The sequence below is a fragment of the Humulus lupulus genome, chromosome 3, assembly GCF_963169125.1.
Source record: "Humulus lupulus chromosome 3, drHumLupu1.1, whole genome shotgun sequence".
Lineage (NCBI taxonomy): Eukaryota > Viridiplantae > Streptophyta > Magnoliopsida > Rosales > Cannabaceae > Humulus > Humulus lupulus.
Window position 1 is genome coordinate 173,187,943 of NC_084795.1, and position 72,089 is coordinate 173,260,031.

General features: G+C 38.1%; 3 protein-coding genes across 5 annotated transcripts; 2 read left to right on the forward strand and 1 right to left on the reverse strand.

The window, feature by feature from the left end:
* Nucleotides 1-18,458: 18,458 nt before the first annotated feature.
* LOC133825215 (protein ALP1-like) lies at nucleotides 18,459-19,959 on the forward strand. The gene is made up of 3 exons (XM_062258191.1): nucleotides 18,459-19,085; nucleotides 19,175-19,400; nucleotides 19,490-19,959. Exons 1-3 carry the CDS (start codon nucleotides 18,798-18,800, stop codon nucleotides 19,957-19,959), a joined length of 984 nt encoding a protein of 327 aa, XP_062114175.1. The 5' UTR covers nucleotides 18,459-18,797.
* A 181-nt stretch (nucleotides 19,960-20,140) lies between these two features.
* On the forward strand, nucleotides 20,141-23,761 carry LOC133825216 (uncharacterized protein At2g29880-like). Its single transcript, XM_062258192.1, has 3 exons — nucleotides 20,141-20,596; nucleotides 20,749-20,896; nucleotides 23,388-23,761. Exons 1-3 carry the CDS (start codon nucleotides 20,246-20,248, stop codon nucleotides 23,759-23,761), a joined length of 873 nt encoding a protein of 290 aa, XP_062114176.1. The 5' UTR covers nucleotides 20,141-20,245.
* Nucleotides 23,762-40,542: 16,781 nt separating this feature from the next.
* Nucleotides 40,543-45,768, reverse strand: LOC133823277 (uncharacterized). 3 transcript variants are annotated; one of them, XM_062255943.1, is made up of 3 exons: nucleotides 43,835-45,745; nucleotides 43,544-43,652; nucleotides 40,543-42,618 (listed from the first exon to the last, which is right to left on the reverse strand). In XM_062255943.1, exons 1-3 carry the CDS (start codon nucleotides 44,438-44,440, stop codon nucleotides 42,071-42,073), a joined length of 1,263 nt encoding a protein of 420 aa, XP_062111927.1. In that variant the 5' UTR covers nucleotides 44,441-45,745; the 3' UTR covers nucleotides 40,543-42,070. The 3 variants fall into 3 exon arrangements, with proteins under 3 accessions (XP_062111927.1, XP_062111928.1, XP_062111926.1); XM_062255944.1 differs by having other exon boundaries at nucleotides 40,543-42,581; nucleotides 43,835-45,741; XM_062255942.1 differs by lacking the exon at nucleotides 40,543-42,618 and having other exon boundaries at nucleotides 42,625-43,652; nucleotides 43,835-45,768.
* Nucleotides 45,769-72,089: the final 26,321 nt, after the last annotated feature.

Consider the following 72,089-nt stretch of genomic DNA (forward strand, 5'->3'; position numbering starts at 1 on the left):
TTGCGAACATCCCATCTCTCATTGTTCTCCCTCCAAATCTTGTTCTCCGCCTCCTCAGCAGTGAGGGCCTTCTCAACCACCTGGGCATAAGTTGTCTCCCCAGGCACTGATGTGATCCTCACATCTCAAGCTATCATAGCATTAAGCCCTCAAACGAACATGTCCTGCCTAGCTGCATTTGTAGGCACTAAATCTAGTGCAAACTTTGCTAGCCTGTCAAACTTCATGGAATACTCAATAACTGCCATGCTGCCCTGTACCAACCCAATGAACTCATTCACCTTCGCGCCCTGACGACAACATTATAATATTTCTTGTTGAATAGATCTCTGAACCCATCCCAACTCATAGCATAACCATCCCAAGTCTGTGATGCCACCTCCCACCAAATACGGGCATCCTCTCTAAGCATATAGGTGGCACAGGCCACCCTGTCCTTACCTTCCACCCTCATAAAATCCATGATGGAGGTAATCATACTCATCCACTATTTAGACTTTAGTGGATATGGTCCTCCCTCAAAGGTTGGAGGATGCTGTCTCCTGAATCTCTCATAAAGTGGCTCCCACCTATTTCCAATCTCAAGTGGCTGAACAGCCAGTGCCATAACAGGTGGAAAATTAGGTGCGGCACTCCCTGATGGGCCCTTTTCCATAGAAGGCGAATATGTTCTTCCTGACTTTGAAGTCTGGCTTGCATATCAGTAAGCAACTGCTGCCAGTTCTCAAGGATTGGCGGAGGGTTCTGGCCCTGCTCATCATCTCTAGCCTCGACCCCGGTGCCGACTAGTCGTATTGATCACCTTGGATGCATAATTATCCAAATTTATCTGCAATCAATGACCCAGCTGGTCAGGCAATGATAATAGGTTCATATTCATTCCATGGCCCAACACCAATATTTAGGCTACAAAGCACAATCATGATACAAATAGGCATTTAAACAATTATTCACATAAAATTGCAATGCTAATAAGCATGCCTTAACATATTCACATAGAAGTCAAGGGCCAGGCCCCATCAATATATCTCATGCTCCCTATTAATTATGCAGATAAAACATTTATATTTCATTTAAACATTTAAAAACATAAGAACATATATGGTTACCAAACCCTGAGTTGAGCTTATCTTTAACGGTGAATGTACATCCCCAGCCAGTCTTCAAGAACCCTTACACCTAGAATACTCTGATACCAAGTTGTAACGTCCTGGTAGCCAAAACTGTTACACTGTGTGTTTAAAATAGTGCAAGACCTGCTAATCAGGTCGTTTGTAACAAAAATGTTTTTCTAAAGTCATCTGACAAGTTAAGGTTAAAATATTTTGATCGTAAAATGTTTAACTTTTATTAAAATAAGAGTTTGATATATGGGATCCCAAAAATAAGGTTTATATGGCGGAAACAAAATTAATACAGCCATAGCCAGTCTCAATGGAAAAATTCAAGTTTGAGCTCTAGTCCCTGTAATTCCCTCGGTCATGGCGGTCGAGCAGTTGTCCATGTACACTCCGCCCCCATAGCTCTCTAACTCATGGTTGGTCCAGCTTTCCTTTGCCTTTACTTGCACTACGTAGCACTTGTGAGCCAAGGCTCAGCATGAAAATCATAATTAACAAGCATAGATAGCAACAAGAGCATATAACAATCTTCAATCCATTCAGTTCCATTAATCAGCAAAATACAAGTATTAAGATAGGCAACGATAAACATATACTTTCAAACTTATAACTCAATCTTTAATACAAATGTTTAGGTGTCGGTGCCCTTAGGCTGAGCCCTCTGATTATTTAGCTGATCTCAGCTCGCTTAGGCAGAGCTGCATTCAATACGCTTATCATCAGCCCCAACTCCTTTAGGTCATACTTTCGCATCACACATAATAGATATATAATTCACAGAGCACATATGCTCAATTACAGGGAGTTTCAGTCCCATTTACAACCACTTGGGTGCAGTTTTCTTACCTCAAATCTCGAGCAATAGATAAGGAAAGGTTTCAAGCGCGATCCTCAGTCCTGAGCCTTAATGGTAACCCTAGTCCCAAGAATCAATGGATAACAATCAGATTCTAATCCAATTAAATATTTTGGAAACAAATACTAACCTCTGGGACCTCGAATTCTACTAAACCGAGTAGTAGAATTCGTCCCGAGCGCTTAGGTTCAAATCCCCGAGCCTCCACTAACCTAAAAACCTATCTATGCTATGGCTACCTAGGCGGGCCGCGACCTGGCCCTAAGGGTCATGGCGCGCCTCAAGTCAGAGGCACAACCTCTTGCTTTTGGGGGAGGCAAGCTGCGACATGCCCCTAAGGTCGCGGCGTGCCCACAAGACATCCAGCCCTCCCAGGGCCATCTGGGCACGCAGGCCGCGACACCCATGAATTAGGTCGCGGCGCGCCCCTGCGAACCCAGAAATCTCTGGGTTTTCTTAGCATTTTTCCCAGCTACAACCTCAAAATTCAACCCAATTATACATTCTAACTCATACCAAGTCCATAATTCTTATTATCATTTCAAAAAAAGCACATATAGCCTATATCTTCATTTAACCCTCCCTAAAATCCCAAATTCAGAAACCAATCCATGCGCCCTTGAACAAAACCAACCTAAAAAAATTCAGCAATTAGAAGTTAGAATCTTACCCCAATGGATGGCTTAATCTCTTGAGAAATTCTATGACTGATCCTAGCTTTAATCCCCCAAGTTCTCCCCGCTCAAATCCAAGCTTAATTCCCTAGCTTTTTCCTTCCAATTTCCCTTACCTTCAAGACACAAGAGAAGAAGAGAGAATACGTGAGTGAGAGGGAGAGAATGTGCTGAGAGGTTCTAATATGTTCTACCCAGTTCTGATCACCTCCTAACTATATCTCTTTAATTAGAATGACCAAAATGCCCCTTTATACAACCTAGCCTCCTAATTTCCCTTAAGGGCAAAATGGTCATTAACCTCAATTCCCGCTAATTCCTAAAATCATCCTACAAATTCTCAATTAACCCCGTCATGTCCAACTAATTACAAAATACTTACCCATTACCCGATATGTCCCAAATATATGTTATGTTTCCCAAAATACCCCTAGTATCACCCCAAGCCAGGTATTAAATCCCATTGTGACTATTCCGCTCACTAAGATCACCTCTTGTCGTATACCGCAAATGTATCTACATAATAATGTGGTCTCAGTCATTTAACACATATAATCACATTTATGCCCTTAACGGGCCAAAATTATAAATATGCCCTTATAAACAAGAATGAGCCTACATGCATATTTAATACATATAAACATGCATATAAACATATTCAAATCATCATATATATCCTGCATGCAACATAGTCACACATTTAATCAATTAATCACACATATATCCAATTATGCCCTCCCGGCATGCTAATCAAGGTACTAAACCCTATTTTCGTTTTTGGGTCGTTACAGGTCGTGTGCCTCTTAGGTGCATGGCTCGGGCTCCTCCTCATATTTGTATACATATTTTTAAAATACATATTTCTCAAATAAATTTACAAAAATCCTATGCCTTTTATGGCTTACACATGATCTAGAAAAATAATAAAATTCTTAACCCAATAGCACCATATAATTAAAGATCCATCATTCAAAGAACATATCCATCCATTCAATATACATATCAACATACATACAATGATAACTCTACAAAACAGAGTTATTTTACCACTTTTTATGTGCTAATTGTTGCTTAATTCTTGAGTTTTTAATTGATTTATTAAGTTTTAAAGTAATTTTGATTTTATTGGGTTTATTTTGATTTTATATATTTTTGTGTGTTTTTATAATTATTTTGTTGTTAAATATTGTAGTTAATTATTTGAATTATTGTTGTTTAATTTGAGGTAAAAAAATGTTGTATTATTGAACTCAAATGTTAAATATAAATTAAGTTATAATTAATATTTTGAAAGAATTAACTTGATGTATTTTATAGTTGAAAATATTTTATTGTGATTTATTTTATATTTATTTTGTAGGGAATTTATAGAATTTTTGGGCTTTGAAAAGCAAGGAAAAAAAAGAAAGGAAAAATGGCATTTTTAAAAATGCCATAAGACAAGCCTTGGAGCTGCCACCAACAAGGCCCAACCAGCAGCCTCTCCTAGCTCCTGGCCCACCTGCACGCCGACCCAGCCCGTGCTCCAGGCCCACCTCACAAACCAGCCTCAGCCCAAGCTAGTTGCACCCCACGGGCCCTCCTCCCTGCTCCTCCCAGCAAGCTTCAGTTCACCAGCAACTTCGGCCCAACAACAGCTCAGGCCCAAGCCGAAGCCCAGCCTTCTCCTAGCTACTCCCCAAACCCATGGCTTCAACTCCAGCCAGCCATCCAAGGCCCACACACCCCTAGGCCCAACACCTCTCCCCCAGCCGACTAGACCCAGCCCAGCCCGCCATACCTGCCAGCCGCCTGCTCCAACAATCCTCTCTGCACCCAGCCCACCTTCCTTAGCTGCCTTTTCTCCTTTTTTGAGCCCAACAAATCCTTTTGTCCCCTTATGTCTGAAAATACCACTTTTTTACCCAAATTTTTCTACACATTTTACCCAAAAAATCATCATTACACCTAAAATTTACCCCTATTTGCCATATTATTATTAATTTAAATTGATTATTTTAATACTCTCATTTTGGCTATAAATAAGAAATTTTCAAGACCATTAAGGGGTGCTTATTTTAGGAGAGGTTTTACACTTCAATTTCTACACATTCAAGACCCTCCATTCTCTTCATCTTTTTCTTCTTTTTGGTCATTTTTTCTATGAGTTTTTAGAGAAAAAATTTGGGGGTTTCTCCTCCAAATTTTCCCATTTATGTTTGTAATTTTTTGGTTTGTAATTTCTATTATAGTTATGAGTTTCTTATCTTTTTAAGATTATTAAGGTGATGATGAAACAATATGTAACTAGATAGTATTTATTTTGTATGTTGATTTCTCATTTGTGCAACACAGTTTATGGATTTTTCTTTTTCAAATATCTTCTTTCATCTTAAATATCATGTATTTTTTATTGTTAGCACATATTTACACTTTGTTCTTCATTAGTGGAAAATCATAATATTCTTTGATTAATGTGTGTCATTAAATTGTTCACATCAAATGCTTAGAACAAAAATATTATGTTTTTCCTTATAAATAATATTCATACTTTGATTTATTTGTTATTTCATTAGATTGATTTACATTAAATACTTTGAAATTATAATTTTAAAAGTGAAGATAAATCCTATATTTTTATAAAAGCTTGTGCTTAAAATTATAAATCTATTTGGAAAATGATAGTTTGACTTATTTTAACTACCATTAAAACTTAGGAATCAATATACTAATAAGTATTAGTGAACTTATATTTTGTGGATTCTAATACCTTAATAATCTTATTTTACCATTTTGATTTCTACTAGTAATTTATTTATATATTGTCTTTAATTTCTTCATTATTATCTTTTATTTTATTTTCATTATACAAAAATCTCATCAATTTTTGGAGCTAGGTTAGAATTTATTAATTTTGGTTTAAAATATTTTTTTTTTATTTTAGACAACTCCTTTGGGTTCAATCTCGTGCTTACATGAACACTATATTTCATATACGATTCGTGTGCTTGTGAGAATAAATTTTTAAAACTTACCCGTTTTGGGTCCATCATACAACAAATTCAAGAAACCCACACAATATTTAATATATATATATATGTATAGACTGCTCTGGAATGAGTAGGGGCTCGGGCCGTGTGCCTCTTAGGTGCATGGCTCGAGTTCCTCATCTTTGTGTACATATTTTTAAACTACATATTTCTCAAGTAAATTTACAAAAAATCCCATGCCCCTTTATGGCTTACAGAAGATCTAGAAAAATAATAAAATTCCTAACCCAATAGCACCATATAATTAACGATCCATCATTCAACCATACATTCAAAGAACATATCCATCAATTCAATATACATATCAACATACATATAACAAATGCAAGAAACCCGCACAGTATTTAGTATACATATATATGTATAGACTGCTCTGGTACTAATTGTTGGTATTAAATGATCAAATCAAAGGTACACAACGAAATATATGGACTCATTTTAATAAATAATAATACCGGCCAGGATCATACACATATAAATATTAAATCACATAAAAATAGATCAGGAATTACCTCTTGTATCCTATAAAGTGTCATTGAGTCTTTTTGTATAAATCAACGATCTTCCTATCCAGTGTTCTAAGATCTCATACCCTGATCTTCCAGACCAATCCTCAAACACACAAGGACGTGTGTGGGCATGTAGGATTCAAAAGGTTGATTTATGTGACTCCCTAGATGTACTCAACACATGAGGTCTAGAGAGTTTTGACAGAAAGAAGGTTTAGAATAGTTTTCAGGTTTAGAGAAAACTATCACTTTTTAAGAGAGAGTCTGATTATCCTTTTTTCTGAATATCATGTATATCAAAATTATAAAGATATTTAATTTAATTAAATAATTTATGTTCAATTAAAATATAATTCAAATTTAAACTGATTATATATTTTCATTTAATTATCTATTTAAATCATATTTAAAAATAATAATTAAATAACTGATTAAACAAATTTATTTGAAATTCAATATTCAAATCCCAGGGATAAAAATCGATGATGCTAGGCACCACACACTATACTGTACAGTGTGTGTCACCCATATTGCCCTAATTTTCTTATTTGTTTATTTAATCAACTTTTAAGACAAGATATTTATTCCAACGTAAATATCAATTAATTCAAAATTAACTTTATCTTAAAATATCAGTTTCAAAATAAATAAATAAATATGATATTATAAATAAGATATTTATTATTTTCTCTCTTTATATTAATCCAAACAAGATTAATATTAATTTTAACCTATAGTTTTTCAAAATAAAAACATATAGTTAAATAATTATTTAATTCACAATTAATCAATTACCCATAATTATCAAATAAATATTTCCTTGCCCTGAAAAATTAATTCATTTGAAATTTGGTCCTTTCTCTTAACGAATCTTTCTTTTGATATCCTTACTATTGACAGTGTAGGACAAAGGAGATTTGGGGACCATGGATCTATAATACGAAGCTCCAATAAACCAGATTATTAATTAAACTCTTTAATCTAATAATCTTATTTATTAATTCCATGATTACTTCACTATAAATATGGAATTGCACTCTAAGTATTTATAGAGTTTTCTCCAGTTGTCCATTGATATAATCAATATATGTAGTTCTGTCCTCCATTATTGGTTCATTAATTAGAGCTAGTCAAAATTATCGTTTTACCCTTCTAATGATCTCTTGATCCTTAAATACCATTAATTCACTAGCGAATAATTAATCTATAATCTAATTATAGATTTGAACTCAATAACTATTCAGTTCCAGAATCAACCCTTAAGGGAACCAATATTCGATCTGTTAGGAAAGCATGGATTCAAATATTGTAATTCTTGTTCCCTGCCATCCATGATATTGAATCTCTAAAACAAAAGTCATTAGCCTCATTATTCTAAGAGACCTTAACGAGTGAATCAAAAGATCTAATAAATATAAACAGGAGTTTATGAATATCAGGATTTAGATTGATCTACAAATGATCATCTCTTATGATAAGAATTAAATCTTTACTGTTTACCGAGATTTTCGGAAACTATGTTAATGAATATTAAATAAGATTAATGATATGGAATATGGAAGATAAAAACAGGGTTTTTACGTGGTTGGGGTGTTGATGAGCCTTAGTCCACGAGACAATTGTATTAAAGCTTGGAAAGTCTTTTACAATGGAGTTTTTCTCTATGTTTTGACATAGTAACTGTATATAAGTTGAAGGGAGAGTCCTTTCCCCAGTGCTCTATCGCCTGTATTTATAGGCTCATAGGAGCACTGGGTTTGGGCCGGGCACGACCCGGGCCCACCAAAGATATGGGTACCCTTGGTTTCTCTGGCGGAAGCCCAATACAAGGGATATAGATACAAAAGACTAAGAATTATTAAGGCCCAATAGGGCAGCCCAAGGACTATATTTCGCCCGAAAAAATGGGGCTTTTGGTCTGGGTACTCCGAGTTACGAGGCAAATTCAGGGGACAAAGCCAGTCAGTGCACTGGCAACGCAGGTCTGAACCAGCGGCGTGCAATCCCGAGGTGGCCTTTTCCGCAGGTGAAAAGTAGGGACAACCCCCACGCGTCGTGGGGTGGCTTCGGGTCACAGATGCCTTTTCTTGCCAACAGGGAGAACTTGACCCGGGTTTGTTTACCTCTGTCCCTCTTCATTTACCACAGGCCCGGACCGTTTACCAGGCTCTGGGATCGTTTTGCGTACACCTCAGCCGTAACCCCAACTGGCCATACGTCTCCTGGACTATCATCCTGGATCATTCGTCCCGAACACTGTCCGGGTCTGGACCCCACTTGGGCTGTCGTTCCCGGTCATTCCCCTGCTAGGTGGGCCTGGGCCGGGCCCAAATCCAATTGCCCAGAGTATGGGCCTGGACCACCGTCTCGGGCCCAAGGCAGGAAATGGGGATAACATTTACGTTAAACGACAAGTTTATAAAGATAATTAATTCTCATCGGTCCTGTCATATATAATCTCTATTATATACAACATCTTTACTAAGATGTCTATCCACATCAGTAATCTGAATCTAGTTTACTTACATCTCGTATGCTTAGCAAACCGTACTAGTAACCATTCATTAAAGATTTCTTACTTTAATATATTACTGGTTATTTTATTCATTATATATGATCTTAATTATCTCGTACTAATACAAGATCATATTCTAATGAATGAATAAGGAATTTTCTTGATATTATTATATAATTAATTCAAAGAATAATTATAACATTCAAATATACTAAAATTGTATTTTTATTTAAAACCAATAAAATATCTTTACATTCTTTTAGGGCATTAATCCTAACAGTTTATAATACCCTTTGAAATGTGCCACCTTTTGATTCATCTTATTCCAATGGTCTTTGCATTGCCTTTTGGTTCTGCTTACATTTTTTGTTGGCGTTGTAGTATTCTGTGATTCGAGCCCAGAAATTTGCAGAAGTTTGGTCATTCCCCACGACGACATCCTTAAATGTATTAAGTCATCCACTTATCAAAACTCTAGTTGCTTCCTTGCTCCATTTGACTTTACTCTTATGACTTGATTAATCTTCATTGTGTAGAACCACATTACCCAACCCTTCAACACCATGTTCAAATTGGGTTTCAGAGATAGATGTCGATGACGTTTCACGATTCAAATCAATACTAGACTTTTACATACTTGGCCTATAATTTCTTGAAACCATTTCAGGTTGGTGTAGGGAAGGCGTATGAAATACATATGGTAGTGAATTTCCTAGTGTGAAAAATGAAGTTTGTTGGGGTGTCTCAAAAGAGCCAAAAATTTGGAAAGGGTAAGAGGAAATGAGATAATTTTGAGAATTTGGAAAATTTTAGTTAAATTGAGCATATTGAAAATTTGGATTTTGGAGATTAATAGAGGGAGAATTTTGAAAATTTTGGTTGAATTGAAAATAATGGAAATTTGGATTTCGGGTAGAATTTGATGAATTTTGAAAATTTTGAAAATATTGAAAATTTGGATTTTGAAAGTTGGTATGTGAAGAATTTTGAGAATTTTAGAAATTCATTGATAAGAAAATAAATTTTGTGATATTGACAATTTTGAAAAAAAAAATGTATGATGTGGTGTAAAAATTAAATGAAATTGATGAATATTTATAAAAGAAATAAAATTAAATAAATTGTTTGAAAAAAAAACAAGCCAATGATTAAAAAACGATCAATTTGACCGGTGTTTAAATTTTTAAACGTTATATATTATTCATAATAAAAAAAAAAAAAAAAATACAGTTGCCTAAGACAAAGTTGCTTCGATATTCAAAATCACCAAGTCTTCTTCACTATATAGGCACTGTGGCCTCTTAGATACACTCTGCGGGCCACCATTTTGGCAACTAGCATTAACGTTGCTCTTAATAGCCCAAATAACCCACAACATCATGTTCAGTTATAAATGAGATTTAGTACCTTACAAAATTTTCACCATTGGATGATAAAAAAGTAATTTGAACGATTGGATTGTATTTGTGTTAAAAGTAAATGCTAATATACTATTATACCCTTATTAACTTGCTAGCGACAATATATTGAAATTGCAAAAATGTTTTTTTCTAAAGAAAAAAAAACTCACGTATCTCCTCTTTCTCACTACAGTAGGTATCGTCAACTAGTAAACAATTTGTTCATGTCATTCTTTATTGTCGAAACTAATGATTCTAATTTAATTATATGGAGGCAAGAAATCTCGTCACTAGTTTCAGTCAGTTAAAACCTCCAAGGCAAACTTGTTATTCTACTTTTTAATATAATGTTTTATTTTAAATATATGTGACAAAGAGTGTAATATGTTGTAATATATAAAAAGAGAGTTACAACATTTTGTATAGTGTGTAATATAAATGTGTAACATATTTGAGAGTTATAATTTCATTAACAAATTTGTAACTCTCAAATATTATACATTATTGTGTAGATTTGTTATTACACAATTTTGATTTGAATTTCTCAAAGCCGTAAGAGATATGGCTGTTAGAGATGTGATTTTCACTCTCGTAATGTGTATGAAAATTACAAAATCAAGTGGAAATGATTTTCGAAAATTTGGAAAATTAGTAGCTGAAAAAACGTCTTGGGCCATGGCCAGAGAGGCAGACATATTTTCCAAACTTCAATTTTATCCAATTTTGAACGTTTTCAACAACCAAGTAACTCCACAATCTCTATTTTAATTCCACAAAACATCAAATTAAATATTAGTAATATCCATCCAAGTTGGTGGAATTTGAAATTCAAATGATGTCTCTAAACTTTATAAATAGGAGCATAATGCTCACTTATAAGACACAACTTCTCTATCTATTAGAACACTTGGCTAAAAAATACATAGAGATTTGATAATTCCACAGAGCCATGTCAAAAATTGTGGGAGATCCCTTAGTTATTGAGTTAGGGAGAAATAAACTTCTAGACAAAATTTTTAAACATTGTTCAAGTTGGTGATCCCAACACTCTTCACTTTAGTTGTGTGAGTAAGAGTTCTTTGTTTATTGTTCTTGTTCTTGTTCTTTTATTCCATTGCTTTTCATCTTCTTCTATTATTATTTACTTATTATTTTATTTATATCTTTTTAGAGTCATAATCTCAGCTATATCTTTCATACTACTACTTTTAGTTTATTTGTATCTTTTTGTAATAGAGATGTATTTTCTATTTCTATAATTTTCTACATTTTTTCTATATTTACAGTATCTTATGTTATAGAGTTGTAATTTTATTTAATCAATTATTGTTTAGTTGTATATTTTGTTTAGAGTTGTAAGACAACTTCTATTTTCTTAACAAAACTTCTAAAATGTTTTATTTTTTTATTCATCAAGATGTTTATGTTGCATATTCTCGTCAAAATTATTTCATGTTATATGTTATAAGACACATGTGCAATAAAACACCTATATATAATACAACTATTACATTTATGCATAATTTGTTTACTCATTACAATAAATTAAAGGATTGAAGAAAATTAAATTTTGATTTCTATTTGTTTTTTTTTTATTGAAAGTAATGTTAGAAAAACTTAAGTTTAAAGTATTGGAAAATGTCGAACATCCAGGTTGAAATGTGGGCACAGTTTGATGTGGCATTTTCTAGTTTATTGGCATCCTACAAAAGCTGACTGCTTGACCACTTTTGCAAACAATAAAACTATTGAAAAAAGGCAGTATGACACGTGTTACTGTCTTGAGAATATTATAAGATTTCTAAGCAATAAAATTTACATTATTTGTGGTCTTGGCCATAAAATTTGAAAATCAAAGTTTGAATTTAAGTTGATTTAAATCCAAAATAACATTAGAATTGCTTAAGAAATATATTTTCTAATGTTTCGAACCAAAAAACCTCGAGAAAAGACCGCTGTAGGAGCACCTTCAGACTGAGTCTATGTATTTGGTTAGTGGGTATCCATAAATTGGATATAGGTTGAGGACGCTAATGTTTTAAAGGATAATACTTTTTTGAGATAATTACATCTTCCACTGTAATATGCAAAAAAAATCATTTTATACCATATGGTTAATAAATTACAAAAATACAGATTTCCCAATCCCTGTGGATATATATATATATATATATTGACCTTTTGTTTTAATTTTTAATAAGAATTTATGCATATCAAATAATATAATAATAAAAGTAATAATAATTATATTTACTACCTTCAATAAAATAAAATAAAGTAGATTAATTTATTTTTATTTAAAATAAATATATTTATTAATATTTATACAATTACTCAAAATATAAATAAATATTTATACAAATTACAATATGTTGTTAATTAAAATTAATATTAATAATTATATGTTACAATATATAGTTAAAGATAATCACAATATTATTATTCTTTATAAAAATATTATATATATGTTTTAAATCATAGCTAGTCAAGTCTCAACACTCAATGTTAAACCAAAATCATAATCTAATCCAAGTTTCAAGTTTTGTTACAAAAATATATTTAAAGTTAAAAAATTAGTTTTGTAAATCTTTGTAATAATCATGTTAAATAAATTTATAAATATTTATGTAAATGTGAGTTACAAAATAAATTTTTTAGTTGTGAAATTAGTTTTGTAAATTGTTGTTACAAAAATGTTAAACTTGTTTAAAAAAATATATTGTATTTCACCACTATATTCAATAAAGTGTTTTATAAATAATGAATATCTTAAATTTATATTTTTAAATTGTATAGCATAAATATGATGGTTCATGTAATTTTTTGGTACAATATTGTAACAATATAGAAAAGTATAATATTTTTACGTTTATTTTATTTATGATTTCTTAACTATAAAATATTTTCGTAAATGTTAGTTACAAAAATATCTTTCTTAGTTGTAAAACAAGATTTGTAAACTATTGTTACAAAAATAAAAAATTTAGTTACCAATTTGTTTGTAAGTTTTATCTACAAAAAAAAAATCTACAATTCTATAACTGATTTTATAAATATTATTTACAAGCACGTAACAGATATTTACAAGTTTGTAACATATATTTACTAGTTTTTAAACGTTGATCACAAAAAATTGTATTTTACAACTTTTATTTATGATTTTGCCACTCCGTATTTACAATTTTGCCATTTCGTGTTTTTATCCGAAAATTCCGTATTTTTGTAATGTACCGTATTTTTCAGATTTTTTTAAACTTTTAGTGTATTTTTGTAGATTTCCCTACTTTTTCCTGAGTTTTGAAAAATGCCACTTTTTATTTTGTTTTGCAAAAATACCATTTTTTCTTTTGTTGTTTAAGAAAATGATATTTTTGAAAGAAAATTTCCCAGATTTTTAAATACATTCAATTTAATTTTTGGAATTTTTTTTTCATAATTTAAATCTTAGGCATGTATATTTTTTATGACTATCTTAGTTTTGCTTATGTTATTTATGTATGTTTAAAATAATATATGTAATATTTGGATAATTAAATTGTATAAAATCTTATAATTGTGCTCATATTTATTTTTCAACAATGAAATCACTTTTGTTTTAAAACTGATTGTGCAAAATATATAAATTGAAAGAATAAAATTAGGTAATATGCATAATTTATAGTTTAAAGCTATATACATATTACAATGATAAATATGAAATAAATTAATTTGTATTTAGATTAAAAATATTAAATAATATTTATTTATTTTTTTGTCAAAATCTACTATATTACATTAAGATTGCAAAAAAAAAAAACATCATTACAAATGGGAGGAGAGGTCTTTTCCATTTAAGAAAGCTCATCGTCTATCCTAAGGACATGCTTAGCCATTCCATGAGCCGCAACATTAAAATTATGACTAACATGAGAAAAAAATGCCCTGAAAAGCTAGACAATAAAACTTTTATATCAGAAAAAATAACCCCTAGTTCATTTTGGTACACTGTATTGTTACCCAAAGCTGAGACCAAAGACAGAGAATCAGAGAAGAATGCTTTTATTGGTAGACCAATATCTTGAGCCCATCTTAATCCTACCAAAAGTGCAAGTGCCTCCGCCTAAAAAACCGACAAAGAATATGTATCACAAAAACAAACTCCTATAAGATTTTTTTTTTTAAAAAAAAACATACTATTAAATTAAGGTTTTATTTGATTTGAATTATCTAACAACCAAATGGGTGTCTTTTTAGTTAGACCCTACATATCTTAGTAATGAGAGAAAATTAATTATGAACCTTGTAGAGGCTTGAACAAAGCTACCTTCATTTGCTTATTCGCTGAGAATATGACTACTCCCAAACAAACCATATATTTGTAGGAGCCGAGATTACGACATCTACATAAAGTGAGAAATCATGAATTTTCTATTTCTTCCCTCCTGTCATTGAAAGAGCTTCTCTTGGACATGTTTGATCTGTCTGGATTTGCACATTGTGCATAACATCCCAATAAGAAGATAGCCAACCCATCACGTGTTGTGGTGTTCTATTTTGTTGACCATGAGTTTTCTTATTTCTTTCAAACCATATTATCCAAGCAACAATTAACATCTTTCCAAAAGCTTCTTTTTCTACAATTTCAAAGGCATATAGTAATACACTTTTGAAAGAGATATCTTCCTTTTGGCATAGGAGAAATGGGTAGTGCATTTGCTTCCATATATCTTGGGAATAATGACACCAGAAAACTGCTTGTGCGTTAGAATCTTCTCCAAAACCACACAAAGGGAAATTATTGTGTGTAGATATATTACGATGATATAATTCCCTTAGGGCCCGTTTGGTTGATGGTAATAGGCCAGAAATGAAAAGAATGGAATGTTAATGGGTCGGATTCTTTTGTTTGGTTGGAAATAACAAGTTTGGAAAAGAATTCCATTTTAATGCTTATTCCCCCAAACTAATAGAATAACTTTTCCACTTTTGAGTCAGTGGAATTATAATTCCATTCCACTGCTTACCTTTCCTTACCCTAATTACCCTTCTTTTTTCATTATTCACAGATCGACAAAAATGGTTCTCTCTTCTACTCTAGCCATGGAGATCTTCCTCACTCATTTTTGAGATTAGGTCTCTGAGGTTAGCTTAACCGCATTTTTGGTTCCGCAGTTCGTCGCCAACGCCGCTAAGCTCTGCCTATTGCGAATTAGGTTGGCTATGCCTTTCTCTCTCTAGCTTTTATTTAACAGTTTCTGCAATTTCTGCCATTTTTGTATCAAAATTGGTTTTAGGGCACATTATTCTTCCATGCTTAGTTTCTCTCGCTCTCAAATCAATATCAATTTAGGATTGATTTTGTATCTAACATTACTTCTTAATACATATATAAACCTTGGCTATTATTTGTTCAGCCAAATAATTTGTAAATTGACGTTTGGAACGTACTCATAAACCAACTGAAACTTCCTTAGCATTGTCTTCTCTTCTTTCAGTACTCCTATACAAATAGTTGTTGTATATACACTTATTTATATAGGTATATTGATCATTATCATATAGTATATATATATATATGTATGAGTGAGGTACCTTTTGTGATGTTGTAGAGGGGTGATTGGCGTTTTCTTAGAGCTGGGAGTAGCTTTTTTATGAAAATGTAGAACAAGAAGGCAACCAAAAACTCAATCAAAATGCCAATACAGATTCATCCCCATAAATGCATCTTATTACCATCATCAGAATTATCAGTTGTTGCTGATGAAGTATATACATTTTCACTCTGTCACCAAGTAATCTTGCATTAATACCCTTTTCTCACCTAAGCAAATATTAGTTTTATTTGTATTGAAGATATAGCATGCGGATTCCACACTCTTTCACTTTGTACTTGCCAACATTAAAAAATTCTTCCCAATCATTTTGTTCAAGGTAAAACTCAAATGAAACCTCTGTTGCATCAACACAGTCACTGTAGTCCTCATCAATATACCCCAAAAACATGTGATCTGAACTCAGAAATTTCATTTCTAATTCATCCCCTTTAGCCTTTTGTAGCCTCTGAGAGCTCCAACTCCATCTACGGCTTTCACCATTGCCGGTTTTGAAAACGTATTCGCATCGACAATTCAAATGGTTAAGATCAAAACAATAGTGCTCAAACTCAACAACAATGCAAAAGGCAAAGCCTAAGAAATCTGCACCATGCCAATTCGAAAAAAGATTAATATTTATTGAAGACCCCTCAGTTTGCTCATAGAACCATCCTATAATTTTATTTCCTGGACAACATAAATGGAACTTAGGCCAAATTGATTCCTGCATCATCACAAGAAAGAGACATGATTATTTCTAATGTGAAGTACTAATAACATGAAAGACACACATATAGGTATATACCTTTATTGATTCTCCACCTGATAGAGCCAAATAAGTTGCCTCTTTCACGACGAACATATAAATGATCTGGTTGTGTATATAAATGATCAGGTTGTGTATATATTAAACCTGAAATGGTTAGTGGTCTCAAGTCACTACATTTGCTTTTGGTGTAAACAAGGGAGTTTTGGAGATTTCTGAATATATATATATATTATATGTGTGTGCAAAACTCACTACTATCTGTATTTTGTATTTGTATTCACGTTTGCCACCAATTATCATTACAATCAAACCATTTTGGTGAATTAATGTGACAAACTTTATACACACCACCGCCTCTTAGTCTCTTACTCGTGCCACAAATAGCCTTTTTTTATTCATTATTATTCCCATTATTTATATTAATTCCCATAATATATAATAACTTATAAATAAATCTTGGATCACCCAGGCCATTGTAACCCTTCTTTTTTTATCACAACAATATTCTTCATTTGAAAGAGTCCAAATATCCGAGAATCAACAACATCTTAATTGAGACTTTTGAAATGAGGTCATCTTGTATAAAAAATAAACAGAACACCTAGCTTGCTGTAATTATATTGGGTAATTACACTAAAAGTGCTCTCTTTGATTTATAATTCATCTTTTTTACTTTTTTGGTTCAATTTTATAGATGAGCTTATTGATACTAGTTTTTACTCCTTGGTAAGTTTAGCAATTAGTTTAAAGATATAGTTGAAAATGAAGCTAAATTATGTCTTTTTCTTTGCTTTCTGAATTAATACAATTTACAAAGGTTGCTTTGAGGCTTCCCACTTAATTATTTTCTTTTTTTGTCTATGCTTTGTCCATTTGCATTTGTATTATTCTACTCCTATCCGATATCTGAATTTGATGAGTATAACTTAATTTTTTTAGGAGATAAAGCTAGTCTTCACAACATATAAATCATGGTGACCAGGTTGGGAAATCCTTCCCCAGCTCATCCTTTTCTATAAGTTTTTTTTCATATGATATTTTAAATATACAAGTTGTTCTTATTAAGTAGAATGGAGCAACTAAAATTTCCATTATTTATTGAGGATAAATTCTGTTTAAGCCATGTTATCACAAAAGTGAAATGAGAACTTAAATAGTTGTTTGATAATTGTGACTGCCAATAAGGTTGGACAACATAAATGGAACTTAGGCCAAATTGATTCCTGCATCATCACAAGAAAGAGACATGATTATTTCTAATGTGAAGTACTAATAACATGAAAGACACATATATATGTATATACCTCTATTGATTCTCCACCTGATAGAGCCAAATAAGTTGCCTCTTTCATGACGAAAAGCAAGAACTTAAACACCAACTTATAATACTCCTCAGTGCCCCATCTTGAGCAGCCACAAAAAATATTTGGCATTTTAACATAGGCTGAGAGTTTGCATCGGCATGAGATGAAACAATTAGTGAAATTGGGAACATCAACAGCTTATTCTGTATCACCCTTGTCTAACATAAAGAAAATCACGTTAGAAAGTGGCTCAATACTGACAAGTCTCATGTCACTCATTGATCCACATGAATCTAGCATTGGTATGGAAGATAAACCATAGATCCAATCAGATAATTTCAATAGGCTGTTATGACTAAGATCTATTTCAATCTTAAAATGAAAACCAAATGAGGACACAGCTGGTAAACTTTTCTAGTTTTGAACATTTAGAAAGGCTTAGCTATTCAAGGCCACTCATATTGAAAATGTTGTTTGGAACAAACTCAAGATTCTTGTAGTCCCTTAAAAATAGCCAACGAAGCCCAATTAGTTTCTCAATTGATGAATACAACTTGATAATCCCTGTTCCATCTAAAGAGAGATCCTTCAAACACTCCATTGGCTCAGCTGCTATAATTTGACCTGTGTATAGAAAAAAAACAAAAGTAGCTTCAGAAATTTCACATGGGACTTAGCAATATCATCACATTTTCTTATGGGATATTTTCTTAGGTTAAGCTTAAGTATTTATGTTGCTAGAATAATTGATTGTTGGATTAAAAATTTTATTTGCTTGATTATATTCATTGTAGGATAATGGTTCGTTTAACTGTCAGTGAGAGACAAATTTTGAGAAAGAAGAAGATCATGGCTCTTTATTTGCATTGGATGAATGTGTTGCATGTAGTGCAGTGGTTTTTCAAATTATGGGAAAAAATTATTGTACATGGTATTGAATCAAGCTCTTTGGGAAGACAATTATACATACTTGATGTTTTTGTCAATAGGCAAATTGTGCATCAAATAGCTTATGAGAGTGATGTCATTTGTTTTGATTAACTTAGGATGAATAGGAAATCATTTAGCAATTTATGCATAATGCTTGAAACTAGGGGTGGGTTAAAAGCATCTAAATACTTGCAAGTAGATGAGCAAGTGGCCATGTTTTTACATGTAATTGCTCATCATGTGAAAAATAGAGTCATTAGATTTCGATTTATGAGATCTGGTGAGACTATTAGCAAGTTTTTTCACAATGTGTTACATTCAATCATTCAACTACATGGAGCGTTATTGAAAAGACCTGAACCGGTTGTTGAAAACTCAACAGATGAAAGGTGGAAATGGTTCAAGGTATGTTATATATTACTTGAATTAAAAATCACTACAAATTTTTATTTGTTTGAAATACTAATAAAAAAAGTTTGTTTATTATGTGGTAGAATTGCTTAGGGGCACTAGATGGAACTCATATTAGAGTGAGAGTACCTATGGTTGATAAACCAAAATATCATACTCGAAAATGTGAAATAGCTACAAATGTCTTAGGTGTATGCTCCCAAGACATGCAATTCATATATGTGTTACCTGGATGGGAAGGCTCTGCAGCAGATGGTAGAGTTTTATGTGATGCCATACGTAGAACAAATGGTTTGTGTGTTCCAAATGGTATGCTTTGTGTTTTAGATTATACAATTTTTTTGGATAAGTAAGTCATTTAGGAGACAACTTAATCCTTATCTTTATCTTTATTTTAGGTCATTATTACCTTGTAGATGGTGGATATACTAATTGTAAGGGATTTCTTGCTCCATATCGAGGCCAACGCTATCACCTCAACCAATGGGAAGATGGGAATCCTCCTAGAAATCCACAAGAGTTTTTTAATATGAAGCACTCATCTGCTAGGAATGTCATTGAGAGATGTTTTGGTGCAATTAAGAATCGATGGGAAATTCTTAGGATTCCGTCATTCTATCCAATAAAGACTCAAAACCGAATCATTTTAGCATGTTGTTTGCTTCACAATTTTATTAGGAGAGAAATGCCTACTGATAATACTGATATGCATCCAGAGAATGAGAGTGATAGTGGAGACGAAGAAGATAGCATGGATGCTGATGGATCCATAAGAAGTATTGAAGCTTCTAAAGGGTGGACAACATTTAGAAATCATTTAGCACTTGAGATGTATAACGAATGGAGAGAACATAGGAGAGCAAGCTAGTTTTTTTTATTTCTTAGATTAAATGCACAATGATTGTCTAGGTTTCTAAATTTGGTTTCACCTGGCTATGCCAATTCATTTGACTGTTTGTGTAATTGACCACCCGAAAAACTTATATCACTTGCTTTGAAATGGAAAATTTATCTTTAAATTTATGTTTTGGTAATAGTGTGTATATCCATTCACTTTTATTTCTTTATTGCTGGCTGTTTGTTTCTTTTTCATTCAACTACAATATTTCAGCTTTAGTTTTTAGTTTTACAGTATTTTGATACCTTATTTCAGCATGGAGACTTCAAAAGGAAGAGGTCCAGGACAAAATAAAAGATTTTGGAGCGAAGATGAAGACAAACACTTGATTGAAGCACTTATGGAACTGAATAATGAAGGGAAGTTTAAAGCTGAAGGAAATTTCAGGCCAGGTCATCTTAGAGCTCTTGAGATGAAATTAAAGGAGCGGATGCCTGCATGTGATATACAAGCTAAGCCACACATTGAGTCTAGAATGAAGACTTTGAAGACTCATTTTCAAGTGGTTCATGAAATGTTGACTGGACCATTTTGTAGCGGATTTGGGTGGGACAACGACAGAAAAACTGTTACTGCAGAAAAGTCAGTGTGGGAAGCATATTTGCAGGTACTCAAATAATAGTATTTGGTCTGCCATTTTTCTTATGATGTTAATGGATCCATAAGAAGGATTGTTTGCTTATGATGTTGATGGATCCATAACAAGGATGGTTTGCTTATTTATTTGTATCTGATTTTTTTTATTTTGTATAAATGCAGAGTCACAAAGAAGCAGCCCCCTTCAAGATCAAGTCATTCCCTTGGTATGATGACTTATGTATGGTTTTTGGCAAGGATCGTGCAACTGGAAAAAATGCGGAGACTGTAGCAGATGTTGTTGAAGAACTTCAAACTGAAGAAGAAAACTGTAACGACCCAAAATCGCTAATAAGGCTTAAGGGCCTTGATTAGTGTGCCTGGAGGGCATAATGGAATTTATGTTTGATTTTATGAGTTAAATGCATGGTTATGATTTAAAGCGTGTTATATGACTATTTGATTATTTGAGATGCATGGCTATGTATATTAGTATGCATGTAGGCCCGGATTGTGTTAGAAGGGCATAATTGTAATTTTGGCCATTTTGGGCATAACTGTATTGATATGTGATGATTGTTGAGACCACATTGTGATGTGGATGTATCCGTGATTTGTGACTCGAGACGATCCCAGAGAGCAGGCTAGCGGAAAAGTCATGGCGGGAATTTATACCCGGCTCGGGGCGAGCCTGGGGGTATAAGCAGGAATTTAGAGAATAGATTGAGATTAATTTTGATGATGGGGAATACTTATTTGGTGATTTATCAGGTGTTGGAAAGCAACGGGAAAATATTAGAGACACTTGAGGATTAGCGGGAATTGGGTAAAATGACTAAAATGGCCCTACGTGAACAAAAGGTTTAGAGTTAATAGGGAGGGCATTTTGGTCAATTGGATTTTGAGAGATAGATTAAATGAGGCTTTATATAGTGAGTGGGATTGTTAGAGAGTGTGAGAAATCTGAAGGAAAAGAAAGAAAAAAAAGGAAGAAAAGAAAATAGAGAAAACAGAGGGGTTTTCCAAAGGGGCGGTTTGTGCATTCTTGCACCATTTCTCTCCATTTTTCTTGGAGCAAAGCTTAGTGGGGAGCTAGGATAGGCTGAGCATCAAGGATCTTAAAGTTAGACTTGAAGATTTGGCAAGGATTAGCAAGAACACATCAACTTTTGAGGTAAGTTTTTAGAAATTTCAGTTTTAAGGGTTTGGCTGGTTTGAGCTGTGTTTTGAGCTGAGTTGATGGGAACTTTAGGGAATTTTTGGGCAAGCTTTGAGGAAGAGCAAGCTATGAAGGTCTAGGAAGTGAATCAAGGTCGAAATTGCATCAACGGTATGAATTCTAAGCCTTTAACTTTGTTGTTTGACTGAATTTCTGGGTTTAGGGTTGATCACGGTGAATTTTGAGATTTGGGTTGAATGAGCTTGGGTTTTGAGATTTGGGGATGCTTGGGATGAGTGGAGAGTGTTTGTAAGCTTGATTTTGAGTTTGGTAAAGATTTGGGGAAGTTTGGGTTGAGATTGGCTCAAAGAAATCGCAGAAAAAGAAGTTGGGGTTTGCCTGGCTGCAACTAGCGCTACAGCGCTAGTTAGTGGGCGCTGTAGCGCTAGGCCCTGTTTCTGGGGGGTGTGGTTCTGCTTGTAGCGCTACAGCGCCCTCTTTAGAGTGCTGTAGCGCTGCACTGTTCACAGAAAGGGATTTTTGGGCTTTTGTTGAGGGATTTTGACCTAGGGTTCGGGGCTCGATTCCATCACTTTGTTTTGGGGATCTAGGACTTCCCGGGGGCTCGGGATTGGTCCCGAGGCTAGGTTTTCGGACTTGGGGTTCGGTGTTGACTTTGACCTATGACTGTGTTTAGGTGTGCGCTAAGGCTCGAGTGGGATCGTGCTCAAGGAGTCAAGTGTTGAAAGCTATCGAATTGAAAGGTAAGAAAACTATAGCACCCGTAGGATAGGGCATGGGCCCATAATGTGATTGCGGGGCACGACCCTATATTGCATTACATGTTAGGGTGCAGACTTGATTGAATTGATATATGTTCAAATGTTATTTGAGTTAGACTATCTGTGATTATAGTTGAATGATACGACGAGGAGCCGAGAACGGCAATGGAGCCGAGAACTACGAAAGGCCGAGAACGGCAATGGGGCCGGAAGTACCACATAGCACGTGGAGTGCTTGTAGTCAGGGTGGGACCCCATGGATACATGTGATATCCTTACGGTGAGGACCGAGACCCCAGGCTTTGGTAAGACTTCTGGGGCGGCATGGCCGGGTTGCTTAAGTCTAATGGTTGACCTGTTTATCTGTGGACTATCTGATATGATTAACTGTATAATTTGCATATGTTATGAACTGCATGAGTTTTCTTGCTGGGCTTCGGCTCACGGGTGCTCTGTGTTGCAGGTAAGGGCAAAGACTGAGTCAACCAGCCATGAGTACGGAGAGCGTGAAGCGACGCGCCCATGTTTGGCCTGCCCGACTGCTTTGGTTGGGGGTTTATTCGAGAAATGGCTGTAATAATCTATGATTTTAATAACGGATCAATTGTAAACTTATTTTAAGATGTAAATAGTTTTCAAACCTTATTTTGGGATCCCAAATGTTTAATACTAGAAGTTTTTAATGAAACAACGCATTTTCAAAGATTACAGCCTTAACTTTTGATTAGTCACACTTTCGTTTTAAAAACCTCGGTTAGCGAGTTCATTGCACACTGTTTTGTCTTAAAACTCACTTGGTAACAGCTCTAAGGAAGTAGGGCGTTACAAAAACACTACTCTTGGAGAAGATGATTTCAACTATGCTAACAATGTGGATGAAGTGCCATCTATGTCTGTTTCATATGCAACAAGAGGTGCTCAATCTCACACTCAATCAGATGGGTCTTCAAAGAAGAAAAGGAAAACTGTGAATCATGAAGAACTTTCAGATGCACTCACACAATCAGCTTGTATTATCGCAAGAGAAATTGAAAAAGCTTCTATTCGTTTGAGTAAAGCTATTGGTGAAGACATGAATGAAAAGCATATGCAACTTGGGAAAGAGTTAGAAAGGACCACTACACTCACCACATCTCAACGTCATAAGGTAGCTCGCATGATTATGCAAGATAATGCTCTGGTTTCTTACTTTTTCAGTGTCCCAGATAATGAGAAGGATGAATGGGTGACACTTCTTCTTGTTGGCTCTCTCTAAGATCATGTTTAGTTCACTTTGCTCTACTACAATTTGCAGGACAATGTATATTGCCTTTGACATTCAGTAGTATACAAATTATAATCTTTTGGATATGATGTAATGTTTTATGCTCATAATTTTGCAAACTAGATTTTCTTTGAGCATAGATCTGAGTAATTGGACATGAATACTTATACTATTTCTAGTGATATTTCATGTGTATGGACAAAGTTTGATCTCAGTAATAAAAAACTCTTTTGATTATTAGAATATAAATATCTTATAATATTTAGTTTAACATTTTTATGTTATTATATTGTTTTATTTAAAAAATATATAAAATAGTGTTTAGTGATAATTAAAGTAAATTGCATTTGACATTAAAAAAATACTTCACAAAAATAAATTCTTATTGATAATTTTAATATTTTGTAGTGTTCAAAAGTGGAATTATTATGCTTAAAAAAGTAGGATTATTAAATATTATTTTGTAAAAAAAGAATATGACGTCATTGTTGGTAAATCTATATATATATATATATTTAGTATGTTTATTTTAATTTATTAATCATATTTTAAGCACTTTGGGTATTTTTTTCCAAAATAAATTTATCCCATTCAATTTCATAGTCAACCAAACATAAGAATAGGTATTCAATCATTGATTCCATTATTCTAACCAAACAACATAATCGCATTACCTTTCTTATTCCATTCTATTACTATTCCTATTCTTATTCCTATTCTATTGTTTTCATTACCTCCAACCAAACGCCACCTTAGTGTATGCAAAATCTCATGAAAACATCTCCACCAAAAATGTAATATTTTTCGTGGAATTTTAATTGCCCTAAAGGATTTCCACCGTATCGAAAGAACTTCACTTGATGAGGATGGCAAGGATTTGTCAACTGTCATAGCTAAATTGTATCCACTTTTTACTGAGTAGCATCCATGATTTGTGTAGTGCCAAAGCCACGAGTCAGCACGCTCAAAGGGGCTAATTGGTATGGTTAGAATAAGATGAGAGTCAGGGGATTAAAACATTGTTGAATTAGTCCTTTATTCCATATTCGTGACACTTCTATGAGTTCACAGATTGTCATAGACTTGGTTGTTCCTCATGTAATTGGTTAAAAAGATGGTGGCCTCGGTATCCATGGATCGTTAAATTCCCTTGTGTGAATTCCAATTCTATTCGCCTTTTTAACCCTTTTAAAAGTAGGTCTCTGCCCCACAGAATACTTTGCCATATCAAAGATGGGTAATTGCCTTCCCTAGATTCCAAAAAACTTTGACTATGGAAATATCTAGCTTTTAACACTTGCGTAATGAGAGATGATGGTTTCATTAGTATACACCAAGCTTGTTTAGTCAACAACGTTTGATTATATTGGATAAACATTCTGAAACCTAAACTTCCCATTCTTTTTGGTAAAAAAATCTTATGCCAAGTTTGCCAATGAATTTTCATCTTGGATTGAAAAGATCCCCACCAATAGCATGCTAATAATCCCTCAATCTCATTACATATTCCTTCCAGAATTCTAAAACATGACATTAAATACGTTGGCATTGGTTGCATAACTATTTTAAGAAGGATTTCCTTTCCTACTTGTGAGAAGAGTTTTGTTTGCCAAGCGTGTAATCATGTCCACATCTTGTCTTTTATTGTTTTGAAGAGCACTTTCATATTCTCTCCTCCCATCATAGGTAAACTCGGGTATGTTTCAATGTTATTGGTCATTTACATGTTAAGGGAGGAAACATATAGTGCTCGAACTTCCTTAGGGGTATTTGGGGAGAAGAATAGGAGGGACTTATTGAAGTTGATCATCTGTAACAAAAACAAAGGAATTTTAAGTTCATATCATCTCAATCCTCTATTATAATTGTTCAAAGGTGGCCTTATATAATTATCGTTTAAAGTTTACGTCATACCTGTCCTGAGCATTCTGAATAGAGGAAAAAATTTGTTCAATTGTTGTAAATGATCTTTCAAAAGCCGGCACAATAAGTAGGCTATCGTTTGCGAAGAAAAGACGACTGATGGGAGGTGCATTCTTAGCTATTTTTAAACCTAGAATATCTATTTTCCTTTCTGCCAAAAAGCCTTCTGCACAGATTAGGAACAAATAGGATGAGAGTGGATCTCCTTGTCGTAGGCCTCATCTAGGACTCACTTCTCCGTAAACATGTCAATTTATTTAAAACGAATATCAAACTGAAGAGACACATTTCATTATCTTAAAAACCCATTGTTGCTTGAAACCCAACTGTAACGCCCTACTTCCTTAGAGCCGTTACTAAGTGAGTTTTTAAGACAAAACAGTGTGCAATGAACTCGCTAACCGAGGTTTTTAAACAAAAGTGTGACTAATTAAAAGTTAAGGCTGTAATCTTAGAAAAAAATGCGTCGTTTCAATAAAACTTCTAGTATTAAACATTTGGGATCCCAAAATAAGGTTTGAAAACTATTTACATCTCAAAATAAGTTTACAATTGATCAGTTATAAAATTATAGATTATTACAGCCATTTTCGAATAAACCCCCAACCAAAGCAGTCGGGTAGGCCAAACACGTACGCTTCGCTTCATGCTCTCCGTACTCATGGTTGGTTGACTCAGTCATTGCCCTTACCTGCAACACAGAGCACCCGTGAGCCGAAGCCCAGCAAGAAAACCCAAATAATACATAGCATATGCAATTCATATAGCTGGCATAATTCACTGATAAATAGGAAAAACCATCATAATAAACAAGCACGGCCATGCCGCCCCAGAGGCCTTACCAAAGCCTGGGGTTTCGGTTCTCACCGCGAGGATAACTCATGTATCCCTTGGGTCCCACCCTGAATATAAGCATCCCATGTGCTGAGTGTTACTTTCGGCCCCGCTGCCGCACCCGGCCTACGCCGCTCTCGGACCTTGCCGTTCATTTCAGTATAATCACACATATAGTACATTCGAAATAATCATTCACACACATCATGATTCATTTAAGGTTAAACATTTGCACATAATACAATCTGGGGCCATGCCCTGCAATCACACAGTGGGGCCATGCCCTATTCTCGGGTGTTACGGTTTTCTTACCTGTATTCCGAGCCTCCTGATGCACTCAAGCCGCGAGCACGGTCCTCTAGCACGAGCCTCTCCAATAGCCTAGTCACAACACACATAAAACATCCTTTAATACTAATCAATTCATAACCACTTCCCGGGACCAATCCCGCACTCTCGGGACCTCTAATTCCCTAAAACAATACACCGGAACCATCCCCCGAGTCCCCGGGCAAAAGCCCTAAAAAACCAGAATTTTGCCTGCCAAAATGGCCTAGGGCCGCGGCGCCCAGCGACCTACCCCTCTCCTGATGCAACCTCGCGCCGCGGCGCCCAAGAACAGGGCCGCGGCGCTCATACGCGAACCCAGATTTCTGGGTTTTCCCATGCGTTTTTCCCGAGCCTCAACCTCTCCAAATCACCCCAAACAAATACCTCAACCCCAAAATCAAATCAAAACCTCAAATGGACCATCTAAACACCCATAGATACTAGAATCAAGACCAAAACACCATCACACCCAAAGATCCACCCATTGATTCCTAATTTCAGCAACTCCACCCAAAACTTTAAAAACATAACTCAAACTTTATATTTCTCAAATCAAAACAGAAACCAAGTCTTAAGTGTATATAAAATCCTTACCTTGAATGAAGAATTCACCGAAAAGCCTCCTTGATCTCCTCCTAAACTCCCACTTCAGCCCATTTTTCTCTTCTTCTTCTTCTTCTCATTGCCCTAACTTTCCTTCTCTTTATTTTTAACAAAGCCATCAAATAAACCAAATGCCCAAACCGTGTACCCTATAATCCCAGCTGAAACTTGTCTAAACCCCTTGCCAAATGACCATGCTACCCCTCCAAATGATCCTTTCCCAACTAAGTCCTCAAGGGTACTCTAGTCCTTTCACTAATATTTCATTTCTACCATTTTCTATCTAGAACTTGTTACTCTCAGCAGTAACTAATGGTTACCCAGGTTACTAAATCTCCAATAACCATTACCCGCTAAATCTCAACTTAACCATAAAATTCCCAAGGTACCCCTAGGCTCCTCCCGAGCCGGGTATAAAATCCCGTTGTGACTTTTGAGTAAACTAGCTCTCTAGGACCGTCTCGGCACGTGCATCACAATAATAACACCACACTCACGTGGTACAATTCACAGAATACAATTATCACATATATGCCCTCAGCGGCTAAAATTACAATTATGCCCTTCTAACACGATCCGGGCCTACATGCATACTAATATACATAGTCATGCATCTCAGATAAACAAATAGTCATATAACATGCTTTAAATCATAATCATGCATTTAACTCATCAAAGTCACACATAAATCCCATCATGCCCTCCTGGCACGCTAATCAAGGCCCTTAAGCCTTATTAGCGATTTTGGGTCGTTACAACTATCCCCTCCTCATAAAAATTTCGTCCTCGAAATTTATCCAAACACATCAGTCAGTAAACCCGCAACTCTGACCATAATTTCCAAGGCCCACCGCCTTTACTTTACTTTTCAACAACACTCTCACAAGAGTAACAATCTTGCCCCTCAAGATTTCATCTAATAGCCATACTCTCGATAGCTTCTTGTTTACACCGCAACCCTGCAAAAACCTCAGGGTCTGCCTCGATTACAATGACCAATTCGTCGTCTTATTCCTGATTCCAGAGATACTCAAAATTCGTCACCTCTACTAGGTGGGATCAATTGGCAGGCCTCGCTGGCCTAACCCTTGGTAAAACTTCAGAATTTTATGCTGAAATAAGAGTCAAAACTCTCCCTTCTTTCTCCGAACACCTTACAGATCCTCGTCTGTTATAACGCAGAGATGCAACTCTCTCTCTTCCCGGAACTTTATTTCCTCATAACTTAGCAATTTACCAGCTCTTTATCCTTTCAAATAGGCAAACACTCCTGCCTTAAGAAGTTTCAACGACCTTCTTGGCTTTCTCTCTGAACTAAAGCCAAACTGTAGTATTCATCATCTTTCACCTCTTACCAAGCCCTATGTCGTGTTACATTAGCAAGACACCAGCAACCGCCACCACGACTAACTTACCAGGGATTACACTTCCCTTAATACCTCAAGCATTCGCCTACTCAACGCTTAATTCTTTAAGATCCTTGATAAACTTTCAGACTGCCATTCCACTTGCAATCAACTGATAATTCCAGGTTCCCACTCTGTTCTTTTCGTCCTCCAAATCCATTCCAACAATTTAAAATACTATGGGGTCTCAATTCCGTATCATCGACGTTTTACCCTGAAACCAGTTCACTTGATCCGACAACATGAACTCACTCAACTGAGTTAAAACTTTTCACGTCCAAACAATTCACTCAAGGTCTATTGTGGTCTATCCCCATGACACACCACCACATCACCTAACCCCCTCAGGGTCCAAAGGAAAGCACTAGATTCTATCACCCGCTCGACCCTCCTGGTACGACGTACCCAAGGAGGTGGAATGATATCCATTCAGAATTCTCATTCCTAAACCGAATCCAATTGGATCCTTCATCCATTCCTGGTATCCTAACTTGTACCACCTGAGCAGGGTCCTTCCCTGTTTCAACTCAAACCAACACTTTGAATTCCATAGCTCAGTGACACCCACCAGCTAACCATTACTTACTAACATCATGCCGATCTCAGTCGTTGCCTTGTCCTCCATTACAGCCTATAGCGTTATTCCTTGACTGATACACGCCTCCCATTAAATTTCCCTCGCTCAATCGAGGATTTCAAACACTGATCATTTGTCAGCTACTTTTCACCACCTCTGTGTCACAACGCTATCTTTCTTATTAATACCCGACACCCAAGTACCTTATGCCATGCACGACAGTCGACTTAACGTTCTAAGTGCATCAACCATGATCCATTCAGTCATCTCCCGCAAGGTTCAATCCACCCTCGCGTCAATTGCGCCTGGGCGTGCACAATCCGTGATGCACTCCCACAATTCCATACCCTCATCATAGATCAGATCCTTTATGTACTCACTCTTTACTTAACCGTAACACACACATTCCAGCATCGCCAAATACCAATTAATTCTTACCTTGTCTTCTGAATTTCTTTCTGATTTGACGCCATTCAGTCCGTCTAACCTCAAGTTTTACTGTTCTCCTCATCTCTGATGTAGTTGTCTCCGGAGGTGCTTATGCAATAGGTGACGCGCTTACCAGTCCTGAGATGCTTTCTGTTCTTCAAATGTTCTTCATTAGCTTATTGCGGCTTCAGATCGATTCCTCTCTTACCTGTCCTTTCTTCTTGTAGCTCTAAACTGAGTACTCCTGACGACACCCAAACTAACACTCCGTAGAACCTTACCTGAGACTCCGCCTTCTGGATACAAACGTCTTCCGCATAATCATTGCTCACCATTTCCGTCTGGGAGTAATCCACATGTACTGCTCGTGAGCTTGAAGGGGACTTGTCCATACCGTTCATGCATTCTCTGCCTAAAGAACTCGCCTGTGCTGCTGTAGCTTGAACCATTCCAGAATCTTTGTTACCAACTCCTTACACCCTACCCGGTGCAAACTAGACAATTTCTCGAAATGTCTCTGTCCTTGGTTTCCAGCTGGTAATAACCAGGTCGTAGATCAACTCTTGGAGACATCGTCCCCACTGGTACCCAACATTGTACTTTTCGTTCTAACCCGACGATGCTAACGATCCCTGCAGTATAACACACTGGCTATACCAGGCTCAGATTCCTTTAATTGCTTCGATAGACTTTCTGTCGGCCAAAACCGTCTTTTACAACATTCCTTATACCAATCCTATCTATAGCCTGACCTTGAAGTATCCCCTAAATCTTTCTTTGCATACCCACATAGCTTTCCCACTGGTCAACTCTGTTCCACTCAGTCTCATTCACATACTCCAGATGATATCCTCAACAATCCATGATTATTTCTTAATTGATCAGCTCGCTCACTGCGACTCATGCTAAAGCTTCCTTAAGACAACCCTTGTCGTTATTACTATGAACTTCTTGATCACTTGCATCCCAATTCACCTGCCATAGGTTTCAAATTCCTTCTCAATAAGTATTACTATCATCAACCTCTCGAATAGCACCTTCGAGGCAACCTCTCAATGTCCATCTCCCCCCTCGGAACATCCTCAACACCAAGTTCTTCCAGTTCGCTACATGCCCAAAGCATAAGCTCGTCAGTTAAATACTCATCCTTGAGGACTCAGCCTCGAACTTTGAATGTATCGCTGCATTCTAGTTCTCCGTTTCCCGTACCATGGGAAACCAATCCTAACTTCTCGAGTCATTTTACGTAGAAATCATGCCCTCACCTGACCTCCTCTCAGGTGGCATCCTCATCTTCATATGCATACCAAATAATCTACTGGTTCCTGTCGCCATCTCGATAACTACCTTTACAATCAGGCTCCTTTCAAATCTCAAATTAGGTGCCCAAGCACTGTCTGGGGTCCTTCTACCTCATAAATCGAGAATCCTTCCTTGCGGCATTCTAACAATAAAAGTACCACCTTATCGGCCAGACCTTTTCCCCTTTATGGCAAAACCAGAAGCCACAGAACTATCCGGGGTTCTATCAACTTGACTATCACAATTCTCTCTTTACTAACTCCATCAAAGGAAGCACTGCCCTTGCGGCTCTAGCACTCATGCTCTATACATCAACCATCAGTTCCTCAAACAATATGGCCCTCTCCGCCATCCACATGCAGACAAAAAACTCCTTCCTCAGAGCAGCCCAAATGCCTTAGACTATTCCAGATCTCATGTCCTTAAATGGGTCGCCATCAATTCCAGATATATCCATCAGTATAAATTCCCGAAATGAATCACCCAACTCACCAAACACATTGATTTACACTGTTGCTACCCCCAACAGTCCAAACCAAACTTATAAGCCCACCAGCTCCACGGTTCATACCATGTCTTTATAACCTCTTCTAACCAATCCTCAACTGAGTTCTTTTCAGCCCATTAAGCCAGTACCTCAACCCGAGTACCATTTCCAGGCATCTCTCTTCCTCAACATTTAACGCAACCCTCTAACAGGATCTCTCATCCTCTTAACCAAGGGTGGAATTAACTCTGCCCGTCTATTGATAAATTCCTTGTCAATCCGAACTCTCCTCAAAACCCGAGGATAACACCCTTTAAGCCTCTCGTTAATACCCTTATCTGTCCATACCTCACAGTAAACCAACACTGGTAACCTTACTGTTAGAACATCCAAATCAGCTATTTCCCCCCAGAGAAATCCGTTGTTCTTCTATCCCATCTCAACTAACAAACTCCACAGCCTACTCACACACTAGTGACTCACTGCTGCTGCTTTCAGGGATAACTGGAGATCTCAACTCCAACTTATATCTAGAATCCCCTTTTCAACACAATATCAGGTCCCCAAACCCTTCTAGGAACCAACAACTCGAGTTCATCTGTCAAAACTGACCAAACTCCTGAACTCTGTGGTTCATACCCTGAACCAAACCACAACTAAATCCAAATATCCACATGTATAATGCACACACAAGCATATATAGGCCAAATCCACAATGATATACATTTAGCTACCAGATTTAACATCACTAAGTATACCCAGGTCTCAACATGCTTCACACAAGCAAATAAACGGATATTACATACGAGTTCAATTTAAACAATCAACCACATAAACTCAATATGCGAACCATTATGCCAATATTCATCCATATGCATAATAGTATTATTCAGCATGCATCAATCTCAACATGCAATAATCAAGGGCCCAGCCCAACATCATCTCATGCATATGCCATTTCATTCCTCATGCTCCATATAAATAAGCAAGCAAACAGGGCATTCAAACATATATTTAGACATGTCAATCATTCATACCAACCAACCCTGAGTCGAGCTTGTCACTGACAGCGAGCGTACATGTTCGGTCGATCTCCAGAACCAATAAACCTTGGCTCGCTCTGATACCAAGTTGTAACGCCCTACTTCCTTAGAGCCGTTACTAAGTGAGTTTTTAAGACAAAACAGTGTGCAATGAACTCGCTAACCGAGGTTTTTAAACAAAAGTGTGACTAATTAAAAGTTAAGGCTGTAATCTTAGAAAAAAATGTGTCGTTTCAATAAAACTTCTAGTATTAAACATTTGGGATCCCAAAATAAGGTTTGAAAACTATTTACATCTCAAAATAAGTTTACAATTGATCAGTTATAAAATCATAGATTATTACAGCAATTTTCGAATAAACCCCCAACCAAAGCAGTCGGGCAGGCCAAACACGTACGCGTCGCTTCACGCTCTCCGTACTCATGGTTGGTTGACTCAGTCATTGCCCTTACCTGCAACACAGAGCACCCGTGAGCCGAAGCCCAGCAAGAAAACCCAAATAATACATAGCATATGCAATTCATATAGCTGGCATAATTCACTGATAAATAGGAAAAACCATCATAATAAACAAGCACGGCCATGCCGCCCCAGAGGCCTTACCAAAGCCTGGGGTTTCGGTTCTCACCGCGAGGATAACTCATGTATCCCTTGGGTCCCACCCTGAATATAAGCATCCCATGTGCTGAGTGTTACTTTCGGCCCCGCTGCCGCACCCGGCCTACGCCGCTCTCGGCCCTTGCCGTTCATTTCAGTATAATCACACATGTAGTACATTCGAAATAATCATTCACACACATCATGATTCATTTAAGGTTAAACATTTGCACATAATACAATCTGGGGCCATGCCCTATTCTCGGGTGTTACAGTTTTCTTACCTGTATTCCGAGCCTCCTGATGCACTCAAGCCGCGAGCACGGTCCTCTAGCACGAGCCTCTCCAATAGCCTAGTCACAACACACATAAAACATCCTTTAATACTAATCAATTCATAACCACTTCCCGGGACCAATCCCGCACTCTCGGGACCTCTAATTCCCTAAAACAATACACTGGAACCATCCCCCGAGTCCCCGGGCAAAAGCCCTAAAAAACCAGATTTTTGCCTGCCAAAATGGCCTAGGGCCGCGGCACTCCCCTCAAGGGCCGCGGCGCCCAGCGACCTACCCCTCTCCTGATGCAACCTCGCGCCGCGACGCCCAAGAACAGGGCCGCGGCGCTCATACGCGAACCCAGATTTCTGGGTTTTCCCATGCGTTTTTCCCGAGCCTCAACCTCTCCAAATCACCCCAAACAAATACCTCAACCCCAAAATCAAATCAAAACCTCAAATGGACCATCTAAACACCCATAGATACTAGAATCAAGACCAAAACACCATCACACCCAAAGATCCACCCATTGATTCCTAATTTCAGCAACTCCACCCAAAACTTTAAAAACATAACTCAAACTTTATATTTCTCAAATCAAAACAGAAACCAAGTCTTAAGTGTATATAAAATCCTTACCTTGAATGAAGAATTCACCGAAAAGCCTCCTTGATCTCCTCCTAAACTCCCACTTCAGCTCATTTTTCTCTTCTTCTTCTTCTTCTTCTCATTGCCCTAACTTTCCTTCTCTTTATTTTTAACAAAGCCATCAAATAAAACAAATGCCCAAACCGTGTACCCTATAATCCCAGCTGAAACTTGTCTAAACCCCTTGCCAAATGACCATGCTACCCCTCCAAATGATCCTTTCCCAACTAAGTCCTTAAGGGTACTCTAGTCCTTTCACTAATATTTCATTTCTACCATTTTCTATCTAGAACTTGTTACTCTCAGCAGTAACTAATGGTTACCCAGGTTACTAAATCTCCAATAACCATTACCCGCTAAATCTCAACTTAACCATAAAATTCCCAAGGTACCCCTAGGCTCCTCCCGAGCCGGGTATAAAAGCCCGTTGTGACTTTTGAGTAAACTAGCTCTCTAGGACCGTCTCGGCACGTGCATCACAATAATAACACCACACTCACGTGGTACAATTCACAGAATACAATTATCACATATATGCTCTCAGCGGCTAAAATTACAATTATGCCCTTCTAACACGATCCGGGCCTACATGCATACTAATATACATAGTCATACATATCAGATAAACAAATAGTCATATAATATGCTTTAAATCATAATCATGCATTTAACTCATCAAAGTCACACATAAATCCCATCATGCCCTCCTGGCACGCTAATCAAGGCCCTTAAGCCTTATTAGCAATTTTGGGTCGTTATACCAACTTTAGTAACATTTTTTTAATGAAAATCCATTCTACTCTATAATATGCTTTACTCTATAATATGCTTTACTCATATCCACTTTCATTGTTGCATAACATTTCCACTTTTTTGGCATCGTAGGCTATCGTAGGCTATGTAAGCATTCATATGCTATCAACACATTGTCTCTTATGAGTTTTCCAAGAACGAAAGCATTTTGAGTGCCATTTATAATTGTTGGTAGAAAAAGTTTTAGTATGTATATTAAGACCTTTGAAATAATCTTGTATAAGACATTGCATAAACTTATTGGCCTGAATTCGCTGACAGACACCGATTCCTTAACTTTTGGAATAAGAGTGACAAGTGTAGAGTTTATTAAGGTCAGATCTACCTTTTCATTCAGACAATCCAATACAGCTTTTGGAACTAGGGGTCCCACATGCCCCAATGTTGTTGATAGAACATATCATTCATTCAATCAGGGCCTGGACTTTTATCGGCACACATAGAAAGCACAACCTCTTTTATTTCCTTTAAACAGAAAGGTGTTGCTAATGATAGGTTCATTTCTTCTGTCACCATCGGTCGGACTGCCATAAGTAATTCATAAATTTTTTCTATTGGGGGAGATATGGATGTAAATAAATCCTCATAAAACCTTATAATAATTTCACTCAGATCATTCCCATTCGAACACAATTTATTGTCTTCATGTAATATACCTGCAGTATAAGTTTGCCATTAACATACCTTCTCTCGAAACTATTCCAACCAGTTGTTTAACTAAATCCTCCTTAAAACATGCGTTATGTATGGTTATTAACTATGAATTTATAGAATAATATGTATAGCTACTGTTCTTTTGTTGGAATAACATGCAAGATCAAAGACTTATGTTACAATAATCTACCATGTTAATTGTTCAAATATAGACTATGGCCTTTCCAAAAGATATACCTATATATGTGTATATGTATATTACTTATTTACTTAAGTTATATATTTATCATCATTCAGTTGTTTTTGACCCTCCAAACTCAACCTTTGCCAGAAACCAAAGTTTAATTTCACAAGTCTGCCTTTTTACATCACTACACTTTTCAAGATTTTCAATAAAATTTGAAAATATTATGATCCTTACAAGTTTTTAATTTGAAGGTTAAGAAATCTCATAATGAATTTATAATGTCCACAAAATTAATATTTGTACCTTTGATATTATTATTTTTGTGTCTTGTTTTTGCTTGTTGATGAAATAACTTTGTATTCTGATCCCCAGCTTGTAGCCATAGAATTCTGGATCTTTGTTTCCAGTACACTTCTTCTTTGAGTAGCAAATCATTTAGCTTTTGTTCTAGATATCTAAGTTGCACCGGGTTAGAGAGTTGGTCTTGTTTATGGTGGAGGTGTACAATTTTTTGGTGAGTCTCCTTAGCGTCTCTAGACAAAGTACCAAATTTGGATTGATGCCAAGAAGAAAGATTGGTGGAGCACAATTGCATATTGTTGATGGTTGAGATTAGAGGAGATGAGGATGATGAAATCCAACTAGTTTCAATGATGTCTTTGCATTCAGGTTCCTTCACCCACATATTCTCAAATATGAAATGAGATCATTTCCTATTATTTGGGGGAAAAAATCCTGAAGTATCTTGTAGAGATAAGTAAAGAGATCTGTGGTCTAACTGGTAGAAATGTAGATGCAATAAGGAATTGTTTGGGAAAAGCTCCAACCATTTCTCATTTATCATTGCCTAGTCTAGTCTTTCTTTGATAAAACCATCAATTGTCCTCTTGTAGTATAATGGTTTTACAGCACACACTTCCACTGTATTGCGAAAAGCCTCGCTCTGTGACACTCTCCTCATGTTTCCCCTTGTCTTTATCATTTTGACTTAGTATTTCATTAAAATTCCCCATAACAAGCCATGGTCCTCCTGTTATTATCCTCAAATGTTCAGTAAATCCCAGGTATAATGCCTATTAGGGGTGTTTGTATTTCCATAGAAGCGACAGAGATGCCAAGCCATAGATTGATTGTCAAAACTTATAAAACAACTAATGTAGTTTGACATTGATGTTACATTTGAGATGACCACATTCTTCTTCCATAAAAGCATAAGACCCCCACTCAATCCACTTCTTAGGACTTCGAATCCATTAGTAAAACAAAGAAGTTTACAGATGGAATCTATTTTACCTTCCGCTAGTTTAGTTTCCATGAGGAAAAGTAGATAGATATGGTTTATGATTTTTCACAAGAAACTTTGTTTGTCTTAAAGCTTCTTCTCCATTGAGTCCCCTCACATTCTAGCTCACAATAGTCATTGAATTTGCTTATCCACTCAGAGATAACTAGAGGGTACTAGTTTGCGAAAACTTTTGTCTCATAATAAGAAGCACCACCTTATGCAGCGCAAAAATTAAATAATTTGAATTATAGGTAATTATTGATAACTTAATAGTACTATAGGAAAAGTTATATTGCAAATGTAACTATGAAAGTACCTATCAGCACAATGTTTCAAATGATTGATGATTTGTGACAAGCATGTACTTTTTATGCTAAACTAAAGAGTAACATAAAGTACTAATTGAAAAAGCAAGAAAATGAAATGTACTAATTAGCATAGTAATAGAATGAAATATATCTAAGTTATCTAACTAATATATCAGTCAATGTGCATTTTACCTTCCAAGGACAAACTTATGGAACCTTCCTCTAGGAGCTAGTTTCTTTACTTTCTCATTATTATATCAGTGAAAATCAATCCAGCATTGGCAAGTACATTAATGATTAATGTTATATCATATTTGAAGCTTAAAGACTAGGAAAAATACTCACATTTCAAGTACTCAGTAACTTCATCAATGAATCATTAATGGGAAGAATGTGCACACGTTTTCATACTTTACATATGCACACTGTTGCACAGAACAAACATCTACAAGCCAGACTCTTACATTGTTCCTAACAATTGTAATAATTATTTAATTGATTTCCAAAAATTCAAAAGAGATTTTATAGAAAAGATTTCATCTTTTATTATCCATGCATTTATTTTGTCAAATTCAAATCTTGCCTACATACAATTATCATAGCAATAATTCTCTATGTGATCTGCATAATATTATTGATAATTTATTTTGTTTGATATTGAATATAATCTTATGAATATTTTTAAATTGTGATTACTTGCAATATACCCTTACTCCCTCATAATTACCTATTTAAGAATTTTTCTAATATGATGTGTTTTTAATAATGAATAATGAATCAGAAATTTTAATAATAAAGATGGAGCCAAAAAAACAGAACAATAATGAAATTAAAAATAAATTTTATCCATTATTTATGTTAATTTTATATACTACAATATCTTAAATAAAGTTGATACCCTTTAATCTTTGTATTTCATTTGTTTATTTTGCGAGATTATATATATTTTTTTTGGAAGATAAGAAAATTTCCATTAGTCAATAATTCGAACATAGTCCATATATGAAGATATTGCTCATAGAGCATGAGAAACAATAATAGGCTTATACCAAGCTGTTTACAATAAAAAAAAAAAAAAAAAAGAAGAAAACCTAATAGCTACCTCAACTAAAGGTTCAATCTGCTGCTAGCTATCAAGTATTAAAAGAGTAAAGGTTCAATAAGCTGCTAGCTATCAAGTATTAAAAGAATGTGGGTAAACTAAGTTTCCAAATCAAACGAGCATATGACAAATTTAACCTCCTAATGGCAATCAGCAAAAGTCGAGAAAACAAGCTTATTATTTAAACAAGAAATATGGCTACATAGCAACAACGCTCATAAAATTCGACTCAAGAGAACGGAACTCCACAAGGCATAGGGTCAATAAGGATAGAGATCGAGGAATCTCTCGAATCGAAAAGCAAAAGGAAACAAGATTGAGATCCTGCAAACGCAATCTGAGCGACTTGATGAGACACCAACCACCAATAAGACCCAAAGTTATCCTCCCACTATACAAACTAATTCCCCCACTAAACTAGTAGGGCAGTGGAAAAATTCCATGGAAATGAAACAAAAGACAATAAAAAAAAATAAAACATAAAAATTAGAACATAAACAAAGAGAACCCACAATGAAATATGAACCCAACCTAAGCCTGAAATCCCTTGCTCTTCCGGCGCCAACCACCATCTAAGCACCACCGTTCCCACCGATGCAGACCCGATGTCCCCATTGTCCCCACCGTCCATGCACCCATCGACACGCCACCATCACTAACAATGTAGATCTGACCTGCCGACGAGGAAACGACAGCCCACACGTCACCGACGAGGGAGCCATAGCCCAAGGCAAGGAACTTGGAAGCACCAGAGCCACACCGGAGAAATCACCAGGAGAAAAGAAAGCAATAGGAACTCAAGGTAGGAGAAGAGAAAGCACCAGGGAAGACGGGGATGGACTCGACCTTGGGAGAAGCCGGAGTGTTCCTAGGGACACCTCCCGACCAAAGCCACACCCAACCCCAAGGGAGGGATGGTGAGCCCTGGTTGGAGGCGCTAAGAATGGTGGCAGCTGTTTATAGCGATAGGGAGAATACGAAATATTTAGGTTTTCAGTCAAAAAGGTCAAGAGATTGTATTTGAATGTACATACTGTAATATATTAAAATGATTAATTCGCAGAACTATAATTCTATCGAATATATTTCCATTTTAAATCTAGATTTATCTATATATTTATCAGGTTTGTTTTCTTGTAGGGCTAATATCAGTTTTTACCAAATATATAGTCAACTCACTAGAATATAAGTACCATTTACAAACTTATGATAATGTTAGAGATACTTCTAATAATATTAGAGATACACAACTAATTTAAACCTAGTATTGCTATCTTTTAATTTAAAGCATGGTGATTTTTGAGAATAACTAAGAACAATTAAAATATTAATTAGAATAATGAAATAACTTAAAAATTGGTGAACTTTATACTCTATATTTACAAAATTAGGAAAAACTTTAAGACATATTATGCAACTTTTTCTTCGTTACTATTTCTTCTAGCACTTGTTGTCTATATACATTTTAATTATGCAACCACATGTATACAAGGTTGTTCTTTCCCGTTATATGTAGTGATGATTGACGGTGAAAATAAATTTATTTGTTTATTTTTGACCTATCCTTTTACTATCAGATTAGGAAAATTGGTAGATATGTGTTTAGATTTAATTTAAAAGTGAATTCTAACTCAAAATTGAACCAAGCTTATAATAGGAACTACGTTTTGAGATAATTATTATTTCTTAACTTTAATTTATCCTATGTGAATATTATATATAAAGTATGGAAGACCTATTTTTGACTTGAAAATTTTGCTTATTGTTTAATTAAAGCAGTTTATGAAAGCAATTTATATATAGGAGATTTGAAGAAAAATCACTCAGAAGAGATTGTTATTCAACCTAGCAATCTTTCTTATCTTATTTATATAGCTCTAGATTACAAGAAAGAAAATTGTTTTTAAACAAAATTAACAACCCAAACTAATTCTAAAACAGAAAACTAAGTACAACTAGGATTACTTAACAGAAAACTAACTATGGTTATCATCCCCCTCATATGAAAAGGGGTAGAAACCACTTTAAGTTTGGACTTAAGATACACAAAGCAATCCACAAAAAGAGATTTAGTAAGTACATCAACTACTTGATCTACAGAAGGTACATAGCGAACAGAGAGTTGTTTTGCAATAATCTGGTCCTTTACGAAATGTAGATCTATTTCAATATGTTTACATTGAGCATGAAACACTGGATTAGCAGCCAAAGCAGCAACACTCTGATTATCAACCCACAAGACAGGGCATTCATGCAATGAGACTTGCAACTCAGTTAGCATGGAAACTAGCATTTTTATTTCAGCAGCAACATTAGCCAAAGATCTAAATTCACTCTCTGTACTTGAACGAGCAACAACATGTTGTTTCTTAGCAGACCAAGAGATGAGATTGCCTCTTAAAAACATAGCATAACCACCCGTGGATCTCCTATCATCAGGGCAGCTAGCCCAATCTGCATCAGAGTATCCTTGTAAACTCATAAGAGAAGCTGGCTAGATGAGTAATCCCTCTAAAACAATCCCTTTTAAGTAGCACAGCAACCGCTTGCATGCTTCCCAGTGAACCACTATTGGAGCATGAATAAACTGACTTAGTTTATTGATGATGAATACAACATCTGGCCGCATGAGCATGAGATATTGTAGAGCACCCAAAGTGCTTCTATACAAGGTAATATCTTCAAAGGGAGCTCCATTAGTAAGTGACAGCTTGTGTGTGGAACTAGTAGGATTGGAACAATGTTTAGCACCTTCAAAATGAAGCTTGACAAGTAAGTCTATGATGTACTTTGTTTGAGACAAATACATACCTACTGATTTTCGATGAATCTCCACTCCAAGAAAATAATGAAGAGAGCCCAAGTCCTTTAAACAAAAGGAAGCATTCATATCAGCAACAAGCTTGGTAATAAGGTTTTTATTTGGGGCCGTAATGAGAATGTCGTCCACATATACAAGGAGAAGAACAAGCTGAGATCCCGAACCAAAAATAATGAGCGAAGAGTCCTATTTGGAGGCATGGAAACCCCACTGAAATAGAGTATGTTTGAGCTTGTCATTCCAAGCTCCAGGGACCTGTTTTAATCCATATAAAGCCTTGTGTAGCTTACATACATGACTAGGCTTGGATGAATCAATAAAACCATGGGGCTGCTGCATGTACACCACTTCAGTTAAGGTACCATTTAGGAAAGCATTACTTACATCTAGTTGCTTTACTTCCCAATTAGTTGAAACAACCAAGGTGAGAACTGTACGAACTGTGGCTAGTTTTACAACTGGACTAAATGTGTCTTCATAGTCAATTCCTGGTGCTTGTGAATATCCTTTGGCAACCAGTCTTGATTTAAACTTGTCCAAGGTCCCATTTGCTTTCAATTTAACTCGAAAAACCCATTTGTTACCAATGACATTCATATTTGAGTCATGAGGAACTAAAGTCCAAGTACCTTGTTTCATCAAAGCATTGTACTCATCTTTCATAGAGGCAAACTAGCGCGGTTCTTTGAGAGCTGTCCTTACAGAAGATGGTTCAGTTGGAAGTAAAGACTCTGAAAGAGGGTGATTTGTTGCAAGATAGGCCTTTGGTTTGTAGATGCCACTTTGGGATCGAGTTGTCATTGGATGAGCACGAGGTGGAGCTACAACTTGGTTTACATTATCAACGAGTGTCATAGGGGGAGCAGCGGATGACACAATAGTAGGTGGCAGACATGATGGAGCTTGAGTAGAATCTGAATTTGGTTGCATAGTAGCTGCATGAGGTATAGATGGTGTTGATGCATAGTGATTCTCAGTGTGCACACCAAAGTTGACACCAATAAGAGCATAATTAGTAGCTGGATATATTGGTGTTGTATGAAATTGAGCAGTAGGAAAATGAGAGGAGGTATAAGATTGTACCTGAGTAAGGTAGTGATGGTGAAAACTGAGTTTCATTGAACACCACATTCCGAGAAATAATAATTCTGCCAGCTGCATTCTCTCAAAAATACCCCTTATGCTGAAGAGAATAACCCAAGAAAATACATGGTTCAAATCTGTAGCCGAGTTTGTAATGATTATAAGGTCGTAAGTGAGGAAAGCACACACAACCAAAAGGTTTTAGGAATGTGTAATCAAGCTTTTTGCCAAATAAGCCCTCATAAGGACTAATATCAGCTAGCACTAGTGTAGGGAGACGATTGATGGTACAAACTGCACACTAAAAAGCATACCACCAATAAGTAAGATCAAGACCCGAGTGAGCAAGAAGAGTTAGACTTGTCTCGGTAATATGACAGTGTTTCCATTAAGCTCTCCCATTTTGTTCATGTGTGTGGGGACATGGATGCTGAAATTTTATGCCTTGATCCCCCAAGTAATGTTCAAAAACTCTATACTCCCCTTCCCAATCTGCTTGTATACTTTTGATTGGTAAACCAAATTTTTTCTCAACCAAACCATTAAACTGAATAAACACATCAAATGCTTGTGATTTAAGTGTTAAGGAAAAAATCCATGTAAATCGACTATAGTCATCTTCCAAATGAACATAGTAACCTTCTTTGGATGCAACATGAGCCGGACCCCAAAGATCCGTATGAATAAGTGCTAAAGACTGATTTACTCTACTACTAGACACTGGAAAAGGCAGTTTGTGGCTTTTGCCTTTTTGACAGGCATCACAGAATTTTAAGTGTTTTAATGAACTAGAATTAGGAATATGAGAGAGTATTTTACTTACAACTCTAGAAGATGGATGGTCATGTTTTGAGTGCCATATATTGACATCTTGATTGACAGTACATGAGTAAGCTTGTGGTACAGAATCAACACAAAAAGTATAAACATGTTCTTTATTGATAGAAGAATGATTACATTTGGAATTTGGTTTAACAGAACAACGAGTACAACTTGGAACAGTTAAAGGTAAACAAGAATCAGATGGAACAAAAAAGGCTGATGAAGACTTTGAATGTGTACCTAGATGACATTCCAGAGAAGTCCTTTGTGAACTTTGAGTATCCTCACCAAGCATATACAAAACATCCCTAACCTTCCGTTTTAGCAAGACTCTCCCCGATTGCTTGTCCTTAACAAAACAACAAGATTTATGAAATTCAAGAAAGACATCATTATCTTCAGTCAGCTTAGACACACTAACTAAATTTTTGGTAATAGTAGGAACTTTAAGGACAAATTTTAAACATGGGGGAGATGAAGAAGAGGAATGAAGTGTTGCTCTACCAATATGAGAAATCAAGAGCTTCTTACCATCACCAACAACGAGAGTTTCATTCCTAGTAAAAGGAACTGCAGAGTCCAAATGTTCCATCCCATATGCAACATTATTGGTGGCGCCTGTGTCTGCATCCAACACCCATCATCACCAAAGTTTGGGAGAGAAGAAGTGACATAAGCTTGAGGGTCGTATGCAATTTCTTGCTCAATGAGATACACACGTGGTTGAGTAGTGCCTGCCTTTGGAGTGATAAAGGTTTTATCAAACCTATAATGACAAACTGCAGCAGTGTGACCACTTTTCAAGTAGACTTGACAAAGAAGTTTAACAGAGATAGGAGGGCCTCGAGAAAATCCTCGACTAGTGTTTCTTGAAGCAGATTCATAGTTAGAACTTCGACCATAATTGTAAGTTGATCTGTAAGCAGCGAAGGGTCCATTTCTTGAAGGACCAAAAGTAATATTGGCATCCATCTTGTTGGAGAGATCAGACATAGTTTGATGACGTTCAAGAGGACTCTCATGAGCCATTAATAGTGCTTGAATCGATTCCAGAGTAAGAGAATCATCACGAGAGGTAATACCCGACACTACAGGATAAAACTCGGGACCAAGACCGTTGAGGAGTTGCAAGACCATATCTTTGTCATCAATACAACAATCGGCAATTGCTAAGCTGTCACAAATTGATTTAACTTTGCCAACATAATCAGAATTGGAAAGATTACCTTTCTAAATATTGCTTAGTTGACCCTTAAGGTGTAGGAGACGTGCTTTTGATTGACTTGAAAACTTCTGTTCAAGGGCACGCCAGACCGAGTAGTAGGTAGTATATGTAGCCACAGATCCAAGAATCCTTTCAGTCATTGAGGATCTGAGCCAAGACAACAGTAGTTGATGCTTCCGTTTCCATTGTGTATACGCAGGGTTAGGTTCACCATTAACCAATTTCTGAGTGGGAGAGACGTTGCTGAACAAGAGATCATCAAGATCGTGTCCAATCGCAGTGGGAACGTCCTGTTATTTCCAAGCAAGAAAATTTGTTTAATCCAGCTTGAGAGGGAGCAATGAAGTGAGAGAGTTGTAGAAAGGGTTCCATGCGTGAAGAGGCATGGGATTTGCGATAGAACCAGAGACCACCGTCAGAGAATTGTTCGCCGTCGCTGTCATCGTAGAAGGAGCAGGGGCTGATCGGACGAAGAAGGAGATGTAGAAGAAGCTATGGAGACGTAAGTCTAGGGCACTGATACCATAAAGCAGTTTATGAAAGAAATTTCTATTTAGGAGATTTGAAGAAAAATCACTCAGAAGAGATTACTATTCAACTTAGCAATCTTCTGAAAGAAAGAGATCTTATTTATACAGCTCTAGATTACAAAAAAGAAAACTGTTTTTAAACAAAATTTACAACCCAAACTAATTCTAAAACAGAAAACTAAGTACAGTTAGGAATACTTAAGAGAAAACTAACTATGGTTATCATTAATACATAACTATTCTACTATTAAATTTTGTGCATAAGACATATTATGGATATGAGTTGAAATTAATGAAACATTAATTGGAATACAAATTTATTCATGATAATAAGGACTATAAAACTTAAAATAGATCTGACTGATCTTTAGATTTGTTTAAACATAAGACCCCCTTAGAATTTTCACAAAACACAAATTAAAGACACTTTGAAAAAGAAACTCCTTAGGCTAGCTTTATTTTGTAATCTTGCAAACCTTTCTTCCAATCTTCTTCTTTCATGGTTTTGGTTGGCCCACATTTTCCTTCACGTTATTCCCACAATCCCATCCAAGATTTGCTAATTTCTTAAGAGAGATTTGCACATTAGAACCTTTGTGGGAGTTCTTATTTAGGATTAATGTATTTTTGTTGAGTCCATGCTCCGCTTCATTCTGCTCTTTGTCCTTTACATTTATCGTCAGAGTGTCCTTCGTAATTCTGGTATTGTTGAAAATTGGAGGTTGGTCTGTAAAAGAGTTCACCAAATGTAATTAGATAAGAAAATGATTTGTTAAAACTAAAAATCATTAATTTTGTTTGTCTAAAATATGACAGAATTAGTTAATTGAAAAATGATTAGATTAATGATACTTTTATGTAAGTGTCTAGTTTTCAATCTTTTGGTGGACGATCCTATAGTTGAAATTTTGGACTGCGATATGAAGACTTATTTTGTCAATATGATAAATAGTTGGAAACCACTCAATAATTGAATTATAAGTAACCAGTTACTAAAATCTCAAAGCATAACCAAAGAGTGTTTAATAAAACTAAAAACCAACAAATATAATAGGTTAAGTGACTAAAAAATACCCCTAAAGTAATTAAAAAATTAGTAACAATTACTAATATTTCTTGAAAAACAAAATAGTGTGTACCAAAGTAATTCTATCACAATGCGGCAACATTCTATACAATTCTAATGCAGTTTAATCATAATTTTACAATATTCTACATGATTATACCACAGTTAAACCACGATTCAACAATATTCTTAAATCGCTTAAGGTAATAAGATTTCAATAGTTGAATTATAAGTTACTAAAATCGCTTAATAAAGCTAAAAACCAACAAATAAATCAATAGGACAAGTAACTAGAAACACTCCTCAAGAAATTAAAAAATTAGTAATAGTTACTGTTATCCCTGTTTCCTCCCCGCACACGTGGCACGGTACACTAGGTCAATGAGCTATCCTGAAGGGATCCTAGGCCCAGACTGAGCCCAAGGGATAGGGAAGGAATGAATTCTGGTGGCCCAAATATCAGCAAGCCCAACATTATCCACTGGACATCCCCGCACCGAGGAAGCCAAGACCATGACTTGGGCACAGTTCGTCTTCCCGGATCCAGTATAAGGTGTCGTCCAGGGTGCGAATAAGGAGGGTGTTTCCAAGTCTACGAATGGACCGGGACGATAGCAGATGAACCCGAGCTCTGGTAAACGAATCAAGGTCCTGATAAATGGACCGGGACGTTGTTAAATGAACCCAGATTAGGCTTCCGGGTTGGGTATGATAGACTGTCCCCGACACTAACATCACCCTAGGAAACACAGAGTTTTGTCTCCTCAACTAACCTACAGAAAAGGTTACATACGGAATATCCACCATTATTCAGAATAGTACTGGCACTACTCTGACAGATCTTGTCCCAGGATCTCCTTAGAAGCCCACATAGACCAGACTGAAGTTGCGTACTATTGTCAGTCGTACAGCGTGGTTATGCTCGAGTCGGCCCACTGGGCGATGATTAATGTATTTTATTTGATAAAACCCTTTGTATTAAGCCTCCATTAGTGAACAAATCCTAATTACATCCGTATTGGGCATGGATTAGTCCGGCCCAAGTCCAGTGCATCCAACCGCTTATAAATAGGGCCAGTTGTGCACTGTGGAGAGGATCCGAGTTTTCTTTTGTAAGCACATACTCTGAAACTTACAAAAAACTCCATTGCTAAAGCTCTCTAAGCTCTAATACAATAGACTCGTGGACTAAGGCTCTTTAACGCCCCAACCACGTAAAAACCCTTGTGTGTTTTTCTTGAAATCCATTATTGTTGCTCTCTTATCTCTGATAATTCTAGTTTCTGAAAAAATCGGTAAACATTTTGGTGCTTTCATTGAGAGTCCAAAGAAAGCTTGAAAGAAATCCTGAATATCTGCAACAATTGTGAACACCAGATACACTGTGTTCGATCCTGCTCACCAACAACAGCAAGGCAATGGGGAGCCATTGCCCAATCAACTATTCCCTCAGGACCAACCCGAGGACACACCTTATCAAATGCCTTAGCCTGACGATCCTTAGAATTTTGAGGAGGGAGCAGACTAAGAGGAGGGTTATTATGAGGAAGACGAAGAAAATGAAGGGGGATACCAGGATCACGATGCTGAAGATCCTACTATCCCTGAAGAAGAGATGAATCTCGAACAGAAGGACCCAGAGGTGGTTAGACTGAAACAACAAGTCCTGGATCAAGAGGCTAGATGCAAGAATCCCTCCTAGCCCTTGAACCCTTCATTGCTGCCCAAGGACTAGCATCCAATCCTCCAACTGTTCCACCTCCAGGAACACAACCAGCGGCCTCACCAGTTAGGTTCGGCGCCCTTGAAAACACAAGGCCGATCCTTACTCCGGACCACAACCCAAAGACGTCCCATCAAACCCAACTCAAGAAAAAGGGAAAGCCAAGATGGCTGACCCTATGGGAAAAGCAAACCCCCGGAGAAAAACTCATCGTGTCCCGAAAACTGGGGCCGACCAAGGGCAGCTCCCTAGGAAAGACCGGATGCGTCCCGTCCCACGAGGGGATCATCCAATCGATCCGCAAAGGAAGCGCTCACAGGGTGCCAGGCCCCGAATTGTCCCTGGATAGACTGGACGGGAGAAACTTCTCCATCCCAGTGCCTCTGTGAACAAAGATCACAGAGGGCGCCCGCGCGTGGAAAAGCCAGAGGCCATCAGTTCGGGGGATGACACGTCTCGGATAGACTTGCATGATGGTTTCAATGCTCGGAAAGAACGGGCCCGAAAGTAAAAGATCTGCCCCTCTAAGGAATAACCTCAATGACAGGAGAAGGGAGATGGTCCCCCTGGATGACGAAATGGCCAATCAATTCATGGAACAGTTGGTCGCATTAAAGAAAGTCATGGACCGTCTGATCTGGAAACAAGAGGGAAGAGGTTCTAATTCCAAGGAGGAGGAGAAAGAACCATGCCCCAAACAAATTTTGGACGTGGTGCTACAAAAGGGGTTCAAAATGCCGAACCTGCCTGCCTACACCGGGAACACAGGCCCCAGGGGCCACTTGTCCCGCTACAATTGGCTGATGACCGTAGCCCACGTCTATGACAACGGCAAGTCCCTATGCTTCTCAATCACTCTGGATGGACCCACAGAGGAGTGGTGGAAGAGACTCAAGCCAGGATCAATCCAATCCTGGTCTGGATTACAATCGGAATTTCGCAAACAGTTTGTGGCCGCCATGAGAATGGACATGCAGATCAGTGCCCTAGCCAATATTAAACAGCTCCCCACGGAGACCCTGAGGGCCTACATTCAACGCTTCACGGAGGAAGCCTAAAAAGCCAAGGTGGATGACGAACAACGCCTGGTGGCTCTCCAGTCTGGGATCTGAGCTGGGTTCCCTCTCTAGGACGACATGCAATGCAGCAAGGCGGCCACCCTCGAAGAAATCATAAGGAGGGCACAAGGCTTTATCAACTGGGAGGAGGCCCAGATCCAAGCATTCGGGTGGTATCCGGCCCCCAACCAAGCGCCCAAACCTTTCCCGGATATGGGATGCAATACCCTACAAACCATTATCTGACACCCCTGGTGGCACTAGGATCAACTGGCACTCACGGAATGACCTTCTCCACCCTGATTGGCCACGATCCCAGTTCCTTGGGATATGCGCCAACACAATCCACCCCATTCTCCGGATACGGTATGACATCAGTCGGATACAGTGCCGCTCCCAGAGGAGGCCAGCCGTCCCCAATGGGGGGGACGGAGGCAAGCATGAACCCTTCCCGGGGAAAGAGATCGGAGAAAGGACAAAACTGATTCGAGCCCTCTAAGAAGGGCAAGAGGGGATACGAGCCCCAATACACAGAATACACCAACCTAGTGGACGCTAGGGAGAACATATACCTGGCCACAGGAAGTACGGTCCATTACTGGAAACCCACCCCCATGTTCAAAGATGGAAAGAACTCAAGGGACACCAGCAAAAGGTGTGCATACCACAAAGATGTGGGTCATACGACAGGAGTGTCGACAGCTGAAGAGCGAAATCGAAAATTTGATCAAGCTGGGGAATCTCCACCAATGGATCAGGATGTCAGTGTGAGTTTTGGGACTGCCAGCAGCTCCCGGACAACCCACGATCTCGAGTGCGCCTAGATCGTACAGACCTTCCCAGGGATGGTATGCTGCAGGCCCCTCAGGGGCCCCTATTGTGCAGGCACTCGGACTCGGAATGTCATTTCCCTTCAGAACTGTGCCCCCGCAGATAGATGGTCATGTGGCCACCATATCAGGAAGGCCACATCTGGGGGGACCATCCCGGAATGATCAGAAACGGTACCTCAGTGAACTCGACCACGACCACGAGGTATGCGTCTTGGTCCAAACCCCAGATCAACACCCAAAGTTGATGAGTTTACCCATCACTTTCACGGAAGAAGACCGCCCAGAACATCCACTTCACGCATCATGACCCTCTGGTCATTGATGCCCAAATCGCCAACAAAATGGTGTCCAGAGTATTGGTGGATGACGAAAGTTCCGTCAATGTGCTGTTCAAGTCGGCCTTCATTGTAATTGGCTTGACTGAGGCAGATCGGGCCTCATGCCCAACACTGATCTATGGCTTCAATGGGGATTCGATACTCCCAATGGGGAAGATCCAGCTGCCTGTAATGTTGGGGAACGAGATTCAAGGATCGTTTGTACCTTCGTAGTGGTGGACTACCCCACCGCTTACAATGTCATTTTCGGTCGGCCCGCACTGGCCGATTTTGGCGCCATCACCTCTATCCGCCACCTTTGTATGAAATTTCCCTGTGACAATGGAGGTGTGGGAACTGTCTGAGGAGATCAGAAGAGCACCCGGAAGTGTTATCACATCTCTGCCCAACCAATTTACATGGTCTGCGAAGAGCCTCTCGAAGAGGAAAACACTAATCCAATCCCTCCCCCTCCCTCGGTGCGGAGGATGGTTCGGGAAAAAAATGAATTGGATCCACGAATAGGAGTGGACTGGGCTCTAGAACCCATGGAAGAGATTGAGGAGGTGTGCATCAGTGACAAGGACCCAACCAAAGTGATCCAGGTCAGAAAGAACCTAAATCCGGAGGTCAGGGCTGCCATCGTCGCTCGAGTGAAAGAAAACCAGGACATCCTGGCCTGGTCTCATTCAGATATGACCGGGATTTATGGCAACGTCATATATCACGCCTTGAACATTGACGAGAGTGCAACTTTGATCCAGCAGAAGAGGAGACCTCTAGGGGCGGAGAGGGCCGAAGCCCTCAAATTAGAAGTTGAAAAGTTATCTTCGATCAACTTCATTTGGGAGGCCTTGTATCCTATTTGGCTGGCCAATCAGGTGTTGGTGCCAAAGCCAAACGAGACATGGAGAACTTGTGTCGACTTCACTGACCTTAACAAGGCCTGCCCCAAAGATTGTTTCCCCTTTCCCCAGATCGATCAGATGGTAGATGAAATGTCTGGGTATGAGATGTTGAGTTTTATGGACACCTTCTCCGACTATAACCAAATCTCAATGCACATAGCAGACCAAGAGCACACCAGCTTCCAGACAGACAAGGGTGTGTACTGCTACATTGTCATGTCCTTTGGGCTTAAGAACGTCGGAGCCACTTATCAGAGGCTTGTCAACAGAATGTTCCGGACCTAACTGGGAAGGAACATGGTGGTCTACATAGACGACAAGCTGGTCAAGTCTAAGACCTCTGAGGGACACGCTGATGATCTGGAAGAGGCGCTTACCATCATTTGGAAGTATGGGATTAAGCTGAACCCCAAGAAGTGCACCTTTGGTGTGGCATCCAGGAAGTTCCTGGGTTTCATAGTGAGCTCACGAGGGATAGAAGCCAACCCGGACAAGATCAGAGCATTGATCGAAATGCCCTCGCCACAGAAACACAAAGACATGCAAAGCCTAATGGGAAGAAAAGTGACCCTAAGTTGCTTCGTCTCAAAGTCTACAGACAAGCGCATCCCATATTTTAATATCCTTTGTGGAAGCCAAATGTTTGAATGGTCGACCAAATGTGAAGAGGCCTTCCAGAAGCTGAAGGAACATTTGGCCCGGGCACAAATTTTGGCAAAGCCAATAGATGGGGAGCCGATATACCTTTACTTGGCCGTGTTTGAACATGCCATCAGCGCCGCACAGGTTCGGGAGGAGGGAAAAGTCCAGCTCTCGATTTATTATGTGAGCAAAAGGTTATTGGGAGTGGAGTCCAGATACCAGTTGATTGAGAAATTAACATTTTGCTTACTGATTGCCTCCCAGAAGCTGAGGCCTTACTTTCAGGTCCACACCATAAAGGTACTGAAATCATCCCCTACAACAAGTGTTGCAGAAACCCGAGTCATTGGGAAGACTCCTGAAGTGGGCCATAGAATTTAGTCAATTCGACATTGTATAAGTCCCCATGATTTCAATCAAGGGACATGCCCTGGCCGACATCATCGTGGAGTGTGCCGGGATCACTGAAGATGAGGAGCCTGTCAACCCTGTCGCGCCTCTATGGAAGGTCTTCGTGGACGGAGCCTCAAATCAAAAAAGGGATTGGGCCAGGATCATCTTAATATCCCCTAAAGGACATTAGTTGCAAAGCGCCCTACACTTCCAGTTCGAAGCATCAAATAATGAGGCTGAGCACGAGGCCATGCTAGTCGGCCTACATCTGGCTTGGGAGGTAGGGGCAGCAAGATTAGAAGTCTACCATGACTCCCAATTGGTGGTCAAAAAAATCTCGGGAGAATACCAAATGAAGGGGGAAAGAATGGACACTTATGTGACGCGAGCCCGGGAGCTACTTCAATCCTTCAAGAAATATTCCATCTGCCAAATCCCCAAGGAACAGAATGTGCTTGCAGACACATTAGCCAAGCTGGCCACGGATGTGGAAGCCAAGCTCTCTGGGCTCGTCCCGATCAACCACCTTCCCACACCAAGTATTCGAGCCCCCGTGATCAACGCCATAGATTGCTCCATGTCCTAGATGGTTCCTCTCATCCACTACCTAACCACAGGGGGGTTGCCCGCGGAAAGGGCGACCGCCAGGAAGCTTTAGTTGTAACGACCCAAAATTACTATTAAGGCTTAAGGGCCTTGATTAGTGTGCCGGGAGGGCATAATTGGTTTAGGTGTGATTTAAATGATTAAATGCATGATTATGTGATGAGCATGCTTATATGATTATTTGGATATATGAGATGCATGATTATGAGTATTAGTATGCATGTAGGCCCTGTTTAGCTTATAGAGACATATTTGTAGTTTTGGCCCGTTGAGGGCATAAATGTAATTATTTGTGATAAATTGTTGAGACCACATTACTATGTGGATATATATTGCAGCTGGTGACTCGAGGCGATCCTAGTGAGCGGTTTAGCGAAATAGTCACAGTAGTGACTTATACCCGGCTCAGGGGAGCCTGGGGGTATTTCTGGGAACTTGGGAAATATATTGGAGACTATTTGACATTGAGGAAAATAATTGGTGATTAATTAAGTGATGGGATTTAAGCGGTAATTATTAGGGACACTCGAGGAATTAGCGGGAATTGGGAACAAATGACCAAAATGCCCTTGGAATGTTTAAAAGCTTAGGTTTTAATGGGAGGGAAAATTGGTCTTTTAGATGGTTAAAAGAGGATAAGTGTTATTTTGCCATTTAGCCTTAGTGGAAGTTGTAGAAAATAGTAGAAACTGAAGGAAAGAAAGAAAGAAGAAAAATAGGGACTCTTTGCTCTCCCACACTATTTCCTCTCCCTTCACCATTTCTTTTGGAATTTGAAGCTGTAAACTCAGAGGAGGCTTAGGATAGAGATTGGAACTTGGGTCCTTGGTGAATCTAGGAAGTTCTGCTGGAATTAAAGTTCAATTAAGGTAAAGCTTAAAGAGTTTGGTCTGAATTTTCTGACTTTGATGAGTTGTTTTTGAATTTGAGTTTTTGATGGGAATTCAAGGATTTGAGCTTGGGGAATTGAGGAGCTAAAGGATGGAAGGGTACTAAGGGCAACCTAGGATTGGATTCTCCATTAAAGGTAAGGATTTATGGGTTTGATCATTTGAATTTCTAGGTGGTTTATGGTTTTTTCTGATGATGTTCTTGAGCTTCAAGCTCAACTCTTGTTTTTCTGTGTTTGATGGTGCATGTGGCCATGTTTGATGTTGTTCGGCCATGTGGGATGAGATGTAGTGGATGGTAGGCTTAATTTGAAGTGTGGTTGAGGTTTGGAGAGGTTTTAGGGAGTCTTGGCTCGGGAAAATTCGAAGGAAGAACCCAGAAAAATGTTGCATGCTGGTTGTAGCGTTGTAGCGCTCCACTGCTAGTGCCCACTTTGTGGCGCTATAGCGCTACCTTGCCTTCAGAAATGGATTTTTGGGTATTTTCTTAGGGTTTTCACCGGGGGGGGGGGGTCGGGGTTTGATTCCACCACCCCGTTTGGTGGAATTAGGGCTCCCGAGGGCTCAGGATTGGGCCCGAGGTTAGGTTACGTGATTGAATGCTAATGAGGGTTCTATGTTACGTTTGTGACTAGGTGTACACTAGGGCTCGGATGGGATCGTGCTCGAGGATCATTTCAATTAAGCAAAGCACTCAGAATCAAAGGTAAGAAACTGCACCTGGTTATGTGATTATGTTGGGACTAAGAGTTTCCTATATTTGTTTATGATGTCATGAGATGGTATTATGCCATGGGGACATGTGATAAACGACCTAAGAGTGCCGGAATCAATATTTGTGCACAGGGTGCGGCTCGGCCACTGGTAGCTGAGGTTAAGTACATAATCACTAAGCTCAGCCTAAGCGAGCCGGAGTCAGTGGGACAATCAGAAGGTGCGGCCTAAGGGCGTTGACCCTGGATTTTGGTGTGATATGTTTATTGTTGTGGGACTTAGTGAAATTTTGAGGAACAAACAAACAAATGAAAATGGGAAAATTTTGGGCAAAAGACAAAGTAAATATAGACAAAATAAAAGAAAGAAAAATAAGAAAAATTTGTCCCGGACGCACCCACGTCCATAAATGAAATACAAAAACAAAAAAAAGAAGCCACAAGTACAATTTAAAGGCCCAGGCCTAGGCTTCGCCCTACCCCGATGCCTCCGGAGTGACTTCATCTGACTCCTCCCCAGCCATAAGCTCCGCGTCATGTTTCTCCTTAGCCTCGAACTCAGCTTTCTTCATGGCGGGATCGGGGTAGATCAGGAGGATCATATTTTTTCTTGGAGCCAGGCCATGTAGATGGCCTCATCGAAGGTGGCCTCCAGCAAAGCATTTGCCTGTTCTTTCTCTTCACAAACCTCCTCATGTCGTTTCACATCCCGCTGAAGTAGGTCATCCAGGGCCTGGATCCGGGATTCAAGAGCGATGACCTTCTCCCAATCCTGGCGAGATTGAGTCTCAGCTACTTCCAGGAGGGCTTTAGACGATGCCTTGGAGCCCCTAAATTTTTGTGGTCGTCTTCCTTCTTGGACAAAGTTTCTTCGAGTTGGAACTGAACCCGGGCGGCCTCCTCGCAGTCAGCCTGAGCCCAAGAAGTTTCCTTGACCAAGGCCTCCACCCAAGCAGCTTCCTTGGCCAGGGCCTTCGCTCGGGCAGCTTCCTTGACCAGGGCCTCCCTAGTAGCTTCCCGCTAGTTCACGACCCCCTTCAACTTCAGTTGGGCTGTCTCTAGCTTCATCGCCATCTCCGCCACCAAGTCAGCATTCTTGTGAGCCAGCAAGGCATCCAGAACAAATCAAAGTTAGAAAAATACGTGTAAAAAGTATGGAAAGAAAAAATCATGTGGACATATAACTTACAGTGGTGGCCTGGTGGCGAACGGCTTGGGAGATGAACAAGTCATCCCGATTGGCCAGGGTGGCATACCATTTCAGTTGGAGAGTAGACATGGTCATCCCGACCTGAGCCCCCAGAATCGCGGCAAGCAGGGCTGTGTCCTGCCCTAATTTGGGACGAAACCTTGTCTCAGCAATGAGCCGGTCCACGATCGGCTGTGGAGCACTAAAGGCAGCCAGGTGCTTGGCGAACTCCACTTTTTGCCGGAAAGTTAAGGACCGGTAGACCTCTTCCCGCTTGTCCTGACCATCTTCCCAGGCCCGAGGTACCATCTTCGTCCTCTCCTCCTGAAGGACCATGTCCCCTTCCTTGGGAAGGGCCGGATTGACCTAAAGCATGGGAGCCTCCAGGATCTCCCGGGTGACGATCAACCTCTCCCCAGAAGAGTTCTCCTCGGCCAAGGCAAGATCCTTGGTCTTAGCCCTCTTGGCTTGATTCGCAGACTCGTCAGCAGCCAAGTCCACAGCTCTTTTCTTCGACCCTCGATTCACTAGGGGCTTCTGCTCCAAATCAATGATCGGGAGATGAGTAGGCAGAGATGAGACAAATTCAATGTGTACTGTCGGAGGGGTGATCTTAAATGGAGTATTTTCGATGACCTTCGGCTCCGGCCTCGAGTGCCCAAGGACCAACTCCAACACTTTGCTCTTGGGCAAGCCCTTGGCGGCCTTTTTTGTCGATGTTTTGGCTGCGGCTGCCCGAGCCTCCATCGCCTGTTTTATCTTGGCCACGGGGTTGGACATATCAGAATTGTTTGAAATAGACAAATAGAAAATGGTCAGCAAGATATATGAGCGAGGACATAAAAAAATTGCTAGTCTAAGGTCCTTCGGGACGAACCCTTATCTAGAATTCATGGTCGACTCAACTCCCCTAAGGCGAAGGAATGGATACGGTCCCCCATATCATCCAGGTCCAAGAAATTACCGTATTGAAGGAACCCGGACGAGTACATGAGAGTCAGCGGGTCTAAGACAATGGGGGGTGGAAGCCCCATTTCTCTGATGGCCCCGTACAAGTAGCCTTGGTATATTATCGTATCCCTAACTAAGCCCTCGAAATGAGGAGAATAAGTTAAAAGCAAAGGAAAATTACCTTGCCCCAATATACTGGCCTCGGGAGCCCCTGTGTTCAGTTGGGCCTCGTCGAAAAGGGCGTCCAGCTCCTCAGATAGGGCCTTCTCCATTTTGCAAGCCTGCTCTTTTTTCTTCTTCGCTGCGTCTGCCCGGGCCATGGCCTCAATGGCCTTGATGTGGATGAGGGCCAGATCCTCCCTTAAGGGCGGGGCCCCTCTCACATTGCAACCCTCGGAGGCTAGGGGACGCAATTGTCTGGTTGGCCGCTCACATCCCGACCAATCACAGATTCTCGGTGTTTACACAGTCCCCCACGTATAGCTCCTTTGCAATCAAAGTGGCATAGAAATTTTTCCAGTCCAGGATCGACTTGGAGAGCGAAGTCTGGGCGTATGGTCCTGTTATCTAGGAACGTGAGTGGGAAGCATACAACAAAAAGAAGAACGAAAAGGTTAAGGGGGAAGGAAGCTTACCCACGTGCTGGAAGTCTAACACCAACGTGGGATTCCGCTCCAAAAGGAAATCGGAGGTCATGAACCAGTAGTGTCTGACATCCGAGGGGTGCTTCCAGGAGCTGTAAGGGGCATGATAATTGCTGCGGGGCTTCAGTCTATAGAAGCCATCCCGGGTCTTATCCTCGGCGTTGAGCTACGACTCCAACTGGTAGAAGTATAGCACCTTCACTGGGGTAAGGTCCAAAATTCCCTTTGCCACACAAAAAATGCGCCATCCCGCAAGATGCTTGTAGGCCTGGGGCAGGAGCTGGAAAGGCGCGATCCCCACGAATTTTAGGAATCATGTGAAATAGTCATGGAGTGGGAGAGTGGCTCTCGCACTAATGTGGCCCATGCTTCAGGCTCCGAACTCACCAACGCTGGTATGGGCCCTCTCCTCCTTCCTGGCCAGACGATTATAGAAGAGCCCGGGAGTTGATTCCAGTCCTAGGCGTTTCTCCAAAGCATCCAACATCCGGTAGTTCCAGAATTCATTTTGTTCCCCGTCCATCTCCCATGTGTTGCCACTGGGAGGTTTGTGTCCTTCCAGGACAATGGGGGTTGACTGGACATATTCCTCCGGGTGGAGAGTAACGTCAAGGCTTATGGTCGGTGATCTGGGAACAACAAAGGAAGCAAATAACCAAGCAGTTAGCACCAGAACCCAAAAATATTGGTTAAGGTATGGGGGCTCTCCTAAGAACTGCTTGGAGGAGTCCCCTCCGGATCAGATCCGGGATCACTGGAGATCCCCAGAATCTTGATCGAGAACTAGGAAGAAGAAGTTTTTTCTCAGTTTTCCCAAGTCAATCTATGATGCCTTGAGAAGATCTGGGATGACCTAGACTGCTTGTTCTACATACCTATTATGCACATAACCAACCTAAACAGTGGCCCCGGCTCTAATAACCCTACAGTCGTGGATGTAATACTACATAACGACAAATACGAAGAAACTAAAATAAAGGTTCAAGGAACTTACTGTAAAGTACTGGTTGTGGAGGATGTAATTTTTCCGGTGATAAGGTCGGCAAGATCTCAGTTTTGAACAGGCGGAGGCGACACAAGAGCTCGTCTAATGGTCGAACCAAGATTGCACTGTCAGATGATGGCACAGAAATAGGGCGTGTTGGAAATAGGCGGCGACGGAAATATAGTAGTCGTCGGAGAAGTTCGTTAGCGAATTCGGACATAAAAAGCTCTCTTTATAACTCTGGTTGTTCAGAATGCGTAAACTTGCAAATGAAAATCTGGGGGTATTTATAGAGCCAAAAGAACATTTCTTGATCCAACGGTCCAAAAAAGGAAATTTAAGAAAATTTCCCATCCGACGGTCCAAATTGATGCAGAAATATTAAATGATCTGCTCGATTACCCTATCAACATCACTCGTACAAATGGGATACCTCAGTGTTTACGCTGGCGTTTGGCTGCCAACACGATAATCATGAGATTCTCCCAAAATCTGTGAGGCGCGAGTAATATGGACACACTAGTTATAGGGAAACACATGCTTGTAGCATGATGAAGTTGAATGGTCAGGGATCACCCAAGCTTCCTTGAAGTAAACGAACCCGCCTCCTGGTAAACGAACCGGGCCGTTGGGATTTTATCAGGGATATTGGCGCAAACACTTTTCATACGAGTTTACATCAAGTGGCCCCCCATGAAAATGAACCCGTTTCCCGGGGAACAAACCGGGATATTGAAAATTGATTCGAGAAATGAAGCAAGCCTCCACTGCGCGAACACAGATAAAGACTTGGGGGGTATATGTTATCCCTGTTTCCTCCCCACACACATGGCACGGTACACTAGGTCCATGAGCTATCTCGAAGGGATTCGAGGCCCAAACTGAGCCCAAAGGATGGGGAAGGAATGAATCCTGGTGGTCAAAATATCAGCAAGCTCAACATTATCCACCGGACATCCTCGCACCGAGGAAGCCGGGACCATGACTTGGGCACGGTTTGTCTTCCCGGACCCAGTATAAGGCGTTGTCCGGGGTGCGAATAAGGAGGGTGTTTCCAAGTCTAAGAATGGACTGAGACGATAGTAGATGAACCTGAGCTCTAGTAAATGAACCAGGGTCCTGGTAAATGGACCGGGACGTTGGTAAATGAACCCGGATTAGGCATCCAGGTTGGGTATGATAGAATATCCTCGACACTGACATCACCTCGGGAAACACAGAGTTTTGTCTCCTCAACTAACCTCTAGAAGAGGTTACATATGGAATGTCCGCCGTTATTCAGAACAATACTGCCACTACTCTAACGGTTCTTTTCCCCAGGATCTCCTTAGAAGCCCACGCGGACCAGACTGAAGCTGCATACTGTTGTTAGTCGTACAACATGGTTATGCTCGAGTCGGCCCACTAGGCCCTTCTTAGTGTATTTTATTTGATAGAACCCTTTGTATTAAACCTCCGTTAGTGAGCAAATCCTATTTACATCCATATTGAGCCCGGATTAGTCTGGCCCAAGTCCAGTGCGTCCAACCGCCTATAAATAGGGCCAATTGTGCAATGTGGAGAGGATTCGAGTTTTCTTTTGTAAGCACATACTCGACTCAAACTTATAGAAAAATCCATTGCTAAAGCTCTCTAAGCTCTAATATAACAGACTCGTGGACTAAGACTCTTTAACGCCCCAACCACGTAAAAACCCTTGTGTGTTTCTCTTGAAATCCTTTCTTTTTTCTCTCTTATCTCTGATAATTCTAGTTTTTGAAAAACTCGGTAAACAGTTACAAATATTGTTTGAAAAATAAAATTGTTTGCAACAAAGTAATTCTACCACAACTCGACAATATTCTATACAATTATACCACAATTTGACAATATTTCACACAATTCTACTATAGTTCGACCTTGATTATACAATATTCAACCATAATTAAACACGATTCTACCATAATTCTGTTAGGTTTGATGCCCTAAAGTATGTGTCAAACCATTTTATTTATGGAATTGAAAAAGGTACATTTCTTATAATTGATTGTTTGAATTATTAGTGAATAATTTATATAAACATCATAAAATTCCAGATTCATTAAGTATTAGTATGAGAAGACTAAGATCATTAATAATGAATAGAATAGTCAGCAATATATTAAAGTATGGAGTCTTTAATGAATGATTGCTATTATGGTTTGCTAAGTATTTTTAAGAATACATGTGATCTAGATTCAGATTATGATATGAATAGACATCTTAGTGAATGTACTTTATACAATTGGATTATATATGACTGGACCGATATGAACTAATTTCTATATAAACGTATTGTTTACCATAAAGATTGAATTCATATCAATATGATGATCATATGTAGATTAGTCTAAATCTTGAGTAGTCATAAACTCCTATTCATGTCTATTAGCTCTTTTGATTCACTCGTTAAGGCTTGTTTGGAAAATAGGCTAATAACTTTTGTTTTGGAGATTCAATGGCATAAATAGTTGGGAACATGATCTTACAAGAATTAGAATTCAAGCTTTCCTAACGGAATGAATATTTTTTCTCTTATGTGTTAATTTTGGAACTGAATGGTTATTTAACTCAAACTTATAATAGGAATATAAATTAACCATTAAATAGTGGATTAATAGTACTTATGGATGAAAATATAATTAGAAGGGTAAAATAGTAATTTTGATCAACTCTGATTTACGAACCAATAATTGATCGACAGAACTACATGCAGTGATTATATTAATAGACTACACGAGATTATTCTGTAAATAAAATTCTTTAATTACAAAGAGTACAATTCCATATTTATAGTGGAGTAATAATGAAATTAATAAATAAAATTATTGAATTAAAGAGTTTACATAATAATTTGGCTTATTAGAGCTTAGAGTTATAGGTCAATGCACCTCTGTGCTACACAGTCTAGGGTGTGAATGTCTATGACAAAATAGAAAAGACTTATTTGCAAGGGAATTAATTTTCTATGGCAACGTATATTCATTAGATTATTATAAGTGATTAATATATAATAATAAATTAAATTAAGTAACATGTTTTGTTTGAAAACTAAATATTAGTTAAAGAGAATATTAGTTGATTTTGAATGAATTAATATTGGGAGTTAATGAAATAATTTATTATAAGATAATAATTTAATTAAGTTTTATAAGATATACTTAATTTTGAATTAATTGATATTTATGAACCTTTGAAGTAATACTTTATTTTAAATACATAAATATTTAACTTATTAAATAAATAAAATAAATGAAAAATTCCATGCAACATTATATGTAGCCACAGGCCAGTCACTGTGCAAGCACATTGACTGGCGGCTGACGCATACATGGGGTGGGACTCAATATAGTGACTCACTTGTAAATAGTTGCAAGTTGTATTATCTAGTCACCTTTTATTTATTTAATTTTATTTAGTGTAAATACCATTTTAGCCCATTTGTTGTGCAAAATTATTGACCGGACTCTTTGTTTTGTTAAACGATAATTCAGACCCTGAGTTTTGAAAAATGGAACAAAATAATACCTTGAGCCCGATTTTCGTCAAAGTAATTTAAAATATAAGAATAATTGTTGGGTCCATAAGGATATGATGAGTTTAGAGAAGTAGAGAAGGTGATGGAGGAGCAGGATGAAAAAGATTATATTAAAAATTATTTAGACTAATATCGGGCTCAGGGAATTATTTGATTCCATTTTGCAAAACCCAGGATCCAAATTATCATTTAACAAAACAAATGGTCCGATCAATAACTTTTGCACAACATATGGACCAAAATGGTATTTACCCTTGTTTTAATGTGATTAAAAATATTAATTAAATGAAAAAAATCTAACCTTAGTTGTAAATGACCTAGACTATATGTACATAGTGTTCTAGGTTGTCAGACAAGAGAATCTGCATTCAGCAAAAGAAGCCACAAGTTCTTTTTCTTATTCTCTCTTCTCGCACTAAAAGTTCTTCTCCAAATCTTAGATCTCATCTGTTGAGTACATATAGAGACAGAAAAATTATTATTTATATTCTACGTGCTTACACACATCCTAGTGTGTTAGAGGCTTGTCTTGGAAGATTGTGGTGTATATCTCCAAGTCACATTGCGTGGATTGGACGTTCATAATTTTCTTGAAAATTCACAAGGTATTAAATAGAATCTTTGTATTATATGATTTAATATATATGTATATATAAGTTCTTAACTTGGTATTGATGAAAAATAATTTTTTAAAAACCTCTCGCTGCACTCTAATGTGTTCTTTCAATAATTCTAGCACATATCTACAACATCATACATAATTTTACCATAATTTGAAAATATTCTACACAATTCTACCATATTTTTACACGATTATACTATAATACTGGCTTGGTTTTAATTTGAATTAAATTTTCTTTTTCCTTACTTAATGATTCTAATTATTTTTTTATTAATTTTAAATTATTAATATTAAACTCGATAAATTATATACATATATAATAATTATTATGAAATAAAATAATTTGTTTTTTTTATTAAAAACTTTGGATAATATTAATCAATGTGTAATATTATTAATTGTACTATACTGAACAAGGTTTTGCCACACATTTATAGTGGGTGAAATAAAAAATTTAAAGCCTCGATGAACATTGAAATTAGTTATCATTGAAATACCATCAAGGACTAATTAAGAATCATCAAATGTCTTAATCGACGATGAACATTGAAATTTGGATAAAATCGAAATATCATTAAGGATCATAGAATTATATCGAACTGGCCATCGTAATCCATCGAACACAATATATATATTTTTACTTAAACATAGTCAAAACCCATGTTTGAAAACAATTTGAAAAATAATAGAACAAAATCAACATAAAAATATTCGCATAATTGCTCGAAATATATTTAGATATATGTTCTTGACAATTATACCTGTTAAAAGTAAATCCTCTCTTAATCCAACTCATCAAATAGTTACAAAATCAATTACAACAGATCTGTCTTCAGTTACAAACAACAGTTTTTATACAGCTCAGCAAATTTAAGAAACGATACAACTACTCAACAACTTACAGAGCTATAAAAATAAAAGGAGTGTGCTGGAACATGTATGATTGATCCTTGACTTGTGTAAGAGATTGAGAGAGAAGAAGTTGTAAAAGAAAAAGAAGAGTGTTAGAGAGAGTTGTGAGAGTTCTTCACTGTAATAAGAAAATCAAAGAAAGAGAGTATTGAGAACTTACCAGCCGGTCCTGTGGCTTGGATCTCTCCATTGTTGTAGCTGTAACTTAATATTGATAGTGGTTTTTCTTAGCTGTTCTCTGGGGTGGGTTCGAAAGAGGATGTAGTCACCATATTGGGGGCGAACCTCTATAATCCCTTGTCTTCATTCGTTTATTTTCTTTCTACTCTCTATTTTTTTTTCTTATAATCGTTGATATTGGCTCATTTGTGCGACAACAAGTTTGGGGTTCTGTTCTTCCGAAATCTGAAGTACCCTAGGTGCACCCTTTACTGAGCTGTTTGAAGGCAGCTCAAGCTCTGTAAAGAAAAAGGAGAATTTATTCTTAAAATTGATATTACATCATTTTTACTAATTACTTATAATCAAGAAATTTTGAGAATACTCTTATCAAAGGTGTGTGAAAGGTCAAGACTAACCTTCTATCTTTTAACTCTTCTAGTTGATTGTGCAGGGATATTAGTGTAAATTCTAATAGTGGTATCAGAGCCAAGTTCGTGGTAGGAGTGATCAACTACAGGGAAGGAGTTCATAAGCAAGGCTGGAGGAGATCAATCCTCAAGAACCAGAGACACATCCAGAAAAAGAAGAATTTGAAGATATCCCTTTGGATATCCCAAGAGAAGAATTACTTTCTTTATCTGAATTTTCTTTGAGTATTTTAAACATGAGTAATCTCAAAATTGATATAGATAAGTTTGATGGATCAAGTGATTATAGAATATGGCGAAAGAAAATCATAGCACTGCTGGCTCAACAAAAGTTACTAAGAGTTCTTGAAGAACCGATTGAATGGCTTGCTGAGAATTCTTGAAGAAACGATTGAATGGCCAGAAAACACCTCCAAATTCAACAAGAAGAATTCCTAGAGACAGTTACTGGAATTAAGATTTTCAATTTGTCAGATGCTATAATAAGAATTGTGGAAAAAGAAGAAACACCAGCCAAGATTTGGAAAAAGCTTGAAGAGCAATTTTAGCAAAAATTACTCACTAATAAAATATTCTTGAAAGAAAGAATATTTAGGTTCAAGATGAATCACACAAAGAATCTTAAATAGAACATAGATGAGAGGATGGACATTGAGTTGGCTAACTCAGGGGAGAATGAGGCATTAAGTGATAAGAATCAAGCTACAATCATCCTTAATTCACTACCTAAATCTTATAGAGAAGTGAAGACATCAATATAATATGGCAGAACTGAAATTACTTTAGAGGAAGTAATTTGTGCCTTAAGATCATAGGATCTTGAAATAAAGAATGAGAGATTAGGCAACTCGAATGGGGAATTAAATTTGAGCATATGAAGGCCAAGTCAGAGAAATCCATGGCACAAGAAGGGAAGAAGTCATAACCGAGGTCACCACTAAGGAAACAACAACTATGACAGAGGAAGATCTAGTTCAAGGAGTCCTAATGACACTCAACAGTGTTATCATTGTGCTGAACCTGGACATATGAAAAAGGACTGCTATTTGTGGCAAAGAAAGAACAAGAGCATATCAGACAATCAAGAAGGAGATACCCAGAAATCCGATTTTTATTCATCAAAACACAAGAATGATAAAAAAAAAGCAATTTTCACTAATGGATATGAGAGTGGAGAAGTTTATGTAGCTACTGCTACATTTAATAATGACTAGATCATAGACTCAGGTTGTACTTTCCATATGACTAATAACAAGTCTTTAATTTATGATTTTAGGGAATCAAATGTAGGGAAAGTAATTTTGGGAAACAACCAGACACGTGAGATAGAAGGATCTTGGACAGTCAGTTTCAGAATGTTTGATGGAATAATTAGATCACTAACAAATGTCAAGTATGTTCCCAAACTTGCTAGAAATTTGATTTCACTAAGTGTTCTTGATGACTTTCATGTAGAAAGTTAAATCAAGGATGGGCAAATAAAATTATGCAAAGGCTCTATGGTGTTCATGAAAGGCCAGAAAAATGGAGGACTATATTATTTGTGTAGAGAACCAGTTGCAAAATACAACTCAATAGTGGCCGCCTCACCAGAAGATGATAAGGCAACACTATGGCACAAGAGGCTTGGCCACATTAGTGAGAAAGGTTTGCAAATAATCAGTCAACAAAACCTTCTAGGTAAGGACAAGGTAACTAACATTGATTTTTGTGAATATTGCATTTTAGGGAAGCATCATAGACTTAGTTTAAAACTGGTACACACAAGTCTAAAGGAATTCTAGATTATTTACATTCTAATCCGTGGGGACCAAAAAAGACTAGCACTCATGGGGGCTGTTCTTATTTCTTGTTTATAGTAGATGACTACTCTAGGAAAGTTTGGGTTTTTCTACTTAAACATAAGAGTGATGCGTTCCAGAAATTTGTTCACTTGAAAACCTTAATGGAAAACCAAACGAATAAAAAGATTAAGATTTCAAGGACTGACAATGGCCTTGAGTTTTGCAATGATTTATTTGACTCTTATTTCATAGACAATGATATTTTAAGGCACGGGTTAGTCAGGCTTACACCCCATCATAATGGGTTGCTGAGAGAATGAATAGAACCATTCTCAATAATTCTAGGTGCGTGCCTTTCAATTCAGGTATGTCTCAGGGTTTTTGGGGAGAAGCTGTGGTGACAGCATCTTACCTAATTAATAGGTGTCCCTCAAGTGATACAAACCTTAAAACCCCTGAAGAAGTGTGGTATGGAAGGCCACCAGATTTATCTAATCTTAGGATGTTTGGTTGTGCAGCTTATGCACACCAAAGTATGGGGAAGTTAGAGCAAAGATCTCTAAAATGTATGTTTTTGGGTTATCCCAAGGTACTAAAGGGTACATGTTGTGGGTTAGAAGTCAAGGTGGTTTTAAAACTTTGATCAATAGAGATGTAGTATTTCATGAAACTTATTTTCCTTGTTTAAAAGACACAAACACTAATGCAGGAAATCAGTCACTTACTAACCCTACAAGTACTCAAGAACAAACTAGAAATAACACTCAAGTAGAGTTGACAGAAATTGAATCTCATCCCAATTAGGTGGAACATGTTACGACAGAACCAGGTGTGGTTCAGGTGGAACCCGATATTTCAGATCCAGACATGGTTAAGGTGGAACTAAGAGAAACTGGTACTGAAGAACAAGGGGAAGACTTGGGTAAATATCAAATTACAAGGGATAGAGTTAAAAGAACACCTAAACCAACAAAAAGGTTCAGTTTCAATGTCTGGAATGAGGTTTTAGCTTATGCTTTCTTGAGTGCTATGGAGATAAACTGTTCAAAACCTAATAGCTACGATGAAGCATTAAATGGAAAAGAATCTAAAGAATGTAAGAAAGACATGGATGACTAAATGAAGTCACTTATGAAGAACAAGACATGGAGGCTGACTGAGAAACCTAGAGGGAAAATCACAATAGCATGTAAGTGGCCTTACAAGATCAAAGAATGAGTTAATAAAGGTGACCTGATCAGATTTAAAGAAAGGTTAGTGGAAAAAGGTTTTACTCAGAAAAAGGGTATTATCCCTCAAAATTCAAGAGATGACGCGGTGAATGAGAAAGAGACACGTGGCATCACAAGTCATGGAAAAACAACAAAGTATTGAAAAAAGACCGATGAATAAAAAAGGATAGGTCTAGGACCTATAAGGAAGTTGACCAGGCCTAAACCCCCTAGGGGTGGTTGGCCTGGCCCTAGCTCCCTAGGGGTGGTCGGCCTGACCCCAACCCCAAGGGGTTGGTGGCCTGACCCCAACCCCTAGGGGTGGTCGGCCTGACATGCTCAAGCTACTACAAAAACACACTTTTCGGAAACATTTTTAGGGCACTCACCTAGATGCGAGTCCTAAAAACAACTCATGGACTTTTTAGGGCTCGCATTGTGAGTCCTTAAAGAATTTCTTTTAGGGCTTGCGGAGCAAGTCCTAAAAACTATGTGTGCCTAAAAGTTTGAATTTTTTTTAACAAACACCTCCTGGACTTTTTAAGACACTCATTGCGAGTCCTTAAAGAATTTTTTTAGGACACGTGGTGCAAGCCCTAAAAACTTATGTGTGTCCTAAAAGTTTGAATTTTAAAAAATCACAAATTCCCTCAAATCCCTCAAATCACTCAATATTATAAAAAAAAAACACAAAAATTACTCAAATCACTCTGTCTCTCCTCAGTTCTCTCTCTCTCGAATCTCCCTCTCTCTCTCTAGCTCATCTCTGCCATGGGCAAACGGCCCCCATCCTGTCGCCGTTGAATGCCACGTGCCACCCCTAGAAACCTCCAACCCCCAGTGCTCATCCCCTCATGCATGACCTAAGGCCCTCAAAGTGCTTGTCGAAGTTTATGCGATTTTGGGTTTTCCCAAACTTTTCGACCACTTTCCAGCCACCTTGAACCACCACGAGATGAACCACCACCACATTCCTTGCATCTTGGGCTTCAAAACCAACTAAAAAATTAGACCCAATGGCCAACGTGGAGTGGTAGCGCCGCCACTTACTCTGGCCATTCTTTTAGGGCTCGCGTCAATTCTTTTAGGGCTTGCAATGCGAGTCCTAAAAATTCTCAGTTTTAAGGCTCTCAAATAGAGGACTTGCGCCCCACAAGTCCTAAAAAGTATTTTTTGCAGTAGTGAAAGCCACATGGGTGGTCGGCCCACCCTATTCTTCATAGGGTGGTCGGCCTAAACTCCCAAATACACTTTGTTGGATAAAGTTAATGCTAGTTCAAGCTGAAATCAATAGACCTAGCACCTAAAAGGTCATCAGGCCTAGCACCCATAAGATCAATAGACCTAGCACCCAGAAGATCAACAAGCCTAGCATCCAGGAGGTCATTAGGCCTAGCACCCAAGCCCTAAAGGGTCATCGGGCCTAGCACCTAAGTTTCATACACTAACCAAGACTTAATGTTATCCTGAAGGTTTCAATCGTGCATCATCAAACACGATCCGGAGACACAACGAGAAGACCCACGATCTCATATTCGTGGGGAGGTGGATACGTCTCTCCAATCATAATGATCGTGTAGCAAACCACAACCCACAGTCTTGCTGAACATGTAACAACCCCTCGATACTATAAATAAAGGACCTAGAGCTTCATAAAAGATGGTTGGTTTTTTGGGGATCTTTTGACGATTTTTAGATGGATATTTTCTAGGGAGAGACTCTGGGAAGATTGGTGATGAGTGAACCCTTCAGTTCATCTGTGTAATTGTCTATCGAGTTATTCAATACTAAAGACTAAGTAGATTAGGTTATTACTGTTCATCAGAACAGGGTTGAACTACTATAAAATTCTTTGTTTGTTTAGATATTTGTCCTTTGTCGTTTATTGTATTTATTTCATTCAAAAGGTGTCGTATACTGCACATATGACCGTTGGACAATTTCATAGGTCAACATTTTGGTGCTTTCATTGAGAGTACGAAATCAAGAAACGCACTTTCATCAGTTTTACGATGCCTCCAAAATCCAGTCAGACAAAGATGACGACTCTCAGGGATTCCACCACTCAGGATCTCGTCGTTCCCATTAACGAACCTCAGGTGGAGGTTGGAGATCAACCTAATGCGAAAGATCCACAAGAAATTCACCAAGAAGAGATGGCACAATTTTTGGCGAGGTAGGAGGCCTTTGCTGCAGAAATTTTCCTCCAAAGGGCGACTAAGGAATGACAATGATGGGTGATAGATGAGCAGGTCTAGAGGATGATCTAGAAGGAGCAGGAAGCTGACCAGAGGCACCAAGAGGCTGATGTAGCCCTGGAGGCGGCTACCCAGTTAGCCCGAGCTAATGCTGAAGCTGCTGCTCAGGTGGTGAGGGAGGCTTAGGCCAAAGCAGTAGGGATGCGAGACAGCAGTAACAGGGAGTCCCAAAGGATGAGTCAAACCCCACGGACTCTCTCAGAGTCACTTTCCCAGAGACACGATGAAGAGGCCCAACTGGTCGATGCAACTGCAGGACATGAAATACTCTCATTCATGGTTGCATATTCTTGGTATAATCACATAAATATGCACCCTCCCAATGAGGAACATACACGCTTCTGGACAGACAAGGGATTATACTGTTATAAGGTAATGCCATTCGCCTTGAAGAACGTAGGAGCCACTTACCAGTGTTTAGTGAATGGCATGTTCTGAGATTTGATTGGCAAAAATATTGAGGTATATGTCGATGAAATTTTGGTAAAGTCAAAAGAAGTTGGAGGGCTTGTTCAAGACTTTGAGGAATGTTTTGTAATCTCATGAAGTTAAATCCTCTCAAGTGCTCGTTTGGAGTTGGTTCTGGTAAGTTTCTTAGATACATACTCAATTCATGTGGAATCAAGGCTAAATCTGAGAAGATTAAAGCATTGATCGACATGAAGTCACCTACAACAATCAAAGAAGTTCAAAGCTTAACAGGGAGTAGCTGCCCTCATTTGGTTCATATCAAAATCTACGGACAAGTGTGTTCCTTTTTTTAACTAAGGGGCAGCAAGAAGATCCAATGGAGCAAGGAATGTGAGAGAGCCTTCCAAGCCTTGAAAGAGCATCTCGCTGAACCTCCCATCCTAGTGAAGCAAACAGATGGTGAAGTAATACTCATTTATTTGGCAATCGTCGAGAATGCAATCAACGCTGCATTGATGAAAGAAGAGAATAGGGTACAACACCTTGTGTACTATATTAGTAAAAGGCTAGTAGGTGCGGAGTCTAGGTATCCCCCCTCTTGATAAGCTAGTCTTCTATTTTTAAATCCCCTCTTGGATGCTGCGTCCATACTTCCAAGCTCACTCGATCCGAGTCCTAACCGATCAACCGCTACGACAAGTTCTTCAGAAACCAAAGGCCTCGGGACGATTACTCAAATGGGTAGTGGAGATAGGATAGTTTGATATCACTTATCATTCAAGGATGGCGATAAAGGGACAAGCATTGGCAGACTTCATAGTTGAAGGCACCAACCATGAAGACCCTTACTACCAATCATAGAATGGATATACCGAGAAGGAAGGAGATACTCCCGTATGGAAGCTATATGTTGATGGAGCATCCAATGAACACAATGCAGGCACCAAAATCATACTGATCACTCCAGAGAATCCTCAGGCCTAGCACCTAGAAGGTCATCAGGCCTAGTACGCAGAAGGTCATCAGGCCTAGCACCCAGAAGATCAGCAGGCCTAGCACCCAGAAGATCAGTAGGCCTAGAACCCAGAAGATCATCAGGCCTAGCACCCACACTCTAAAAGGTCATCGGGCCTAGCACCTAAGTTTCATAGACCAACCAAGACTTAACGTTTTCCCAAAGGTTTAAATCGTGGATCGTCAACCATGATCTGGAGAAACAATGAGAAGACCCACGATCTCATAATCGTGGGGAGGTGGACACGTATCTCCACTCATAATGATCGTGTACCGAACCATGATCCACAGTCTTGCTGATCATGTAACAGCCCCTGGGTATTATAAATAAAGGATCCAGAGCTTCATAAAAGATTGTTGGTTTTGGGGGGATCTTTTGGAGATTTTTAGACGGATATTTTTTCGGGAGGGACTGGGAAAATTGGTGATGAGTGAACTCTTCAGTTCATCTATGTAATTGTCTATTGAGTGATTCAATACTAAAGACTAAGTGGATTAGGTTATTACTGTTCATCAGAACATGGCTGAACCACTAGAAATTTCTATGTGTGTGGTTAGATATTTGTACTCTGATGTATATTGTATTTATTTTGTTCAAAAGGTGTCATATAGTGTACATACGACGGTTGACAAATTTCACAGGTCAACAGAGGATATCAATTTCACAGAGATTTACTCCCCTATGGTGAAATACAAAACCATCAGAATAATGCTTGCTTTGGCTACTCAGTTTGATTTAAAAGTTCAACAAATGGATGTTACTACTGCCTTCCTACATGGAGAATTGGAGAAAGATATTTTCATGGAACAACCAAAAGGATTCCAAAACAAAAGACAAGAACACTTGGTGTGTAAGTTAAAAAAATCTCTATATGGTTTAAAGCAATCTCTTAGACAATGGAACAAGAGATTTGACACATTCATGACTAAACAAGGTTTCCTAAAGAGTTACTATGATAAGTGACTAACACCACCTATCTTCTACTATATGTAGATGATATGCTGATACTTCGCAAAGAAAGGGAAAAATTTGAAAATTTAAAAGATCTCTTGAAGTCAGAATTCAAGATGAAGGATTTAGGGGAAGCAACTAAAATCCTAGGCATGCGTATTAAGAGAAACAGAGAGAAGGGGGAATTTATCTGCATCAGGAAGGCTACAACAACAAGGTACTAGAAATTTTTTCAATGATGGACTCAAAAGCAACGAAACAACCTATAACAAGTCAACATCAACTATCTAATGAACAATGTCCTACCACTAAAGAAGAAATAGAAAAAATGAGTCTTGTACCCTACTCTAATGCTGTAGAATCTGTCATGTATCTCATGGTATGCACAAGACCAAACTTAGCACATACTATGAGCATTCTCAGTAAATACATGGCAAACCTAGAAATGAAGCATTGGCAAGCTATGAAATGGTGTAATGCTCTACTACCTTAGAGCTCATACCATGTGATTTATAAATGTGCCATTAGCTCACTAATCGAGGTTTTAGGTTAAAAAGTGTGATTCAATTGAAATAAAGACTCATTTAACAACATTGGTTATAAAATATTTGGACATTCATTAAAATCATAAAAGTTATACATTTGGGATCCCAAAATACTATTTGAAAATGTTTTACAACTAAAAATGTGAATGCAGTTGACCTAAGCAACAAAACCATTCATTACAACATATTCCTCAAAATAATCATGGTCGTGGCAGCCAGGTAGGCCGAACATGTACACGCCGCTCCACGGTCCCCAAC

Coding starts and splice junctions, on each gene's coding strand:
- LOC133825215 (XM_062258191.1), top strand. CDS start 18,798: ATGAATAGGAAATCATTTAGCAATTTATGCATAATGCTTGAAACTAGG. Junction 19,086..19,174: donor AAAGGTGGAAATGGTTCAAG/GTATGTTATATA, acceptor ATTATGTGGTAG/AATTGCTTAGGGGCACTAGA. Junction 19,401..19,489: donor TGGTTTGTGTGTTCCAAATG/GTATGCTTTGTG, acceptor TCTTTATTTTAG/GTCATTATTACCTTGTAGAT.
- LOC133825216 (XM_062258192.1), top strand. CDS start 20,246: ATGGAGACTTCAAAAGGAAGAGGTCCAGGACAAAATAAAAGATTTTGG. Junction 20,597..20,748: donor TGTGGGAAGCATATTTGCAG/GTACTCAAATAA, acceptor GTATAAATGCAG/AGTCACAAAGAAGCAGCCCC. Junction 20,897..23,387: donor TCAAACTGAAGAAGAAAACT/GTAACGACCCAA, acceptor ATGTGGATGAAG/TGCCATCTATGTCTGTTTCA.
- LOC133823277 (XM_062255942.1), bottom strand. CDS start 44,440: ATGGTCTTGCAACTCCTCAACGGTCTTGGTCCCGAGTTTTATCCTGTA. Junction 43,653..43,834: donor AACTCTCGTTGTTGGTGATG/GTAAGAAGCTCT, acceptor TGTTTTGTTAAG/GACAAGCAATCGGGGAGAGT.